Genomic DNA, 72,089 nt, shown 5'->3' with positions numbered 1-72,089 from the left:
ATCTTGATGCCCAAATCTTCGTTGGAAGAGGGCTAGTTGCTGTTAATCTCTGGTTCTCATCAGAACTTGGAGATTTGTCATTTTTGTATCATTTATTCTGTGCATCTTTTGAGCATGAACTCTACATGTGTTTCGAAGTATGCCATGCCATATTTCCAGTGGTATGGTCCATGTATTTTTGTGGTCTTTGTGGTGACTAGCACAAGCATGCAAAGTAGGCCCCGTAATAATTCTGATTTCAGGGACTTAGTGATTTCTCTAAGTTTTTGTCTGCTGTAATTTTGTTGCCATGTAAACTTGATGCTAGAGAGAGATCCATGCATATTTTGGAGTTGTTCAGTAAGGATGTTTTGTAGATATAGTTGCAATTGATCCATTCCTGCAATTTTTTGCAATTTTAGAGTACAATAGAATGACTAAATCTTGCTCTACTTTTGCTATAAAATATTTCTGGCAGATTCTTAACATGGTATGCATTTTTGCCAAGCTTATTGTAGTTTATCCATACATGCTACGCAATTGTTCTTGCCATGGATAGCTTCATAAACATGTCATCTTGCTGTAGGTATGCTTGGGTTGTCATGCATTGCTCTGTAGTGAGTGCATCAAGCTCACAAAGAGGCCTACATATTTATATTTCTGCCATGCTCTATTTTCTGCTAAGTCTGAAACCTGATAACGAAACTTGCTATGTTTACATGCTTTCCATCATATCTTCTGGTCCTTTTTGGCTTATGGTCAGTAAGGGACTTTTGTCATGTGCATTTAGTAGAACACTACCATGCCTTGGTTTGCTATGTTAAGTTCCTGTAGAATATTGCTTTCGTGCTCCGAACATTGCTACCTGATGCTGATTTCTGCCATGTCCAGTTTTTCACCAAGTCTGTGAACCTGTAATCTTTTGCACTTTTGCCATGCTTGTTTGAGCTTGATATGTTGTGAACTAGCCGTAGCTCAGTGTTCATCTTTTGTCAAGTATCTCCTGTAGATTACTGCCATGTGCTTTGTTGCTATGTTGGGGTGCTGTAGCATTGTTACTTGTGGTATTTTAAGTGCTATCTTGCTGTTTAACGCAGATTAGTGTCATTCTTGTTTTGCTTGCCATTTGCAAACCGTGCATCCGATTCCGGTGATCTTTATATCGATTTCGACCGAAATCATCTCATCTTTCCAGTGGCATGCTTGGTTTGCCAAGTTACTGCCATGTTCATCATTTTCCTTCCGGAGCACGCATACGCATCGCATATCATATCTTGCATATCATACATGTCTTGCATCATGTTGCTTGTGCATTTCTCGTTGTTGATTGTGGGTCCGTTTGTTTGTGTTCTTGTCTTGGGTAGAGCCGGGAGACGAGTTCGTGAACGAGGAACCTGTCGAGTACGCTTACGAGGATCAAGCTTTCGACAACTCTGAGAATCTTGCAGGCAAGATGACCACCCCTCGAAATCACTTCTATCTTTGCTATGCTAGTTGTTCGCTCTATTGCCATGCTCACTACCTATCACTGGCTATATCATGTCTCCTATTTCAGCCATGTCAGCCCCTAACCATCCTTTCCTAGCAAACCGTTGTTTGGCTATGTTACCGCTTTTGCTCAGCCCCTCTTATAGCGTTGCTAGTTGCAGGTGAAGTTGAAGTTGTTCCATATCGGAACATGGACATGTTGGGATATCACAATATCTCTTATTTAATTAATGCATCTATATATTTTAGTTAAGGGTGGAAGGCTCGGCCTTATGTCTGGTGTTTTGTTCCACTCTTGCCGCCCTAGTTACTGTTATACCGGGATTATTTTCCTTGAGTTTGCGTTCCTTACGCGGTCGGGTGATTTATGGGACCCCCTCGACAATTCGCCTTGAATAAAACTCCTCCAGCAAGGCCCAACGTTGGTTTTACCATTTGCGACCTATACCTTTTTCCCCCGGGTTTTCTAGAGCCCGAGGGTCATCTTTATTTTAAACCCCCGGGCCAGTGCTCCTCTGGGTATTGGTCCAAACTGTCAGCCGCCGGTGGCCACCAGGGGCAACTCTGGTCTGGCCTATCGGAAGCTTGGACAATCCGGTGTGCCCTGAGAACGAGATATGTGCAGCTCCTATCGGGATTTGTCGGCACATTCGGGAGGCTTTGCTGGTCTTGTTTTACCATTGTCGAGATGTCTTGTTAACCGGGATTCCGAGACTGATCGGGTCTTTCGGGGAGAAGGTTTATCCTTCGTTGACCGTGAGAGCTTATGATGGGCTAAGTTGGAACACCCCTGCAGGGTATTATCTTTCGAAAGCCGTGCCCGCGGTTATGAGGCAGATGGGAATTTGTGAATGTCCGGTTGTGGATAACTTGTCACTTGACCCAATTAAAATACACCAAGTGCGTGTGTAGCCGTGATGGTCTCTTCTCGGCGGAGTCCGGGAAGTGAACACGGTCTGTGTTATGTATGACGTAAGTAGGCGTTCAGGACCTCTTCTTGGTCATTGCTAGATGACGTCCGTTCCTTTGCTTCTCTTCTCGCTCTCATATGCGCAAGTTAGCCACCAAATATGTTTTTTGCCGCTGCAGCTCCACCTCTTTGCACCATTCCCCCTTTAAACTTAAATAGTCTTGATCTCGCGGGTGTGAGATTGCTGAGTCCCCGTGACTCACAGATACTTCCAACACCAGTTGCAGGTGCCGACGATGCCAGTGCAGACGATGGCGTCGATCTCAAGTGGGAGTTCGACGAGGAACGTGGTCGTTATTATGTGTCTTTTCCTGATGATCAGTAGTGGAGCCCAGTTGGGACGATCGGGGATATAGCATTTGGGGTTGTCTTATTTTCATCTGGATGTTGACCGTAGTCGGTCTATATGTTTGTATTTTGGATGATGTATGAATGATATTAATGTATTGTGTGAAGTGGCGATTGTAAGCCAACTCTTTATCCCATTCTTGTTCATTACATGGGATTGTGTGAAGATGACCCTTCTTGCGACAAAACCACTATGCGGTTATGCCTCTAAGTCGTGCCTCGACACGTGGGAGATATAGCCGCATCGTGGGCGTTACACGTCGTGCCTTCGGAGTCCGGCCTAGCCAGAGCCGGACTAGGAGGCATTGGAGGCGGAGCAGCACGTGGAGCCGGAGGAGGAGAACGACGATGCGGGTGAAGCGGGGCCGAAGGAGGACGATGTTTTCCAATATACTCAGACTTAAAGGGATTTGAGTTTCACGCATTTATTTTATAGAAAGGAAATTTTAGTGGTCATGCATGCATCTTTTTGTGCTAGCACTCCTATATAAGGCTGACCGGTTGCTTCCCACAGACGTGCGCGGGCGGTGGAAGAGGAAGGAGAAGGGAAGCGGGCTGTGCATTATGCCGGTTGCAGCACGAGCTCCAAGGAACGTTCATGCCAAACAATGCATAGTAGTATAGTATAGTCCAGCGGAGTATGAATTGGCCTTTAGGTTGCGTGTGGATGACATGGCTGCAACATGCAGGCTACAGTTCGACAGCCTACCACTCCGCTTCGCACACTTTGGTCATGCAAGATTTGCATGCACACATGTCACGCATGTAGTTGTCGAAGGCATGCTCGAAAAAGGGCGACCAGGTCCGCTAGTCCGCGTTGGTCCATGCGCCCGGAAAATAACTAATCCCAGTCACTGTAAATGTCGTGCGAGCTTTAATTTTGGGCTAGTGGATGGACGCGAATGTGCCATACAGCAAACCGGCCGCCAGCACCCTAATCTCTACCTCTACTCTTATAATAATAATAAATTTCTACCCTTACAAAAAATAGAGTTGGTGATGATGGTTTGCCTGCCATCCTGCAATATAGACCGTCCGATTTGTATTTGATGGATAGGAAGGAAACTATGGAAATTTTGCAAAAATATACCCACACCCTTCTCCACATTTGCAAATAAGGCCTTCCCTCGTTCATCCTTTTCTCCCACAAGATAAAATACTCATACAAATGCATCTTGATGTCCCGTGCAACGCACAAGCATCTTGCTAGTAATATAAAAAACTGAGTTGGTGATGATGGTGTGCCATCCATCCTGCAATATAGACCGTCTGATCTATATCTGACGGATAGAAAGCAAACTATGGCAATTTTGCAAAAAGATACCCGCACCCCACTCCACTTTTTTAGATAAGGCCTTCCCTCATTCATCTTCGTCTCCCACGAGATAAACATCTCGTATAAATGCATCTTGGTGTTCCGTGCAACGCATGGGCCTCTTGTGAGACTCAAATATAAACAGCACTAGTGCGCGCCCGCAGAACAACCTTTCCAAAGGGACGAAGCCCTACAGTTACCATCTCCTCTCATGTAAACCAATTCCACAAGGGACAAGTCAGTTGGTCAGCATTGCCATGAATTCGCAAGGCGGTGCTGCTTCTTGTCGTCGTCGAGGCGGAAGACCTTGGACGATGATCCTTTGGGACAAATCGTAAGATGCTCCCACTTCCTCACATCCGCAAGACTTAGCGGTACTTGCACCAAATATTGTAAGTGGGTGCGTAAATATGAGTGGGAGAAGGACATGCTAGTTGGTCTGCCATGCATCCTCGAGGATGAGGATGTTTCCTTGGGGGTCTCTCCAGCGGGGGATGGCCGTAGTTGCAAGTTGACGCCCCTTGAGATGCCAACATTGAGGGGCACTCAGATTTTGTCTGATGAGCAGGTAAGTGATGAGTTTGATCATGTAGTAAACGCATTATAAAGACTACTTCCGTGTCCATTTCCTAGTTCCCCTGCTGGCCACTGTTTCATAGGTCAGGCTTGGTGCCATTGGAGATTGGCTTGCATATCTACGGGAGGGTACCAACATCAATTTGCACAACATCTACAATGATGACGCCATTCTCGTAGAACCTTTGTCCAACATTGGGATAAGCCATGCAATGGGCCATCGCCTAAATTCGTATGATGGAACCATGGTGAGATTGAAGAAGATAGCAATCCTAGAAGCCCCGATAAGGTCGTCCGCCAACCAAATTTACACTCTCCACACAGTGTTCGACATCAAGATTGCTTTCATGAATCCTACACATGGCGGTCAAAGGTGGACCATGCTGTCTGCGGCCGATTTGTTGCCGTACGAGTACGAAGACGATGTGCTCCTTTCTAACCACATCTTCGCGGTGACAAACCAGGGGACTTGTTTCGTATGGGAGACATCCTACGGTATACTCCCTCTCTTCCAGTTTATTTGTTTTGGATTTTTCTCGTTTTATAAGTTTCTGATTCAAATTTAGAGCTCCCCATCGCATCTTGAGATTACAATGTGCATTAAATCGTTGCGTGCATGTAGTGTTTTTTTATTGGTCATTTATATTGATCACGCATGCATGTATTGCAAGTAACTTTTTTACAACAATTTTATAGGGAATTGATTGCAATAATTGAGTCATTTTGCAAACTACCAGTACACCTGAAACAGTACAAAATCAATACCACCACCACGCCCGCATCTGACCGCCCTGGCCGACCCAAACCCCCTCCCTTGCCGGCGCGTGCTTCCTGAGGGAGTCCTGGACTAAGGGGTCCTCGAGCGTCCGGCCTGTTATTCATTGGGCCAGACTGATGGGCTATGAAGATACGAAGGCCGAAGACTATACCCGTGTCCGGATTGGACTTTCCTTGGCGTGGAAGCCAAGCTAGGCGACCAGCTGTGAAGATTCCTTCTTATGTAACCGACTCCATATAACCCTAGGTCTCTCCGGTGTCTATATAAACCGGAGAGCATAGTCCGGATAGGGGACATTCATTACCATATTCACATAGGCTAGACTTCTAGGGTTTAGCCATTACGATCTCGTGGTAGATCAACTCTTGTAACACTCATATTCATCAAGATCAATCAAGCAGGAAGTAGGGTATTACCTCCATAGAGAGGGCCCGAACTTGGGTAAACATCGTGTCCCCCGTCTCCTATTACCATCGATCCTAGACGCATAGTTCGGGACACCCTACCCGAGATCCGCCAGTTTTGACACCGACATTGGTGCTTTCATTGAGAGTTCCACTGTGCCGCCGACAGAAGGTTCGATGGCCCCTTCAATCATCGATGATGACGTTGTCCAGGGAGATACCTTTCTCCCCGGACAGATCTTCGTGTTCGGCGGCATCGTACTGCGGGCCAACTCGCTTGGCCATCTGGAGCAGATCGACAGCTACGCCCTTGGCCATCAGGTCAGTGGAAGCTTGAATTATGTTGTGGACGTCCGTGGAGACTTGATCTTCGACGGATTCGAGACCGCGGTAATCGCTCCCCGCCGCCCCGATGGACATGGCTTAAACCTGTCATCGGGCCGCATCCAGGAGATAGCTCCTGCAGCAACTCTGGCCTTAGATCCGGAGCAGATCAAGTCGTCCCAGGATGGGAAGCTCAACCCCATCACTGCGGCTACCGATTCCGTGGCGTTGGAGCCGCACACAGATTATACAGCGTATGATATCCGCATCAGCGGAACCCCGGACTCATCCCCGGCGACAGGTTCCGAACCCCGCGAGTCCGCAGATACCGAACTCGATCGGTTATCAGTATTCAAGTTCAGTGCCGCAGACGCCTTCCAACACTCGCTCATGGGCGATGTACTAAACTCACTAAAAAACCTATCTCTGGCAGGCGACTCGCCATCGAACTATGTTCGGTTCAAACTTATGGCTGATGATGGAGAATTTTCCTTCCCACCCGCCACCCACTTCATAGCCATTGTCGAAGACCCAACCAACACGCTTGACCTCCGCCCCGAAGAAATTGACGGTACGGACGACGATGAGGGGCAAGGCCAGAACTCACTACCCGCTAGACGTGGGATGGACACTTCATGGTACGACGTGTGTAAGAAAGACACACCCAACGACGCTTTCGGCGACGACAAGGAGGACCCAGTTGAGGATAAACCTCCTGGTACACAGTCCGAACACTGGCGCGCCCTGCGCCGCTCCAAGTCACGATGCTCAAGAGAAAATAATACTAGCACTGGAGAGGACAACACTCCGGACGATGAAGACCCTGTTGAGGTAGGATCCGTACAGGAGGAACAGGAAGGCGGGCAAGACAACCCTGATGAACAGGCAACATATGGAGACTCAGAGGATAGCAATTATCTCCCACTCTCCGAGGAAGAGGAGATCCTCAACAACGAGGATTTTATCGTGCCTAAAGAACCTCTCGAGCGGGAGTGCTTTAAACGCCAGCTCATAGCCACTGCAAGGAGCCTAAGAAAGAAGCAGCTGCAGCTTCAAGCGAGCAAAGATTTTCTCAATGATAGATGGACCGAGGTCTTGGCCGCCGAAGAATACGGCCTTATCGGCCCCGACAAGAGCCACCCCAACAGCAGGTGGCCCCCTCAATACGATGGCTGGGCATTGGAGCCCACACCACCATCGAATAAGGTTGTAGGCCGACCACAGTTCGGTCCGGATAAAGCAGCAGCCCAAGCAGAGCATCATACCAACCCATCCGGCCGTCAAAACAAGAACAAAACAGCTCGGGGCAACACTCGCGACATCCAACAGGGCCTGGAGAGTAGAACAGGACACACGAAGTCAATACACAGATCGCGGGGACATGCCCCGACCGGTGATCATGGTCACCTATTCAGACACAATAGAGCCGACCACGCCCGGTCCGAACTCCGTAAATAGAGTCCGCCGGAGGTGCTTCATAGTGGGGCTCAACATAGAGGAGCCGCACACCCTCTCTGCTTCACTGACGAGGTAATGGAGCATGAATTTCCAGACGGGTTTAAACCCATTAACATCGAATCATACGATGGAACAACAGATCCCGCGGTATGGATTGGGGATTACCTCCTCCATATCCACATGGCTCGCGGAGATGACCTTCATGCCATTAAATACATACCTCTCAAGCTTAAAGGGCCAGCTTGGTACTGGCTAAACAGTTTGCCAGAAAATTCTATTGGTAGCTGGGAGGACTTGGAAGACGCCTTTCGAGACAACTTCCATGGAACATATGTCCGGCCACTAGATGCCGATGACTTAAGTCATATTGTCCAGAAGCCCGGCGAGTTAGCCAGGGAGCTCTGGACTAGGTTCTTAGTCAAAAAGAAGCAAATTGCCGATTGTCCGGACGTAGAAGCCCTCGCAGCCTTCAAACATGGCGTCCGGGATGAATGGCTAGCACGTCACCTCGGCCAGGAAGGACCCAAATCCATGATAGCCCTTACCGCTCTAATGACTCGCTTTTGTGCGGGAGAAGACAACTAGCTCGCTCGTAAAAGCAACAACGCCAGCGACCCGGGCACTTCTGAAATTCGAGACGGCAATGGTAAGCCACGACGAACCGAACACAACAGTCGCAACAATACTGAAAGATTACGTGACACAACGGTCAACGCCGGATTTCACAATCCGAAACCCGGTCAACGGAAGAAGCCACTAAAGGCAAACCAGGATGGATCATCCACCCTTGACAGAATATTGGACCGACCTTGTCAGATTCATGGTCATCCTGATAAGCCAGCTAACCATACCAACAGAAATTGTTGGGTCCTCAAGCAGGCAGGCGAGCTTAACGCTGATAGCAAGGGAAGGAGGCCACCAGGTGATAAAGACGACAGAGCGGCTCGCCAGCCGAACATCCGGGGCCAGAAGTAGTTTCCCTCCGAAGTTCGACCACTCCCGGAACAGAAATAGCAGTTCGGCTTCCTCCACCCACCTACCATACCGGCGAGATTTACACCACGCGTACATCACTACGCACTCAAGATACCATGGGCATCGGCGGAAGCACAATATGGACAACCCTGCAAGAATCCCCGTAACGTTTTTATCCGTTTTTTACTTTTCTGTATCATTTCTTAAGAACAGGTGACCAACACGGCAGCGTCTACAATGGACTTATCGGAGTTCGGATCCGTACACTCACCTAAGGGGCTACTTCCGTTAAGGAGGTCCAAAATAACTTTTTGTAGACCGCACTCTTTATTCCGAGCCTGTACTATGCCCTTTTTCCTCTGTTCCTGACCCCGAGCATGTCAAAGAGCCGGGCTTGTGGTTTCTTTATATATATATACATAAATTCGTCATTGGCGTATTGCTCCGCTCCCAGTAAACCTCGTCCAAACTAATCTTTCATACTCTTTCAACAATGAGTACGGTCTCGACGGCTGCGTTACAGATGCACCTCGGCATACCCTGCCAGGGCTCGGTATGGGAACGAAAGAGTTGCCAGCAAAAGTCCGAACAGCTCTATAGCGTACTTCCACGTCGCAAGTTTGGCCTTATATGCATCAGCTCCGAATCATTGTCTTGGGTCAATAGTTGGGTTGCCCGGCTCCTGTGCTTGCTACCCTACGTTCTGCTCTATCGGCTAGGGTCGTAAAGGGAGAACTACTGCGATTGTGCCCTGGTCTAAACCGGACGAGCACCTCAGTAGAGAAAGCCAAAAACTAATTGTCATGATGTAGCGAGAGCTGATCAACCACTTGACGACTTCTTGGAATCCTTAGCGATTCTCTGTGTTACACGAGGGATCTTCTTCAGATCAAACATGCAAGGCATTATACGCCGCATACATACTAGGGGCTATGTCGTAGCCCCACCATAAAACTCCTATGGCTAAGTGAAAGTGTTAACGCCTTATAGTCCGATTGCGTGGTTCGCTGCATTATCACCTCCTTTACGGACCAAGACGTTGGATAAAGAGTTATTAAATGCTTTTCCGAACACCCTCGTACTTCCTACGAGGGGGCTAAAGCCGACAGGTGGAAAACTTTCAGATTATATTAAAACGGCCGCACAGGAGGAATCCAACCTTTGGAGCAAAAATATAAAATAGATCAATTATAAAATTGTCTTTTACAATTCAAATACACCTCACTCGAAGATTATGTTCTTCGAGCATTGACCGTCTATCAGGCGGGCGGCTTCCAGGACGTCTTCAAAATAATGCTCCGGCTCATTGCAGTCCTTGCCCTTGGGCGGACTCTTCACCGCAACATCGACAACCTTCATCTTTCCCCAGAACGTCTTGACTCGGGCAAAGGCCATTCGTGCACCCGCAGTGCATGCCGACCACTTCGCAGCATCGATACGCGGCAACGCATCGACAAGACGCTGCACCAGGACAAAATAGCTCTTGGGAACAGGCTCACTCGGCCACAACCGGATTATGACGTTCTTGATGGCGTCGCCGGATATCCTATGAAGCTCGGCCCATTGGGACATCTGTTCATTTAGCAACAGAGGGCGCTTTGATGCGCCAAATTTTGACCAGAAAAGCTTCTCCGTTGCATACCCCTCTCGCGCTTGGTAAAATTGCGCCGCATCGGAAGAACTCTTCGGCAAGTCCAAAAATTCAGCTGGAGAACTCGAGACCTGGTTTAGCTGAGGATAGTCCGGATCGCCAAACTTAGTCTGAAGCAAAAAGGGCTTACTGGCCGCTATCTCCTTAAGCTGCCGAATCTCTTCACGAGCTGCCCTAGATTTAGACCGAGCTTCACTCGCCTCTCGTACAGCCTTATCAGGTTCAGCCATTTTGGCTTTATTCTCCTTCTCAAGGAATTCACAGCAGCTGGCAGTATTCTTCAATTCAAGCGCCAGTGCGGATATTTTCTCCTCACTTTGGTGCCGAGCTGCCTATTCGGCTCTTAGATCAGCCGATGCCTTCTCGGCAGCCGCATCACTACACCAGGCCTGCTCCTTGGCCCGGGCTAGCTCTGCCCGAAGAGCTTCAACGGCGGCAACACCATCTGCAATCATACACATTTCATATAAAACCCTTTTCGGCGCCAGGCCTACATTACAAGAACATTGGTGTAAGGAATGCTCAAAATATATACCTTGCGAGTCGTCAAGACGCCTGTTGATCAATGCAATGTCATCTTCTGCAATATCCAGCTTTCGCTGTAGTTCGGCCACTTCCGTATTTTGGGTAGCCGCAGGAGGGGAGGCAGCCTGTATTCCAAGTTAAATCAAGGTTAGTAACTGAGCATATGTTTTTTATCCTCCGATCGCTTCCTTCGGAAGGCAATCCGAGTCTCAGGGGCTACTACATATACAACAGTTGCATTTTGTCAATATTATTCAATTGGCAAAACTACATCACAAACCTCAAAACCTCTTAGAAGGCTCGAGAAGGCCTCATTCAATCTGCTTTTCGCGGATAGAACCTTTTCAACCACCGTAACCATCAAGGCACGGTGCTTCTCTGAAATGGACGCTCGCCGCAGGATGTGCGTCAGCATTTCCGGCGCTCCGGGGTCTTCGGAAACCGCCGCCGGAGTATGGCATTCCTTTGAAGGAATCTGCTTACTCTCCCCAAGAATCGTCTCCGGCTGTAAACCAGATGGTTCAGGGCCGTCATTCTTGATTCCCGAACCTTGGGTGATAGAGGCACGACCTTCGGGTAACGCCTTCTTCGTTTCCTGCACTGCTTGACGATGGGGAGGAGCCCTTCGGGACGATACCTCGGTATCATCCCCCCTGTTGGGTGAAGAGGCCGGAGATGGCGTGTCACTCTCCATCATCTCCGGAAGAAGGTCTGCCGAGGAGGAGGACGATTGAGGAACACCAGGCATTAACCTGCGTGGATGTGCATATGTCGGATGATTACTTCACTAATAGGAAAAGAATGAGGTATGTTTAAAGTGCCCCAGCCTCACTTACGGTCTGGCCAGAGGACCGTCCTCGCCAGAAAGCCTTACGGTGGCATCCCTCGCCCGGCCCAAACTGCCCGACGATGGCATTTTTCCTCTCCTGGAAGGCTTCCCCTCCTGATCTTCGGAAGCGGCCCTCTTTTTTCCATGGAGAGCTTCATCCGCACCTTTGCCCTTGGGCAAAAGAGTTTCGGTTTCCCCGAACACAACGTCTAATTCGTCCTCAGTGCGGGTATCACCTTCGGGCTCCCCGCTCTCGCCCCCCTCTGCAGACACCTGGTATGGTGTGGGAATCAGCATTCTCGTCAGTAGGGCGGTCGCAGAGTCTTCGGGAAGGGGCGCCGGACACCAGATTAACACCGCTTTCTTTATCTAGTCATGTATAGGGATGGATTGTTCAGTGTCTTGTCAAGAGATGCTTGAATGGAAGGTGTTCGGAGTTTGAGTACTTACCGCAGTGTCCGGATGATTGCAGTCAAGGCCGACATCTTCGGTGGTGTCCGGCCATTGCTCTCGTTCCCTGAAATATAATTTCCACATTCCTTCGTGCGTGGTTCCGAATAAGTGCTGAAGAGGCCGCCACCCTTCTAGATTAAACTCCCACATACGGAGAGGCCACCGCTGACATGGCAGGGTCCGGCGGACTAGCATTACTTGAATGACATTCACAAGACCGATGCCCTTCTCGGTAAGGCTTCGCATGTGACCTTGCAGAGTCTGCACTGTCACATCCTAGCTAGTTCATGCATTAGAGTGTTGCATCATGTCTACTTTTCACAGAAACTTGAAATGGGGATGCTAGAAACCCCCAGCACCCCCCTGAACACAACTAGGGTTTATTAAAATCCTTTTCAATGAACCTGAAATGCCCTCCATAAATGTTCACCATCTTTGGTCCTGGCTAAAACCTCTGCCAAAAATGGTTTCATATTTTTGGAGGCTATTCTGGATTTTTCACCAAGCCATAAGTATTTGCATTTGGGCAATTTAAATCCTATAAATATTTTAAAATGCCCAAATAATCTTGAAGGTATTTTTAGGCTGTTGAGAATAATTTCAAATGTGCCTCTGAATATTTCCAGGATTTTCCTAAATGAAATAGTATTTCTACTATTTCAAAACACAGAACAGAAATAAATAAAAAGAGGTAAAACAGAAAGCAGAGAAGGACTTACCTGGCAGCCCACCTGGCGGCCCAGCACTGTGCTGGCCCATGGCCAGTCAGCTGCTTGCTCTCGCCAGAGCAGGCAGAGAGGTGACGCCGGCGTGCGCGAGCTCGCCACGGCGCCACCTGCTTGCCGCCTCGCCCGTGGACGAGCAGGACGACCTCCACGACGCGCCCCCGAGCCCCAGGACACCCCCTTTCTCCCCCATCGCCTCTCCCTCGCCTTCCTCCACCATGGCCGACGCAGCCGCTGCCACCTCGCCGGAGTAGCCGTAGCCACCGTCGTCCTCGCGCCACCCCACCGTGTCCAGCAGCTCCGCCGTCGCCTTCTCCTTCGAGCAGGTCGAGCCCCGAGCGCTCGCTTGCCCCGAAGCCACTGCTCCGACCTCGCCTTCGCCGCCCACCGCCGGAGATCCCCTCCGCCGTCACCACCGCGGCAGTTCGCCCCCGGCCTCGCCGTCCGCTCCGTCGCAACCACCGTGAGCCTGGTCACCTTCCTATCCTCTCCTTTCTCCCTCTCGAGCTCCGTAGCAACTGCACGTAGCTCACCCGCACGCGTCGCCGCCGAGCTCGTCGCCAACGAGGCTCCGGCCATCCAACGGTTGCACCACCATTGTCGTTAGCTCCACTGCATCGCCAGGAGCCCGTAGCACCATCGCACGCCCCTCGCCGTGCTCTCTAGCGATGGGTTCGACTACACCCGTACCTCGGCAGCCGCACGGCTCGTCGCCGGCGTCGATTCCGGCGACCCCGAGCTCCACCACCACCACCAGTCGATGCGGCTTGCTCCCAGCTACGCGTAGGTGGTCTCCGCCGCCTATTTGGTCGCCGGAGCACGGATCCCGCACCCCACCGCCGCGTCTGGACGTTGCCGGCAGCTAAACGCCGGCGAGTCAGCGTGGTTTGACCACGGGTTGACTCCCCAGAGTCACTGACAAGTGGGGCCCGCCTGCTAATTAACCTGGGTTAGGTTTAAGTTAATTCTAATTAGTTAATTACCTAACAGTGACACTGACACAGGGGACCCACACGTCAGGTTTGACCTGGACGACCCCGTTGACCGCTCACGTCATCATGACACACTGCTGACGTAATAAGTAACTTAATTACTGGAATTATTCTTATACAGGAAATTCCAGAAATTATCACAAACTTCAAAAAATCATAGAAAATAATCTATAGCTCAGAATGAAAAGATTTATATATGAAAAATGATCAAAAAAATCCATTCTATCCATCTGTACTAGTTTCATGCATGTTTAAGCAAGTTAACCTACTGTTTAATGCAGAACAAGATAAAGCACTAACATGGGCCACATATGAACTTGGAATTTGAATCTTTGATTCAAAATAGTCCAAACCCATCTGGTCTTAGTTGCATTAGCCCAATACATCCATTTTGCCATGTCTCATGCATGCATCATATTGTTGCACTTGCTTGGTGTTGATTGTGCTTCGATGTGTAAATTGTGGTAGGTTCTGCCTCCGAGGATATTCACGAGTATCCAACTGAAGGGCGGTATCCCACCACCACTCCGTCAGGCAAGCAACCCATTGATCATTTCAATACAAACCCATCTTCTCGCTTCTGCTCTCATTTACTGCATTAAGACAACGCGATTCAAACTGCTGTGTGTTGCGGTAGTTGAACCCACTTCCCTTTGCATGACCTGTCATTGCCACAGTAACTAGATGAAACCCACTAGCATGTGTAGGAGTTGATTGAGCCATGTTGTGTTCCTACAATGCTATGCTTGCTACGCTTAGAGTCGTGTCAGGTCTGGCTCATCAGGGTGATGAACTAGAGTGAAAGCGTGTGTCCGTAATGAGAGTGAGGTGTTGAATACGATTTGGTAAAGGTATCGATGGGAGGCCATGTAGGAGTACATGGTGGGTTGTTTCATTGAGACCGTCCCTAAGAACTGAGACCTGTATGCGTGATTTAAGATTCAGCTACTACCACACATTGGGCCCGAAACCAATGGACCCCCTCGGCTTCTTAATCACCCTTGCCCTCTGTCCAGGAGTTGCACGTAGTTTCTGGTGTTTGTAGTAAGCTGGAGGCCGTGGACAGCGCTGACCAAGGGGTGGGCTATGATGCGGTAGGCTCGTGGCACGGTGTACCGAGTCACCCGTTTGGTGTGCGGGAACCCTGCACACATCGTTTGGGGCCGTATGTGGAAACCTCGGCCGGACTCCCTGCGGATGGAACCTAAATAGGCGATAAACCTGGACTAGAGACTTGAGTGTTTGGGTAGGCTGTGGCCGACACCCACGTTGGGCTTCCGCTTGAAGGTTGCCGAGTACACGTTGTGTAGCGACGGTAAGTGGTGAGAGCGTGTGTGACGAAGTACACCCCTGCAGGGTATGAAACTATTCGAATAGCCGCGTCCGCGGTAAAGGACTACTTGGTCGCTTATGCAGTTCATAGACAAGTAAATGGATACTATTAAAAGCCTCAAGATAAGTGTGAGTACCGCGGATGGCCCTCTCGTGGGATGACAAGGGAGGATCCACGGTGGAGTATTGAAATGGTGATTAGTGGACTCGTGTGCGAAAACTATTTTACAAGTGGTGTCTCGTAGGATACCTTAGCCAAGAGTCAAAGCTGGCTTGCTGCAATAACTCCACTACCTTCTTGAGAATGAACATGTATAGTAGGATTTGTTGTAAGACTTGCTGAGTACCTTTGTACTCATGTTGCTTCAATTACTGTTGTCAGACGACAGCACCGCCCCTTCCGATGGGTTCTATGTAGAACTCGACGACGACGAGTGACTTGCCACCCAAGTGGTGATCTAGGCTTGTGAAGGGCCTACGTAGATAGACATGCTTCGTCAAGCCTTCTTTCTTTCTAGTGTCTGTACCCAGACAAGTTGCTTCCGCTTGTGTTTGTATGATTGTATGACTTGAGTGTCGGGTCATGTGACCCCTATCTGTATGAACTAGTTATGTAAGGCTCTCTGGAACCCTTTAAATAAAGTACTTTGAGTTGTAGAGTTTTGTTGTGATGCCATGTTGTATTTGCCCATATCGAGCATATTGTGTGTATGATTGAAATGCTTGGTATGTGTGGGATCCGACAATCTAGTTGTTTATCCTTGGCAGCCTCTCTTATGGGGAAATGTAGTCTTGTGCCTCCTTGAGCCATAGTGGTCCGCTACAGCCCGGTTCACCAGAGTCCTGCTAGCCCAGCACTACTGCTCTAGACACTTGACTAGCCGGCGTGTGTTTCATATCGTTCCTGTGTTTGTCTCTTCGGGGAAATGTCACGCGGTGACATCCGGAGTCCTGCCTAGCCTGCTACAGCCCGGGTTCCCGGAGTCCTGTTAGCCCAGTGCTACAGCCCGAATTCACACACTGCTGACCGACACGTTCGATGTTGATTCATGTATGCCTGTCCCCATACATTAGTGCCGCTTTGGGTTCACGACTAGCCATGTCGGCTCGGGTTCTCTGTCATATGGATGCTAGCGACATTGTCATATACGTGAGCTAAAAGGCGCAAACGGTCCCGGGCCATGGTAAGGCGACACCCGTGGGAGTACCGTGCGTGAGGCCGCAATGTGATATGAGGTGTTACAGGCTAGATCGGTGTGACATGGAATCGGGGTCCTGATAGCGTTGGCATCAGAGCCGGACTGCCTGTAGGTGCGTTAAGCCAAACTGGTCGATGTCGAGTCTAGAAATGATTTAGTTATATGTAGGGGAATTGATTGTGGGAGGGAACGTAAGGCGCTTTTACTCCTTTACCTCATACCCTCTGAGCTGAGTCATTCTCTTCTCATTCTATGTGGGTTAAGGACTCGGCTCTCTTCTCTCTATCAAGTTCACGTGTTACTAATCCGTAGTAACTTATAGGATTGTTGGTTCCATGCTTCGGTTCAGTTTCTACTACCTTAGTGTGTTGTCGGTTGAACCAGAACCTTGACATGATGTTGTTGAGTGGTATTGCAAACTGTTGCGAATGTCTCAAATCTTTTTCCGAGCATTTACAGCCGTTATGCTGTCCGAATTCTCCTAGAAATACTAATGCCTTGCATTATTCCGTGCTTTCAGATGGCCACCTGTTCCCAGAATCAAGTGGTTCGTCTGACCCGGTGCCTCGGCGTACCTGGTCACACGGCCAGGCTGGTCCGAGTGATGGTTGAGACAGGCTATCGGTGGTATCCCGATTATACCGTCGAGGAGCAGTTTCGAGACTTCAATCAAAGCCAATATTTTTGCACAGTCAGGATTTAACCTTCCTATCGTGGAGCTACTGAACCCCTCCATTGCTCTTATGGACTTGGGGTTACCATCGAGATGTCCGTGCAGGACGCAGCTTACTCGATGATGACTGTCATGCGAGCCAGAACTGCCTTGCTTCAGAACACTGACTTCCGCTATATGCCAGCAGCACTCCCTGGGGCACAGGGGTATTATCAGGCTACCTACTGTGATCCTACCCATGAGGATTCACTACTCCGCACCACCACCGAGATGCTTGAGGACAAGGACCGTGAGAATCGTGCCTTGCGAATGGAGCTCTTTAATGCCCGTTCTGATCACTGGGCCACTCTGACACGGTTTGCACCTGCCGTGCAGGCCGGGTATATGGACATGAGGGACTTGCACCCCGTGCGGTCTGGTCTGCCAGAATGTATGGAATGGCGTGATGTAGGAGGCATCACCCCTCCTCGTGGACCCCGTCTGCCACCGTTTGTTGGACCAAGGCGACACCCGAGTCCTTATGGACCGCAAGCCCCACAGGACCGACTGTTTCCAGATGATCATGTTCAGCTTCCAGGACATGGTGGTGACTTCTATGAAGATTACTACGGAGACGTCTGAGTTGGTGGTAGTTCCACTAGTATTGTAACAGTTGTATTCCCCACAGTCCTGCGTGTCTTGTGGGATACGACTTGGTGTGTATCACGTTCCGGAGGTGTAGAAAAATAATGTATAGGAGCTTGGAATGCCTCTGATGAGATGTATTGTCTTTCATCATAGCCGTACTCTAGCCTGGGCTTTTACTAAACTATGTATGGTGTGTATGACCGTTGGTATATATATGTCAGTTTCTATATTACCATGTCATACTGATGATCATCTCTGCATTCCGTGTTATCCATTACATTCCGCTTTTCCCTGCCAAGATCTAGCCATCCTTGTCTAAACCGTTGTTTTGTTTCTCATAGGATGGTTAACACCCGCAACAACCCTGCTGTCCAGGCGCAGGGTGAAGCCAATGCAGCTAGGGGGGAGAATCTGCCTCAACCGCCTTCTCTGGCCGAAGTCATGCTGGAGGCAGAAAGAAACAAGCGTGAGACTAACCGCTTGCTAGAGCGAATTGAGCAGAATACTGCACGTCATCAGAGGAACGACTTGGTGTCCATCAATGACTTTATCAAGTTGTACCCACCGAAGTTTAACCATTCCGTCGAGCCCCTCGATGCGGATGATTAGCTTCGCAGCATCACCCATAAGCTACGTTCTGCCAACGTAGCCGAAGCTGATAAGGTTACCTACGCTGCCTATCACCTCGAAGGCCCTGCTAGCCTCTGGTGGGAAAACTTTGAGGCTATGCGCCCAGCCGGCCAAATCACTACTTGGGCTGAATTCAGTGAGGCTTTCCGTGAGCATCATATTCTGGAGGGTCTCATAGATCGTAAGCGGGAAGAATTCTGCAACTTCACCCAAGGCAGACTGACTGTGGATACATACAGCCGTCAGTTTGGAAATCTAGCACGCTATGCTCCTGAAGAGATATCCACCGACGCCAAGAAGCAGGCAAGGTTCCGCAAGGGACTTAGCCCCGAGCTTCGCCGTGATCTTCGTCTGCACGAGTGCACTTCCTTCCAGAAGTTGGTCAATAAGGCCATCAGTGCTGAGACAGGACAGACTGACTATGATGCTACACGCAAGCACTCTCGCGATTTTGGTTCCTCATCCGGCTCCGGATCTCAGAAGCGCCGGGTCTGGATTCGAAACACTGCTCTGCCACCTAGGTTCACTCCGAGGCCATCCTTCGAGGCGCCTCGCCCCAACCAGCAGTATGCACCGCCCAAGGTCTATGATGGCCCCGCTGCTAATGCTGCTCCATGCCCCAATGTTGTGATGTGCTTCAAGTGTGGAGAAACGGGTCACTATTTGCGCGAGTGCCCCCGAAACAACCCCAATCAACCTGGACAGTCCGTTGGCCGTGGTAAGCCAGCAGGAAAGACTTACTACGCCAAGCCAGCACCACTGCACGTGGCCATGTCAACTATGTTTCAGCTGAAGAAACTCATGAGGATCCCAACCTCGTCCTTGGTACGCTCCTTGTTAATTGCCATCCGGCAACTGTTCTTTTCGATACTAGAGCATCTCATTCATTTATCTCTGAGAGCTATGCTCGATTGCACAACACCACATTTTGTGACATGCCCACCTCCATGGTAATTCAAACCCCTGGTTCTAAGTGGCAAACCTCTAGGATAAGCCATGGAAATGAAATTCTTGTCGACATATTGGTCTTCCTTGCATCACTAATAGCTCTCAAGTCCTCGGACATAAATATCATCTTGGGTATGGACTGGATGTCAGCTCATTATGCTAAGATTGATTGCTCTACTAGATCTGTTCAACTCACCCATCCGTCGGGCAAGACAGTCAATGTTCTGACCCGAGTGTCTAAGCGTCAGCTCTACTCATTAAATGCCAACCCTCTTCCAGACCTTGAAGATGTTCCGGTAGTCCGCGACTTCCCGGATGTCTTCCCAGAAGAACTGCCAGGTATTCCACCTGACAGGGATGTCAAGTTCGTGATAGACCTTGTTCCAGGAACCGTCCCAATCTCTAGAAGACCTTATAAGATGGCACCCTTAGAGCTAGCCGAGCTTAAGAAACAACTCGATGAGTCCTTGAAAAAGGGTTTCATCCATCCTAGTTCTTCTCCGTGGGCTTGCCCCGTCCTCTTCGTCAAGAAGAAGGATGGTACGGATCGGATGGTTGTAGATTACCGACCTGTCAACCTAGTCACTATCAAGAACAAGTATCCGCTTCCCAGGATCAATGACCTGTATGATCAGCTCGCTGGATCCTCAGTCTTCTCTAAAATGGATTTGAGGTTGGGCTACCATCAAATCAAAATCAAGAACGGGGACATTCCTAAAACGGCCTTTGTTACTCGTTATGGCCAATACGAGTATACCGTCATGTCCTTTGGTTTAACCAATGCTCCAGCCACCTTCTCTCGGTTAATGAACTCAATCTTCATGGAGTATTTGGATAAATTCGTCGTAGTATACCTCGATGATATACTCATCTACTCCAAGAATGAGGAAGAACATGCCGAGCATCTAAGGCTAGTATTGACGAAACTTCGAGAGCATCGCCTTTATGCTAAATTCTCTAAGTGTGAATTCTGGTTCCCATAAGTGACCTATCTAGGCCATGTAATCTCTGGTAAGGGTATTGCTGTCAATCCCGAGCGAGTTCAAGCCATCCTTGACTGGACTCCACCTGAATCGGTCAAGCAAGTTTGGAGTTTCCTTGGCTTAGTGAGCTACTGTCGCCGCTTCGTCGAGAATTTCTCCAAGGTTGCTAAACCCCTAACTGAACTCCTCAAGAAAGATAAAAAGTTCGAGTGGACCCCACAGTGCGAGTTCAGCTTTCAGGAACTGAAAAGACGCCTGACATCTGCCCCCGTACTCATACCACCAGATTTTTCTAAGGACTTTGTTATCTATTGCGACGCCTCGCGACAAGGACTAGGTTGCATACGCATGCAAGATCGTCACGTGATTGCCTACGCTTCCCGACAGTTGCGTCCACATGAGGATAATTATCCCACACATGATCTAGAGCTTGCAGCCGTAGTCCATGCACTCAAAACATGGCGACATTACCTTCTCGGTAATCGTTGCGAGATTTTCACTGATCACCAAAGTCTGAAATACATTTTCACCCAACCGGATTTGAATCTCAAGCAAAGACGTTGGGTCGAGTTGATCACAGATTACGACCTAGGAATAACTTACACCCCGGGCAAAGCCAACGTCATGGCTGATGCGCTAAGCCGTAAATCTTACTGTAACAACTTGATGTTACAATAAAGTCAACCACTTCTCCACGAGGAATTCTGCAAGCTTAATCTTCACATTGTTCCTCGAGGGTTCCTATCCACCCTGGTGGCAAAACCTACCCTTACGGATCAAATCATCAAAGCTCAGAAGGTAGATCCGGGAATCTCCCGTATTAAGAGAAACATCAAGAAAGGAGTTGCGGACTGTTTCTCCGTTGATGACCAAGGTGTTGTGTTCTTTGGAGACCGCCTAGTGGTTCCCAAGGTACGCAACCTGAGGCGATTGATCCTTAAGGAAGCTCATGAATCTCCTCTCACCATTCATCCCGGTAGTACTAAAATGTATCAAGACCTACGCCAGAGGTTTTGGTGGACTAGGATGAAGAGAGAAATTGCTCAATACATTGTTAATTGCGACGTCTGCCGTCGTGTTAAAGCAGAGCATCAACGGCCTGCTGGCACCCTTCAGCCTTTGGCTATTCCTGAATGGAAATGGGATAAAATCGGTATGGATTTCATTACCTGGTTTCCCAAGACCAAGAAGGGAATAATGCTATCTTCGTTGTTGTCGATCGTCTTTCCAAAGTAGCCCACTTCCTACCTGTTCGTGAGAGTATAACCGCGAGCCAGCTAGCTGACTTGTACATCTCCCGAATAGTGTCTCTTCATGGTGTTCCATTGGAAATTAACTCAGACCGTGGAAGTCTCTTCACCTCTCGATTTTGGGAAAGTTTCCAGAATGCTATGGGAACTCGTCTCTCCTTTAGCACCGCCTTCCACCCTCAATCAAGTGGTCAGGTAGAACGAGTTAATCAAATTCTGGAGGATATGCTCCGAGCTTCTGTCATCTCTTTCGGCATGGATTGGGAGACCTGCCTTCCATTCACCGAGTTCGCTTATAACAATAGTTATCAAGCTAGCTTGGGCAAAGCTCCTTTCGAGGTTCTCTATGGACGAAAATGTCGAATGCCGCTTAACTGGTCAGAAACCGGGGAAAGACAACTCTTTGGCCCGGATATGATTCAGGAAGCAGAAGAGCAGGTTCGCATTATTCGTGAGAACTTGAAAACAGCCCAATCTCGCCATAAGAGCCATTATGACTGCAAACATAAGGCTATGACTTTTGAGGTTGACGAGAAGGCTTACCTTCGGGTTACTCCTTTAAAGGGAACCCATCGATTCGGTATCAAAGGCAAATTGGCTCCTCGTTACATTGGACCCTTTCGCATTCTTGCTAAGCGAGGAGAAGTTGGCTACCAATTGGAACTACCTCCGCATCTTTCCATGGTTCATGACGTCTTCCACGTTTCTCCACTCAGGCATTGCTTCTCAGATCCTATCCGTGGAGTGGACCACGAAACGCTTGATCTCCAAGATAATCTCACATATCGGGAATATCCCATTCGAATCCTTGATCAAGCCGAGCATACCACTCGACGCCAAAACATCAAGTTTCTCAAGGTTCAATGGTCACACCATTCCGAGAAAGAAGCTACTTGGGAAAGGGAGGATCGTCTTCGACTTGAGTACCCCACCTTCTTCCCAACGGATCCTAAATCTCGGGACAAGATTCTTTTGAGTGGGGGTGAGTTGTCACATCCTAGCTAGTTCATGCATTAGAGTGTTGCATCATGTCTACTTTTCACAGAAACTTGAAATGGGGATGCCAGAAACCTCCAGCACCCCCCCTGAACACAACTAGGGTTTATTAAAATCCTTTTCAATGAATCTGAAATGCCCTCCATAAATGTTCACCATCTTTGGTCCTGGCTAAAACCTCTGCCAAAAATGGTTTCATATTTTTGGAGGCTATTCTGGATTTTTCACCAAGCCATAAGTATTTGCATTTGGGCAATTTAAATTCTATAAATATTTTAAAATGCCCAAATAATCTTGAAGGTATTTTTAGGCTGTTGAGAATAATTTCAAATGTGCCTTTGAATATTTCCAGGATTTTCCTAAATGAAATAGTATTTCTACTATTTCAAAACACAGAACAGAAATAAATAAAAAGAGGTAAAACAGAAAGCAGAGAAGGAATTACCTGGCAGCCCACCTGGCGGCCCAGCACTATGCTGGCCCATGGCCAGTCAGCTGCTTGCTCTCGCCAGAGCAGGCAGAGAGGTGACGCCGGCATGCGCGAGCTCGCCACGGCGCCACCTGCTTGCCGCCTCGCCCGTGGACGAGCTGGACGACCTCCACGACGCGCCCCCGAGCCCCTGGACACCCCCTTTCTCCCCCATCGCCTCTCCCTCGCCTTCCTCCACCATGGCCGGTGCAGCCGCTGCCACCTCGCCTGAGTAGCCGTAGCCACCGTCGTCCTCGCGCCGCCCCACCGTGTCCAGCAGCTCCGCCGTTGCCTTCTCCTTCGAGCAGGTCGAGCCCCGAGCGCTCGCTTGCCCCGAAGCCACTGCTCCGACCTCGCCTTCGCCGCCCACCGCCGGAGATCCCCTCCGCCGTCACCACCGCGGCAGTTCGCCCCCGGCCTCGCCGTCCGCTCCGTCGCAACCACCGTGAGCCTGGTCACCTTCCTATCCTCTCCTTTCTCCCTCTCGAGCTCCGTAGCAACTGCACGTAGCTCACCCGCACGCGTCGCCGCCGAGCTCGTCGCCAACGAGGCTCCGGCCATCCAACGGTTGCACCACCATTGTCGTTAGCTCCACTGCATCGCCAGGAGCCCGTAGCACCATCGCACGCCCCTCGCCGTGCTCTCTAGCGATGGGTTCGACTACACCCATACCCCGGCAGCCGCACGGCTCGTCGCCGGCGTCGATTCCGGCGACCCCGAGCTCCACCACCACCACCAGTCGATGCGGCTTGCTCCCAGCTACGCGTAGGTGGTCTCCGCCGCCCATTTGGTCGCCGGAGCACGGATCCCGCACCCCACCGCCGCGTCTGGACGTTGCCGGCAGCTAAACGCCGGCGAGTCAGCGTGGTTTGACCACGGGTTGACTCCCCAGAGTCACTGACAAGTGGGGCCCGCCTGCTAATTAACCTGGGTTAGGTTTAAGTTAATTCTAATTAGTTAATTACCTAACAGTGACACTGACACAGGGGACCCACACGTCAGGTTTGACCTGGACGACCCCGTTGACCGCTGACGTCATCATGACACACTGCTGACGTAATAAGTAACTTAATTACTGGAATTATTCTTATACAGGAAATTCCAGAAATTATCACAAACTTCAAAAAATCATAGAAAATAATCTATAGCTCAGAATGAAAAGATTTATATATGAAAAATGATCAAAAAATCCATTCTATCCATCTGTACTAGTTTCATGTATGTTTAAGCAAGTTAACCTACTGTTTAATGCAGAACAAGATAAAGCACTAACATGGGCCACATATGAACTTGGAATTTGAATCTTTGATTCAAAGTAGTCCAAACCCATCTGGTCTTAGTTGCATTAGCCCAATACATCCATTTTGCCATGTCTCATGCATGCATCATATTGTTGCACTTGCTTGGTGTTGATTGTGCTTCGATGTGTAAATTGTGGTAGGTTCTGCCTCCGAGGATATTCACGAGTATCCAACTGAAGGGCGGTATCCCACCACCACTCCGTCAGGCAAGCAACCCATTGATCATTTCAATACAAACCCATCTTCTCGCTTCTGCTCTCATTTACTGCATTAAGACAACGCGATTCAGACTGCTGTGTGTTGCGGTAGTTGAACCCACTTCCCTTTGCATGACCTGTCATTGCCACAGTAACTAGATGAAACCCACTAGCATGTGTAGGAGTTGATTGAGCCATGTTGTGTTCCTACAACGCTATGCTTGCTACGCTTAGAGTCGTGTCAGGTCTGGCTCATCAGGGTGATGAACTAGAGTGAAAGCGTGTGTCCGTAATGAGAGTGAGGTGTTGAATACGATTTGGTAAAGGTATCGATGGGAGGCCATGTAGGAGTACATGGTGGGTTGTTTCATTGAGACCGTCCCTAAGAACTGAGATCTGTATGCGTGATTTAAGATTCAGCTACTACCACGCATTGGGCCCGAAACCAATGGACCCCCTCGGCTTCTTAATCACCCTTGTCCTTTGTCCAGGAGTTGCACGTAGTTTCTGGTGTTTGTAGTAAGCTGGAGGCCGTGGACAGCGCTGACCAAGGGGTGGGCTGTGATGCGGTAGGCTCGTGGCACGGTGTACCGAGTCACCCGTTTGGTGTGCGGGAACCCTGCACACATCGTTTGGGGCCGTATGTGGAAACCTCGGCCGGACTCCCTGCGGATGGAACCTAAATAGGCGATAAACCTGGACTAGAGACTTGAGTGTTTGGGTAGGCTGTGGCCGACACCCACGTTGGGCTTCCGCTTGAAGGTTGCCGAGTACACGTCGTGTAGCGACGGTAAGTGGTGAGAGCGTGTGTGACGTAGTACACCCCTGCAGGGTATGAAACTATTCGAATAGCCGCGTCCGCGGTAAAGGATTACTTGGTCGCTTATGTAGTTCATAGACAAGTAAATGGATACTATTAAAAGCCTCAAGATAAGTGTGAGTACCGCGGATGGCCCTCTCGTGGGATGACAAGGGAGGATCCACGGTGGAGTATTGAAATGGTGATTAGTGGACTCGTGTGCGAAAACTATTTTACAAGTGGTGTCTCGTAGGATAGCTTAGCCAAGAGTCAAAGCTGGCTTGCTGCAATAACTCCACTACCTTCTTGAGAATGAACATGTATAGTAGGATTTGTTGTAAGACTTGCTGAGTACCTTTGTACTCATGTTGCTTAAATTACTGTTTTCATACGATAGCACCGCCCCTTCCGATGGGTTCTATGTAGAACTCGACGACGACGAGTGACTTGCCACCCAGGTGGTGATCTAGGCTTGTGAAGGGCCTACGTAGATAGACAGGCTTCGTCAAGCCTTCTTTCTTTCTAGTGTCTGTACCCAGACAAGTTGCTTCCGCTTGTGTTTGTATGATTGTATGACTTTAGTGTCGGGTCATGTGACCCCTATCTGTATGAACAAGTTATGTAAGGCTCTCTGGAGCCCTTTAAATAAAGTGCTTTGAGTTGTAGAGTTTTGTTGTGATGCCATGTTGTATTTGCACATATCGACCATATTGTGTGTATGATTGAAATGCTTGGTATGTGTGGGATCCGACAATCTAGTTGTTTATCCTTGGGCAGCCTCTCTTATGGGGAAATGTAGTCTAGTGCCTCCTTGAGCCATAGTAGTCCGCTACAGCCCAGTTCACCGGAGTCCTGCTAGCCCAGCACTACTGCTCTGGACACTTGACTGGCCGGCGTGTGTTTCATATCGTTCCTGTGTCTGTCCCTTCGGGGAAATGTCACGCGGTGACATCCGGAGTCCTGCCTAGCCTGCTACAGCCCGGGTTCCCGGAGTCCTGTTAGCCCAGTGCTACAGCCCGGATTCACACGCTGCTGACCGACACGTTCGATGTTGATTCATGTATGCCTATCCCCATACGTTAGTGCCGCTTTGGGTTCACGACTAGCCATGTCGGCCCGGGTTCTCTGTCATATGGATGCTAGCGACATTGTCATATACGTGAGCCAAAAGGCGCAAACAGTCCCCGGCCATGGTAAGGCGACACCCGTGGGAGTACCGTGAGTGAGGCCGCAATGTGATATGAGGTGTTACAGGCTAGATCGGTGTGACTTGGAATCGGGGTCCTGACATGCACTTCATTGCCGGATCCCCAGTCCAGTCCCTTATTGATCCATGAAGCAAGCTGAATTGGAGGGCCGGGCCGGAACACAGGCGTAGCCGCCCACTTGGAGCCCCGCGGCTCATTGATATAAAACCACCCCTGCTGCTATAGGTCGGAAGACTTGGCGAAAGATCCGTCAAACCAAACCGCGCTGGCAAGCTTGCCTATTGTGATGCTACCGCACTCTGCCAGTTCCTCCTCTGTCACCTGCGGCCTCACGTCAAAGGTCTTGAGCCACAAACCAAAGTGCGGAGGAGTCCGAAGGAAGGCCTCACACGTGACGATAAATGTCGAGATGAGGAGAATAGAGTCTGGGGCCAGATCGTGAAAGTCTAGCCCATAGTAGAACATGAGCCCTCAGACAAAGGGGTTAAGCGCAAACCCAAACCCATGGAGGAAGTGGGACACAAACACTACCCTCTCGCCGGATTTGGGCGTAGGAACGACCTGCCCCTGTGCAGGAAGCCGATGAAGGATTTCCGGGGTCAGATACCTCGCTACGCGGAGCTTCGCAATATCCTCCTCTGTGACAGAAGAAGCCACCCACCGGCCTTGATGGCTGGATCCGGACATGATTAGGGCTGGTGGCGATGGGAACCCAAGGGTTGGAACTTGGGGTGGCTAGGGTTGAGGAAGAAGCAAGCGCAAAGGAAGAAGACGAGTCTGGGACCCTATATAAAGACCCCAAATACTAAGCGTATCCACCTGGGTCTCGAAACTTACCTATCTCCAGAGAGTTGTACGCAGGGGACGGTTGGGTTACCCACGCTTGCATTAATGAAAATCCCGTGAATAAGGGAACACGATCTCTGCCTTGGCAAGACGTGCTAGTAAAACCGCGTCCCGAGACGTGGGCGACGTGCCAGACAACGGTTGGAAATAGTAACCGGGTAGGCGTGATGCGATGTCATAAACAGTTATCAACAAATTAGACTCCTGGAATATTGTATTTTCTGCAATTATATACACAGGTCCGAATATATCTGCTACATCCGAAGACTATTCCGGAGTTCGGAAGGAGGGAACCCGCCTTGCAATGCCGAAGACAATCTGCGCGCCGGACTCCTCATCATTGAAGCCAGGTTCAGGGGCTACTGAGGGAGTCCTGGACTAAGGGGTCCTCGGGCGTCCGGCCTGTTATTCATTGGGCCGGACTGATGGGCTATGAAGATGCGAAGGCCGAAGACTATACCCATGTCCGGATTGGACTTTCCTTGGCGTGGAAGGCAAGCTAGGCAACCAGCTGTGAAGATTCCTTCTTATGTAACTGACTCCATGTAACCCTAGATCTCACCGGTGTCTATATAAACCGGAGAGCATAGTCCGGATAGGGGACATTCATTACCATATTCACATCGGCTAGACTTCTAGGGTTTAGCCATTACGATCTCGTGGTAGATCAACTCTTGTAACACTCATATTCATCAAGATCGATCAAGCAGGAAGTAGGCTATTACCTCCATAGAGAGGGCCCGAATGTGGGTAAACATCGTGTCCCCCGTCTCCTGTTAACATCGATCCTAGATGCATAGCTCGGGACCCCCTACCCATGATCCGCCGGTTTTGACACCGACACTTCCCACCTTGAAACGGTCAGCGCTGCCCCAGAGGATCAGTGTCGCATTAATGCCCGGCCAGTGTCAGGACCGGTTTTTCAGGATATTAATTTTCCAGAAAATGGCCCTTGTGCTCACCAGCCCCAGGATTACTGTTAGCTGATGAGGCACCAACTTGATACAGAAATTCCAAGCAAAGTACAAAATATGTAGTACAAGACCATTGTGGCCAATGAGTACAACACTTGGTTTCTAGTGGTTGATGGCGGAAGCGGTTTGTGGTTCATCTGCGTCTGTGGGACTCCATTTCCCACAGGAACAGCTGACCAGGATAACTCCTATCTTCGCGAGGCTGCTATCATCATTGCGTATGTTCCGGGGCTGTCATCGCAATGCTTATCTCCATGCGAGAAATCTGGCCAAGACAATAGCCAGGGACAAGCCAGTGAGTACTTTGGAATGTACTCGCAAACATTATGAACACGTGTATAATATAACAAGGGATAATCATGCTCTGAAATATTCTATGATCATAACGTCTGTCACGAAATAAATGAAAAACCATGATGCACGCATGCGGGTAAAATATGAATATGCAATATGGGAGTAGGCATAGAATGCACCGATCGAGTGTCTGAAGCGACGCCTCGGAAGGATAAAAGATAAATCATGCCTCAGTCGGGCGTCTGAGCGACACCACATAAAGGGCTTATAAAGAATAAATAAATGACAAGCATGCCGCAGTCGGGCGTCTGAGCGACACCACATAAAGGGCTTATAAATAATAGAAATAACAAGCATGCCACAGTCGGGCGTCTGCGCGACACCACATAAAGGGCTTATAATATAAAAGAAATAGCAAGCATGCCACACTCGGGCATCTATGCGACACCACATAAAGGGCTTATAATATAAGAGAAATAGCAAGCATGCCACAGTCGGGCGTCTATGCGACACCACATAACGGGCTTATAAGAGGATAGTCGCAGTGAGTATCCAGGAGGTAGAAGCGTCCCAGGGATACTCAATAACTCAAATAATGTAAATGGTTAGTCCACAATAATAATAATCATAATCCTCATATGTCATAGGTCATAATCAATGTTCTGGTTCAACCGTTTCTCCTCCGAAGACCATCACTAGACCCATCTCAGACTGTAGTCCTTAGCCATGGACATGGCTATCTGAATAGATTTAACCTCTGCAGAGGGTGTACACTTTACCCACGAGTAACGGATTTATTTAGTCCATCGGGACTAATTCCGCCTACGGTCTTTTAATTGAAAACACACCTGACCCGCACACACCAGCTTAACTTACCGGTGTCTGGAATCACCCACGACACCTGTCAAGCAAAACTCTAAGTGGGGAGGCTACAACCTCGACTTAGCATGGGATCAAATTTATATCGCGCGCTCTAAGGGGTGCCCCCCCTCTCGGTCCCAACCGGAAACACCCATGCCCCCGGACCAGGTGGCATGCCTACCGGATGCATCCGGTATCTTCCACCATGGCCTCTCTGTACGGTGTGTGCTAGGAAGGGGTTGACAACCTACTGAACCGTACCCTACCTGCGGCAGGGATGAGTGGTAGTACGAAACAAGTAGGGGGTTACTGAACAAGACTCGACCTGCGGCCGACTCAGGAGGTCCAAGTATTCTCCGTATTATTAGCATAACAAAAATATTTCAACTAACAGACAGAATCACCGCTCATCATACCTCATCATGCCATACCGGACACACTCGTCTCGACGAGGAATTAGGGACAAGCTCGTGTCTACCCAAGACCACGACTTTCCCGGCTTCCTTCCGGTATGCATGAAAAGCTCACGAGGATGATCACTAACACCAGCATATCCATTTCTAACAGCAAAAAAAATTCTCCATTGTGCACTCATGCGTATGATTTTATCGTCACATAAAATAACGTATGCTCCAAGTCAAGGTGGTGTTGTAACCGTATCAACAACACCCAAAAATATTATGCCAGAGTTCAGAATGCTTTCCTTCAAGAGTATGCAAGAGGGAGTGCATTTTTTGAAAGTTGCCTTCTTCTTCAACATCCTATTTTATGAAAATTTAAATTAACACATAGCTTTAAAACAGTACAAAAAAGTTGTTTGGAAAATATTAAAATAAATACTAAAATAAACTAGACAGAATTTGAGAAAGGTAGGAAAAGCAATCAACTCATTTGAAGTTTTATTTTAAAAGATATAGCCAGTCAAAGTTTAGTCAAATTCTGTTTTTAAAATAAAACAGAAAAAAGGAAACGCTTCGGTACAGAATACGCTTTCGGGGTAGGGAATACGTACTCGAGACTTTTACGCCTTCACTTATCCAGAGTGGACGGGCGCGTGGGTCACTGACAGTGGGTCCACGGGGCCCACTGGTCAGGTTTGACCAGTCGTTTCTCCCTCCTCTTCCTCTGCCCGAGCGGAGGCGGGACTCCGGCGATCGACGCCGGCGATTGGCGGCTCCTCGCGGGCTCCCGAAGGTAGGGATGGATCCATGATCCCAGGGCGGTCCTCCTGGTGTCGAGAGGGCCGTGGGGGTGAAGGGAGTCACCGGCGGCGAGCTCCACGGCGGAGGAGGCTTCGGGTGGTTTGGGGGTTTCGAGCTATGGTGGTTCTTGGTCGCGTTTGAGAGGCTGGGCGGCTCCGTGAGGTCGAGGGGAAACGGGTGGTGGTGTTGGATGAACGGGGGAGGGTCTGGTTGCGATGAACGGCACCGGAAGGTGGCGGCGGCCGAACCGGCCGGAGTCGAGGAAGACGGCTACCATCCGCCGATTGCTGGCTGAGGGGGTGCTATGGGGGTGGCCTGGGGTCGCCTGAGTGCTCGGAGGAGCTCGGGGGCCTCCTTTTATAGCGCAACGAGGCTGGTTCCGCGGTGGTGGATAAGAACGACGGCGAGTCGCCGTTCTGTAGTGGCCAGTGCGACGTGGCGGCGACGAGCACTAGCAGACGGGCTTGAGGATAGGCTCGGGTTGTACAAGGGGGCAGCTGGCGCGCTGCTGCGGCTCGGGCGGCGCCGTCCATGGCAGGAGCCCACTGTGGCCGACCACTAGCCGCCGTGGTCGACCTGACGGCGGTGCTGTAGGGCGCCAGGGGCGGCTCTGTGGCGAGGGAGGGGTCGGGGCACGTCGGCTGCGAGCGGGAAGGGTCAGCATGAGCGCGGGGGTGGGCGGCAGCGAGACGCGGCGGCTCGGTGCACGCGCGTGCAAAACGTGCGCTCTGGGCGCGCCCAGAGCGTGCACGCCAACTGTTTGGCAAAATGCCAATGTGTGCCACAGGGCTTGGGTGCGGCTGGCAGTTAGCAGACCTAGGTTAGGAGTAGCTAGGATCTTAGTGGACAAGGTTACTAGGCCAGTGGATTAAGTACATAGTGCAAACTAAAAATCATGTCAAAACTGACTATGCACACCAAGTGTTTGACAAAATGACAAGGGCTTCTAGACAACTCTTGGAGTGGCCAAAATCTCCAGATCAGGGTCTCCCTAGATGTAGGTGATGATGGCAAGATCATTTGGACAAAACCAGAAACTTGCTAGTGCAAGTTTTGCAAAACTTCAGCTTTGGGCAGCAAGAACAAAGCTTCATTGCATGCACTAAAAATCCTCCAATGGGTCCACTCTCCTGGGCTTAAGGGTTCTGTAGGGAGGACTACAAGCAGGAAAAGCTCATGGGCACTAGAGCAAAATAAATTAGGGTTGCAGTACAAATCACCGAACTAGACCAGAATGAAGATGAGGATGATCTTCTCAACTTTTTCAAAGAACACCAATGGGTTTTTGCATGAAGCAGAAATATAAGCATCTACTGACATCTCCAAACACTTGGAAGAATTTTTAGGGAAATATTTAAATAGGTTGTAGTGCAAAAATACCTACTGGACCAGATTTGAAAAGTTGATGTAGAGCTCAAAATCTCCAATGACCAAAATATATTCTTGCAAAAAAGTGATGTGGAAACATCACATGACATCCCCAAATTTTGGTGAAACTTTTAAATGCATTAATCAAATGGTTGCAGTGCAACAGAGGCTCCAAATTTATGAAAAATCATTTTAAAAGGATAAAGCTCAGGAAAAACAATTATGCAAATAAATCCACTGATAAAGAATTGTTTTATTGGGAGAGTATACAAGTCCAATGATACTTTTGGAAAGTTTCCATTTGAGGTAAAAACCCACAATATTAAAGAGAAGACGGGTTCTGAAATCAAAGATAAATCCAGAAAACAAAAATTTAATTTCCTGGCAAAAATTTGAATTAATAATACAAGGTCAAAATTTTGGGGTGTTACAACACTACCCCCCTTAAGGAAAATCTCATCCTCGAGATTTGTTAAAAGCTATTTTGAACAAACATCGCTCTTACCAAAGGAAAGATCATCTTACTTATGCAATAAAATGTGGCTATAGTGAGAGGGCAATAAGTGGTGTAAAAACTACAGTGTGGTATACTGGCGTTGCATGAAAAAAATCCATGGTTGGGGAAAACGAGATATTTCTACGTTGGATACAGTAATTTAGAATAAAATCTAAATTACTAAAATACGCTGGTCGTACCCGAGAGCACAGTGTTCCCTCTGGCTGACGGGTGGACCCGGGGCCACTGTCAGTCTCTTCTTCTACCTCTGGCTCTCTCTTCTTGCTCTCTCTCGCGTGCTTTCCCGCGCTTTCTCCACCGGTGACGTCTAGCGCGTAGGGCATCTAGGCTGTACTGCGGTAGTGCGCGGCGTGCTAGCTGCCGGTGCAGCGTGCACTGACCTCGCGGGCCAGTGCATTGTCAGCACTGCTTGCGGATTCGCCTCCGAACACCGGCGATCGAGCGACGAGCCACGCTGGTGGACCTCGCCCACCGTACACCGATCTTGAGCTATAAAATGATCGCGGTGCTCCTTTCTTCTTCCTCACACCTGGCCTCGCTTCCTCTTCTCCTTCATTTCTGTTTGCAGGAGCTCGAGGCGAGGCTCTAATGGCGGAGGTGACGCCGGACTGGTACGTGGTCCTGATGTGCGGAGGTTTGGCGACGTTGCTGGGGTTCTCCGTGCTCCTGTGCGCGATGATCCTGGATGATCGTCGTGATGCTGCCGCTCGAGTGTTAGCTCTTCGCGGTAGCGGCGATCACGAGGATTAGGTGCGGCATCGAGTGCTAACTGCTATCGGTGTGCTGCGGCAACTCTCGCCCGAATGATTACTCACAAATCTCTCTTACTGAGACTGTGGTGTCCTCAGGTGTGATCAGTTAGGTGCAAAATGTGTACGAGGATTTGTAATTAGCGCACGAGGTCGAGTGGTTGTGGTTGTGAGTCTGCCACTGCGTGAATAAAATCTACGCCATGAAGAGGCATATGTTGCAGCAACTCAGGGAAAGAAATCTCACTACAAAACTTATCGTGAGTGAAAAATTAGTTAAATCAAAATTAACAGCAGTAAAACTGCTCACATAATTGAAACCAGAATTTTTGGATCCGTCGCACAAATTTTGGATACCACGTACAAGTTACAACACATAACTAAATACTGGGATAATAAACATAGCGGTGACGTCTACAATAAAAAAGGAAAAAGGACAGGGTCCTGAGAAAACGTCTCAGGTACTGGGGCACACTCTTCTTCTATCGGGGAAAGTGGGTTGACTAGCCGGTGAATGCGTCTCTCCTGGCCAGGCCTCAGTGGTCTGCCAATAGCGATCTGAGGATTTAAATCATCAAGGCTCTGGAGATAACCCATCACCCGCTGAGTCAAACGCTCCTGAGCGATAACATACTGGGCAAGGTTGGCCAGTACTGGATCTCTCTCAATTCGCCCACCGGGAAAAGATGCTACTTCTCCGGGTGCTGCACGACTCGGAAAGTAATAATATCCTCGTTCGTTGGCATAGGGTACCGCGAATCGAAGACGAGCGAGCGCTTCGTACGCAGCAGCTTCTATGGCCATATGCGGAGTCGGCATGGATTTCCCCACGAAGGAGACTTCCGTTGGGTCTTGGTTTGGGTTTGCGGGAGGGATGTGCACCACTGCCCAATATTTCGAGGTGGATGGGGTGATCCTCGATTTGAGCAACTCGTACTGGGATGGATGGATGGCACTCATGGTACTGCAGGTAAAGTCCCACAATAATTTAAAACTACCCGGGGTTGCATCTGGGGTTCTCAGATAAATATTGGGGGTCGGCATGGCAAAGAAATGGCTGTGAGTGTTGCGCACAAGGTGAGGGGTACTTGGCAAGGTCATGAGGTGGCCTTTTATATAGCATTGGGGCTGGGTTATTTACCGTGGTGAAGGGTAACTAGTTTGTCGGTTCTGTTCTATGGGGTCGGGGTCAATGCCAGAGATACTCATATCCCACAAAGTGGCGCATTACTATGGGTGTCGTCGGGGTTGGTTTTGGTAGCTGTGCCCGGAATTAAAAAAAAATGTAACTGTACGCTAACGTACATATGCATGGCTACTATTCCAAAATAGGGGCGCACAAGCAGACAACATTAAATTATGGTGATACAGGCTCACACAATTACACGGCGTAGAAATACTAAGGCTCGTTACTACTCGAGCGACTTAGTCTACTTTGTTAATATCTAAGCGGGCTTGCCTAGCGGACGTTGAGGCTTCTCCACGGGTTTCACCGTCGGGATTAGCTGGATGAGATTGAGGGGCTGCAGGGTCGGGGTAGCGATGATGACCATCGCGGGGGTTGTTGGCCACAATCCAGTTGGAGCGTGTTCCCAAGAGGCGACGGAGCACTTCTGGGGACACCAAAGCATTTTGGTCGATGGCTGGGGCAGACCTCAAGGACTCAATCGGGTGTCCGAACAGCACGACTGGGTTGTCAGCGTCGTGCTCCTCTTCTCCTCTCGCCAGGGCTCGGCGAACCAGTTCTCCACGAGCTACGATCAGATCAAGGGTGATTTGATCGAATAGTTCCTCCAGTGTACTTACATAGCGCACCAGATGCAATAGTGCAGGATCCGTCTCGTGATCTCCGTTGGCAACCTGGGGCGGCCTACCATACCCGTCACGGTTGGGGTAGTAGTAGAACGAGTGACAGTTAACTCTGGGCGACAAGTGCCAGAGTTGAACTATAGCCTCTCGAGCTGCCAGTTGGATGGCTTGTGGCTCAAAGGAAGTTGTCCTTCCAGTGAACCTGTAGGGGCGTTCTGGTGATAGACCCCTACCATAGATGTGTGCAGTGGCCCAGAATTGACGGCTCTCACCGCTCATGGGTCCTTGGTACACAACATATTCTGGGGGCTCTTCTAATGCATAGGCACGGCGGGTGAGGTTTGCGAGCACGGTCACAAAACCTCCAAGGTTGGTTGCTGTGGTCTCATTGTGAACAATGGGGCCAGGCATTACGGCTTGGTTTGGGGGTAGAGGCTGTGCTGTGCTGGGTTGAGGCTAGCGTGCCCTTTTTATAGAAAAGGGGACGGAGTCTTCCTTCGCACGCTTGCGAATGAGACATTTTAGGTGTCGGTCACGGGCGCGTGATCGACGGGCTAGGCTGATAGGTTGGGCACCGACTGCCAAAAGCGTCGGGGTCACTGTGTGGCTATCTTACACGAGAAGCTTGGCCGGGGTTAGGTTAAGGTCTGGTGGGTTGGTCAACCTAGGTTTATTGACCTGGCTAAGATAGGATTAGCCAATGGTCAGCCTGGCTCTGATACCAAGTTTGTCAGGACCGGTTTTTCGGGATATTAATTTTCCAGAAAATGGCCCTTGTGCTCACCAGCCCCAGGATTACTGTTAGCTGATGAGGCACCAACTTGATACAGAAATTCCAAGCGAAGTACAAAATATGTAGTACAAGACCATTGTGGCCTATGAGTACAACACATGGTTTCTAGTGGTTGATGGCGGAAGCGGTTTGTGGTTCATCTGCGTCTATGGGACTCCATTTCCCACAGGAACAGCTGACCAGGATAACTCCTATCTTCGCGAGGCCGCTATCATCATTGCGTAGGTTCCGGGGCTGTCATCGCAATGCTTATCTCCATGCGAGAAATCTTGCCAAGACAATAGCCAGGGACAAGCAAGTGAGTACTTTGGAATGTACTCGCAAACATTATGAACACGGGTATAATATAACAAGGGATAATCATGCTCCGAAATATTCTATGATCATAACGTCTGTCACGAAATAAACAAAAAACCATGATGCACGCATGCGGGTAAAATATGAATATGCAATACGGGAGTAGGCATAGAATGCACCGATCGAGTGTCTGAAGCGACGCCTCGGAAGGATAAAAGATAAATCATGCCTCAGTCGGGCCTCTGAGCGACACCACATAAAGGGCTTATAAAGAATAAATAAATGACAAGCATGCCGCAGTCGGGCGTCTGAGCGACACCACATAAAGGGCTTATAAATAATAGAAATAACAAGCATGCCACAGTCGGGCGTCTGCGCGACACCACATAAAGGGCTTATAATATAAAAGAAATAGCAAGCATGCCACAGTCGGCCGTTTATGCGACACCACATAAAGGGCTTATAATATAAGAGAAATAGCAAGCATGCCACAGTCGGGCGTCTATGCGACACCACATAAAGGGCTTATAAGAGGATAGTCGCAGTGAGTATCCAGGAGGATTAGTCCACAATAATAATAATCATAATCCTCATATGTCATAGGTCATAATCAATGTTCTGGTTCAACCGTTTCTCCTCCGAAGACCGTCACTAGACCCATCTCAGACTGTAGTCCTTACCCATGGATATGGCTATCCGAATAGATTTAACCTCTGCAGAGGGTGTACTCTTTACCCACGAGTAATGGATTTATTTAGTCCATCGGGACTAATTCCGCCTACTGTCTTTTAATTGAAAACACACCTGACCCGCACACACCAGCTTAACTTACCGGTGTCTGGAATCACCCACGGCACGTGTCAAGCAAAACTCTAAGTGGGGAGGCTACAACCTCGACTTAGCATGGGATCAAATTTATAACGCGCGCTCTAAGGGGTGCCCCCCTCTCGGTCCCAACCGGAAACACCCATGCCCCCGGACCAGGTGGCATGCCTACCGGATGCATCCGGTATCTTCCACCATGGCCTCTCTGTATGGTGTGTGCTAGGAAGGGGTTGACAACCTACTGAACCGTACCCTACCTGTGGCAGGGACGAGTGGTAGTACGAAACAAGTAGGGGGGTTACTGAACAAGACTCGACCTGCGGCCGACTCAGGAGGTCCATGTATTCTCCGTATGATTAGCATAACAAAAATATTTCAACTAACAGACAGAATCACCGCTCATCATACCTCATCATGACATACCGGACACACTTGTCTCGACGAGGAACTAGGGACAAGCTCGTGTCTACCCAAGACCACGACTTTCCCGGCTTCCTTCCGGTATGCATGAAAAGCTCACGAGGATGATCACTAACACCAGCATATCCATTTCTAACAGCAAAAAAATTCTCCATTGTGCACTCATGCGTATGATTTTATCGTCACATAAAATAACGTATGCTCCAAGTCAAGGTGGTGTTGTAACTGTATCAACAACACCCAAAAATATTATGCCAGAGTTCAGAATGATTGCCTTCAAGAGTATGCAAGAGGGAGTGCATTTTTTGAAAGTTGCCTTCTTCTTCAAAATCCTATTTTATGAAAATTTAAATCAACACATAGCTTTAAAACAGTACAAAAAAGTTGTTTGGAAAATTTTCAAATAAATACTAAAATAAACTAGACAGAATTTGAGAAAGGTAGGAAAAGGAATCAACTCATTTGGAGTTTTATTTTAAAAGATATAGCCAGTCAAAGTTTAGTCAAATTCTGTTTTTAAAATAAAACAGAAAAAAGGAAACGCTTCGGTACAGAATACGCTTTCGGGGTAGGGAATACGTACTCGAGACTTTTAAGCTTTCACTTATCCAGAGTGGACGGGCGCGTGGGTCACTGACAGTGGGTCCACGGGGCCCACTGGTCAGGTTTGACCAGTCGTTTCTCCCTCCTCTTCCTCTGCCCGAGCGGAGGCGGGACTCCGGCGATCGACGCCGGCGATTGGCGTCTCCTCGCGGGCTCCGGAGGGTAGGGATGGATCCATGGTCCCAGGGCGGTCCTCCTGGTGGTCGAGAGGGCCGTGGGGGTGAAGGGAGTCGCCGGCGGTGAGCTCCGCGGCGGAGGAGGCTTCGGGTGGTTTGGGGGTTTCGAGCTATGGTGGTTCTTGGTCGCGTTTGAGAGGCTGGGCGGCTCCGTGAGGTCAAGGGGAAACGGGTGGTGGTGTTGGATGAACGGGGGAGGGTCTGGTTGCGATGAACGGCACCGGAAGGTGGCGGCGGCCGAACCGGCCGGAGTCGAGGAAGACGGCTACCATCCGCCGATTGCTGGCTGAGGGGGTGCTATGGGGGTGGCCTGGGTTCGCCTGAGTGCTCGGAGGAGCTCGGGGGCCTCCTTTTATAGCGCAACGAGGCTGGTTCCGCGGTGGTGGATAAGAACGACGGCGAGTCGCCGTTCTGTAGTGGCCAGTGCGACGTGGCGGCGACGAGCACTAGCAGACGGGCTTGAGGATAGGCTCGGGCTGTACAGGGGGGCAGCTGGCGCGCTTCTGCGGCTCAGGCGGCGCCGTCCATGGCAGGAGCCCACTGTGGCCGGCCGCTAGCCGCCGTGGCCGACCTGACGGCGGTGCTGTAGGGTGCCAAGGGCGGCTCTGCGGCGAGGGAGGGGGCGGGGCACGTCGGCTGCGAGTGGGAAGGGTCAGCATGAGCGCGGGGGTGGCCGGCAGCGAGACGCGGCGGCTCGGTGCACGCGCGTGCAAAACGTGCGCTCTGGGCACACCCAGAGCATGCACAACAACTGTTCGGCAAAATGCCAATGCGTGCCACAGGGCTTGGGTGCGGCTGGCAGTTAGCAGACCTAGGTTAGGAGTAGCTAGGATCTTAGTGGACAAGGTTACTGGGCCAGTGGATTAAGTAAACAGTGCAAACTAAAAATCATGTCAAAACTGACTATGCACACCAAGTGTTTGACAAAATGACAAGGGCTTCTAGACAACTCTTGGAGTGGCCAAAATCTCCATATCAGGGTCTCCCTAGATGTAGGTGATGATGGCAAGATCATTTGGACAAAACCAGAAACTTGCTAGTGCAAGTTTTGCAAAACTTCAGCTTTGGGCAGCAAGAACAAAGCTTCATTGCATGCACTAAAAATCCTCCAATGGGTCCACTCTCCTGGGCTTAAGGGTTTCGTAGGGAGGACTACAAGTAGGAAAAAGCTCATGGGCACTAGAGCAAAAAAATTAGGGTTGCAGTACAAATCACCAAACTGGACCAGAATGAAGATGAGGATGATCTTCTCAACTTTTTCAAAGAACACCAATGGGTTTTTGCATGAAGCTGAAATATAAGCATCTACTGACATCTCCAAACACTTGGAAGAATTTTTAGGGAAATATTTAAATAGGTTGTAGTGCAAAAATACCTACTGGACCAGATTTGAAAAGTTGATGTAGAGCTCAAAATCTCCAATGACCAAAATATATTCTTGAAAAAAAGTGATGTGGAAGCATCAGATGACATCCCCAAATTTTGGTGAAACTTTTAAATGCATTAATCAAATGGTTGCAGTGCAACAGAGGCTCCAAATTTATGAAAAATCATTTTAAAAGGATAAAGCTCTAGGAAAACAATTATGCAAATAAATCCACTGATAAAGAATTGTTTTATTGGGAGATTATACAAGTCCAATGATACTTTTGGAATGTTTCCACTTGAGGTAAAAACCCACAATATTAAAGAGAAGAGGGGTTCTGAAATCAAAGATAAATCCAGAAAACAAAATTTAATTTCCTGGCAAAAATTTTAATTAATAATACAAGGTCAAAATTTTGGGGTGTTACAGCCAGAGCGGAGGTGACCTCTCACTAGGGCCGGCTTTGAAGCAGCGCGACGGCCGAGAGAGCGCCGCTTCCGGGTGCATGCGACTGCTCCGCGTCGAGGTTGGCCATAGTGGTCGTAACTTAACTGGTACATACACTCGGGAATATCAGACATGGTGATATGGCAGGGAATTAAAGAAGAGACAGGGGGTATGCATGGCAATAAATATGATCATCTATGCTACTACTCTATGATACTATGCACTATAAAAGTAGTATATCATACACCAGTATCATGCACTAGTATATTGTATATGATACACCCCACTATGAGTAGCCTCAAACGACAACACGGCCGGCCGTCGTCCGTGCGCCGCCCACATTACAGTTGCACTTGTTTAGAGTAGGTTTCACTGCGAATTGTATGAAAACTGTAATGTATCTCGTCCGGTTTATATAAAAAGTTTTCGAAATGTAATGATTTTTGTCTGGTTTCTATGAATTCTGCCTTGTTTGCATGATTATGCAGGGCAAAGTCATCCCTCGATCAAAATCACACTAACGCAGGATGCTGCTAACGCGACACTACGAGCAGAGACCCTTCGAGAAACTATGTGTGATGCAATGATCGCAAACGGTGGTGTAGGAAAACCGTCAGAACTGTATAAAACGTTTGCGATGACGGATGCATCAAACATGTTTCAGGTTTTAGTTGCGTGTGCGATGAAGGGCATATGGTTCAGTTCAATTAAATGTCTGCGATGAGGACGAACAAAAGAAACAGGCAGCCAGATGAAGGTGTGTGCGATGTACAGCATATGGTTCACTCGGATGAATTTTTTGTGATTAGGCAACACAAAAGAAACGAACAGCCCGATCAAGGTGTGTGCGATGTACAACATACGGTTCACTTGGATGAACTATTTGTGATTAGGCAAGAGAACAGAAACGGTTCAATATAACAAGATGTATGTGATACGCGACAAATAGTTCTGTAATCAGAAATGTGTGCGAAGACCGATAATAACGCAGACAATTACTTCTAATAAGACATATGTGATATGCTTTGTTTACACAACATCTATTGGCCATTGTGGGACGGGCGGTCATGCGGATACGCCATAAGGATGCGAAGAGGCATTCCTATCAGCAAGGACTAGCTGTTCCAGTAGTATCTCATGTAAGAAAACTGTCAAGTTAAGTGTGCTCAGGCTGGAGGAGCCATCGGATGGGTGACTGGATGGGAAGTTGTGTCGATGTTATATTAGGTGATGGGATGGGTCATTTCGGTCAAATGACCGAAATGCCCCATTCCCTCAGCTAATTTAACCTCGAGGTCCTCAGCTAATTTTTAACACAGGTTAAAGAAGGTCTACCGCATTACTTTTTTGACAATGTGCGATACGTAGCATACAGTTGATCCATCCGACCTATTTGTGATGGAATAGGCCATGTGTGTTGTGGGAAAACGCTCGCTAGTATTCAACCATTTGGGATTGATGAATTCATCACCGATGGGATCCCTAGTGTGGTCCGTGTTCATCTGATCATCATCTACTTCTTGTGCTAGCTCGATGCTAAGTTTCCATTAATTGATGGCGTTTTATGAACACGCCACCATTTCCTGCCATTTCCTCACCTGTTTCCCGCCACCCTGTAGCACATCCACCTTTTCCAAGCATGCCAACCCACCAAAGCGCCGCCTCTGCCATCAACCTCGTCGACGAGGAAAACGAGCAGGCGCCACGGCCCGTCGAGGCCGAGGCGCTCCCCGGCAACTCGATGGACGACGCTATGATGCGCGTCATCGTCAGGGTTGAGCAGACCTTTGGCGCATGGCGCTTGAGCGGCGCGGATCAAGATAGGCATGACAGCGCCGACAGGCTGTAGCTCGCCGCACAACATGATCGATGGCACGCCGCAGAGCAAGCTAGGCGCGGCGCGTCGCACAACAAGAGCGGATCCATCGACACTTGCCTGGTGTCGACACGACGTCGCAGCTGGGTACACGTCCCGTCAGTACCCCCCATTCCTCGCCAGGAGTGGGCAGAGGCCCTCAGCGTCGTACTTGCACCAGATGCCGGCCACGCCATACTTGCACCGGACGCCCGCCGCGCCGTTCGCATAGGTGCTGCCATTCGCCTTGTCCGCGGCCCGCTAGATGCCAACGCGCTGGTCCGTAGGCTCGACCGCCTCCTTGGCCCAGGTGTCCACCTGGGCGTAGTAGAGGAACATGGCCGTCGCATCCTCAAGCTGGTGATCTCCGATGAAATAGCCAACTTGGAGCTCGAGATCGCGCTCCAGATGTACCGCGTGCGTGTCGACCGCTTGGATGAATGCCTGCACGAGTTCAGGCAGAGCCAAGAGCTACCCTAGGCAAGGGTTGCTCGTCATGGTCTCATGGACGCGTTTTATTCTGAAAAGTTGTTTCGACGTGGATATCTTTGTATTCACAGCAATCATAGTATTGCTCTGTTTATTGCTCTGTTTCAATGTGTGTACTCTGTTTTCTATTCTTATATGTTCTGTTTCAATGTGTGTGTATACGCTTTCCATTCTGTATATGTGGATGATAACAGCTAGATTCAAATTAGTATGCAAAAACAGATAGAAAATGGAATTCATAATATATATATATATATTAATTGTTCATTAGATCATCACAGAAAAAAATAATATATATATATATATAATATCATCACATATACGTCATGATACTTAACTACTAGGTACAATGCATAAAATTGAAAACGAATAATACTAAAACTAATAATCCCTCTTGGGGCCAGTATTCCGGCAGCCCCTCACCAGCAGCTCCCTGGTGTGCGGCGTCTTCCCAGTGCGGAGGCAGTACTCCGACTCCTCCGCCTCTCGGCGCTCGACGTACCGATCTGCCTCTTACTGGCGGACGCGCGCGGCCGATCTTGCCATTTCGTTGGGCGCCCACCAGAGCTCCTCGTCGGTGGCACACTCGAGCTTATTGGCCCTGCGGGGGGAAACGATACCTATGGGATCACAAGAATCCCTACTACGGTTGCTGGGGCGCAGGGTTGCCAGAAGAGTAGGATCAGTAGACAGCACGAGGAGCGTTCACCCAGGTTCGGGCCGCGAGGATGCATAATACCCTAGTCCTGCTTTGGTGGGTGTATTTCAGAGAGTTCTTGAGCTCTCGAACTAGCTGTGGTGAGTGCGTGGTTCGAAAGAGCCGAATCTCTCCCCAGTATGCCATGGGCCTCCTTTTATAGTCGAAAGGGGCTGCCACAGTGGCACACAGGAGGTGGAAAGGCACACAGTGCCCTGAGCTTATCGCTCGTATTACAGGACAAGACACATTTAATGCGTAGCTTAGGTGTCCCCCTGATTTATCCGGGACGGGGGCGAGGCCCGTCCCGTCCGTCGCCGCTCCTCCTTGCTTCGACACGCGCCTTGGCCAGCGATGCGTGCGGCGCCATGTAGGCAGGCAGGCAGCTGAGGTGGCGCGGTGGTGGAGCCTTCACGAAGATCTGCATGCCGCCACGCAGGCGCTCGATGAGTTGACTGGGGGCTGCATGTTGCCATGCAGGTGCCCGCCCAGCTCGTTGGGCCGGCAGCTACATGTGAACGGTGGTGGAAGCTTGGATGGCGTAGGCCTGGCGGTGGCCCTGCTGGCGTCTTTGGTGAGGGCCTTGCCGGGTGGCCCGGCAAGGGTCTTGCCGTGGCGCGCTGTCGTCCCAGGCAAGGGCCTTGCCGGGGGTCTGGTGGCCTTCCTCGGCAAGGATCTTGCCGAGGATCGTCGTCTTCTAATCCTCATCTGATCTTGAATTTATCTTCACAAAGATCTGCATGCCACCATAGAGGTGCCTTCCCGAGCCCTGGCCCCACGTGGATGATGGCGTTGGGGACCGTGGGCTCAAGGGTGGCTCGCTCTGTTGGTGTGGGGCGAGCTGCCCCGGCAAGGGTCTTGCCAGGGCTACTGAGGCTGCCCCGGCAAGGGACTTCCCGGGGGAGCCTACTTTGTCCCTCTACTCCTTGTGGTCTCGGCCTTGGCGTTGCTCTGATTATATTGGGCTTCGGTCTTACCTTGGCTCACCTCCCCTGTTCTGCTTGGTGTGACCGTGGGCGCGGCTCCGACAGCCCGTGCATAGGTAAAGGGGTACAAAAGCGTGCCCCTCTTTTTGTACACCGACAGGAGCCCCCGGGCCTGGGCCACACATAAGCGCGACACGTTGTTGGGCCAGGCCCAAAACGGTGCGCGTGCAGGCGGGGCGGTTTTTACCGCGGTAAAACTCTTCGCGCGCTTCGCTTCCCACGACCCGCGCGCGCGGCATGGAGGGATGTGCGTGACGTGGGCGGCATGTGTGGGGCGGTTCCTGCACGCATGCGCCACATCACAGTAAACGGGCAGCGCGACCCGCGGCTTCCCCATAAAAAGGGATAACCGCGGGCGCACTGTTCCTTTTACCCTTCACGCAACCCCAATCTCGGAAACCTTCGCCTGCCTTCCTCTTCTTCTCCAAGCTTCGTTCCTGCTCGCCACCGTTGCGCCTCCGCCGCCCTCTGTCCTGCCCTCCTCCTCCAGCCGCCATGGCGCCAAAATCCACCAAGGGCAAGGGAGTGGCCAAGGATGCCGGAGCTGCGGAGCCGCCGGAGAGTGCGTTGGCGGTGCAGCAGACGCAGTCCGCCTTCTTCCCCTCGACAGTTGATGTGTTCAAGCTTCGGGACTCCTTCAGGCCCCTGTGGGGAGTGAAGACGGGGGGCGGGGATAATTCAGGGCATCCAGCCACGCGTGTCATCCCTGTCGGGTGGTATGTGCGACATATGCCAACGGGTGGCTTATCATTGTGGGCGCCAGTAAAACATCGCCGGTGCCTGGAAATGGGATGAGGCGAAGACATGCACGCCGGCGGATCTTACCCAGGTTCGGGGCTCTCCGTGGAGATAACACCCCTAGTCCTGCTCTGCGGGGTCTCCGCATGGTAACTAGATCAATACAAGTAGCTACAAGCGCTCCTTGAGCTGTTTGGCTAGAGGAAGAGGAAGGGCAAGGCTAGCTCTCCTTTTCTCTCTAGGTGGTGTGTGGAATTCTATGAGATCCACCCTTTGCATGGGTGCCTCGGGGGGTTTATATAGGCCCACCCCCCAGGGGTACAATGGTAATCCGGCTGGGCACGGGTCCCAGCCATCAGTGTCTATGCTCGCCGGCTTCTCCGCCGGTCATTGGGGCCAGCCGACTGGTGGGTCCCGCCGGCTGCCGGCCTCTTGGCCGGCATGCCAGCCCCACCGCTTGGGGGCTTTGTCGGCGGCTGGTTACTATTGCCTCGCCTCTGATGACGAGGGCTTCGTCGAGGTAAGCGTGGCTACAGTGTCACCGCCTTGCGAGCTCTCACTGTATCCTTACCTCGTCTTGTCTCCTTAATGAGGCGCATGCTTCGAGGGAGGGAGATAGCCGGCTATTGGGAGCCGACACACCCCTGGCCGACTAGAGGAGGCCAGGCCGCCTTCAGATGTCTCTCTGGCAAAGGGGCCCGCCGCCCACGGGCCGTACTGGCACCTGTCGTGGGTGACATCGAGGCCAACATGGCTACAGTGCCGCGCTGGACGGGGGATAGCTGTCCCGTACGGCGCCCTGTGGCCATGCCTGTTCTGGGATTCGGGGGTAGTGGGCTGTACTGTGGCCACACCACATCCTATCGCCGCTATGTGGGTACAGTCTTGGTGGGTGCAGTCTTGGCCGACTTCTGGGAGCCGGCTTTCTTTGTAGCTGGCTTCTGGGAGTTGGTCCTCTTGGGGCTGGCTTCTTGGAGTCGGCTATATCGTATCTTTCTTGGAGGAGGTTTCTGAGGCTGGGTCGCCTTCTGGGAGTTGGCCCTCGGCCGCGGGAAGGCGGCCCTATGCTTTGTATGCTTGAAGGCTTGAATGTCCTGGTAATTTTTTTGAAGAGGCAGGGGGAGTCGGTTAGGCTACCCGTGGCCATTTACTCCGACAGTAGTCCCCGAAGCTGGTTGGGTTCGAGGCTGAGAGGGGGTCGAGAAGCTCGGTCAGCTTCTTATCTTGACAAGCCAGCAGCTGGGAGCCAGCTTCGGTTGGGCGCGCTGTCTTGGCGAAATTTTTAAAGTCGGAAGGCGGGAGTCTGTTGGCGCGTGTGCCGGGCTGTGGGCCGGCCGCTCGCCGCCTGCAAACCACGTGGCGTCCCTTGGCTGAAAAGAGCCTGCCAACCCACGCGCACGACAAGACGTCGCCACAGGCCGAGGGCCCACCACTCCTACGCATAGGCCCAGGCGCGGATTCTTTGCGGCCCAAAACTGTCCGCACGTCTTCCGGCGGCGGTTTCCACACGCCGTTAGGGCGTAATAATCGCGGGACGTGGGGGAGTGGGCGCAGTTAATCCCACGTTCCTCCCCACGCCTCGCCTCCTCGGCTTCGCCGCACGAGGCTATAAGTAGGGGGAGGAGGGGAAGCGGCAGACGCTCGCACGATCCTCTCCTTTCCGCCATCTTCTTCCTCCTGCTTTCCCTCACAGCAGCGACTCACCGCCGCGCCGTCCCACCAATCTTCACTCCGCCCCGCAGCTCTGCCGCCGCGAGGCCGTGCTTTCTCCGCCGCCGCACTCTTTCTTGCCAGCCTCATGCCACCATGCAGTACGGCGGGTACTGGGATGGCTCCAACGTCCATATGGACCACATCAAGTTCCTCTGCAAGACGTGGCGGTTGCCCAGCGTGGACCAGGTGCGGGTCCGTCTCGCGCCTGCGAAGGAGATCACGCCGGAGCCGGAGGAAGGCGAGCGCGTAGTCTTCCGCTCCAATGGTCCTATCAGGCCGTCACGCTGACGCCGGCTGGGAGGCGGCCCCAATGGTCCTATCAGGCCGTCACGCTGACGCCGGCTGGAGCCGCGGCCGTCGCCCGACTGCGGGTGATGATCCAGTCGGAGGGCCTGACTGGGTCCGACTTGCTGGCCGCCTTCGTCGCGCGCCGGGTGCTTCCGCTTCAGAGCCACCCTCACCTGATCTATCAGATGAGCGGCCAGCTCGATCCTAGTCGGATGTGCACCAAGGACATGCCGCACGACGATGTGGCCCATATGGTGAATTACCTTGCGAACAGCAAGCTCTCCGCAGAGTTGCGGTTTGGCAAGGAGCCATATTCCCGTGCAGATCCTCCGCCCACGGTATGTTCTCTTTTTCCTTTTCTTTTCTTAGTTTTGTCGCCGAGTTCCTTCTGGCCGTCTTTGATCAGTCGGCACGCCATGGCAGAGCCCTCTTCTTTGACCTGCAGCCGGGTCGGAGGCGGAGCGCCGATTCCTCCCTGACCGGGCGGAGCATGACCTGGAGGACCATGACTTGGGGGCGGCCGCCATGGATGACAACACCGAGGCGGGTGGCGGCGAAGCCGGCTGCGAAGCAGGCGGCTCTGGGCTGGGAGCCAGTTTCGACGACTGTCCAGATGACGTCGAGGCGGAAATCGTCCCACGCCGCCAGCCGGCATCCGGCCCCGGCGCGGGTTCCTCCGCGGCGCCGCCTGCTAGGGGCCGCGGGCAGAAGCGCCGTGCCGCGTCGGGCTTGTTCGCCAGTCGGCCGAAGAAGCCCAAGGGTGGGGCGGCGGCGACCAGGCGGGATGAGGCGGCCGCGAAGGCGGCCCGCTTCCGCAAGGCGGTGAAGCAGCCGCAGATGGTGTCCGCGTAAGTGTATATTCCTTTGTACATTCTTTCTTCTTTTTTTTGATTTCTGAATCCTTGCCCTTTCTCAAAAAATCAGGGCTCCGCTTTCGCTCGAGCGGGTTGCTGCCGCCTTCGTCGTTCGATCTCCGGGAGGATCCGGGAGCACCCGCCACGTCGACCCCCGCGCCGAGCTTCAGGCGGCGACGGAGCAAAACGTGTGGGAGGCGGAGGAATTGAGGGCGGCTGCCGCCAAGGCGGCACAGGAGGAGGAGGCGGTGAAGGCGCGCGCCGACGCAGCGGCCCAGGCCCAAGCGGAGGCTGCGGCCGCGGCAACAGCGGAGGGGGCCTTGCTCGTCACCCCTCTGCGCGTTGCGGCTCCCGAGGCCCTAGAGCCCCCGCCAGAGGAAGCCGGCGGCGACCAGCCGGGATTGGAGAGGGAGGATGACATCATCGTCCCGGAGAGGGAGGCCGCACCGGCCCCGCCGACTGGGGCGACCCAAGGCGGCCGGCCTAACGTGCCGCCTGCGCAATCAGCCGGGGGCGAACCGACCGCGAGGACGGACCTGGTGGTCTAGTCGCCATCGCGCCAGCGCACGGGGAAGGCCGCATCGGACCCGCAGAAGGCCGCGGGCTCCAGCTCGTCGGCCCAGGACATGGACGCGGCCAACGCCAGCTCGGGGTGGACGCCGGGTGGAGGGACGGCTGTGGTGAACGTGGCAGCGCAGGACGTCCGGAACCGGCTTCAGTCCCAGGCTGCAGCGCTGAGGAAATACAATGATGAGTTCCTTGTGATGCGGGCGGCCATTCGGGTTAGTCTTCTTATTTTTGCTTTTTTGACCTTGTTTTCTTCCGTGGGGGCGCGTCAGCGCACCCACTGGGTGTAGTCCCCGAGTTCCGAGTCGGCTGCTGAGCAGGCGGCTTGGAACTTCTTAGCGGGCTTTGTTTTGCTATCTTGTTCTCATTCGCTCCTCTGCCTGACTTGCAGGACTACCACAACCTCCACGCGGCTGCCTTCAACTCCCAGGCTCGGGAGCTGACCCAGAAGAATGCTGATCTATCTGAGAGCCGGGGTAAGTGCTTCGCCTCTCACGTGGGGGTGCATCAGTGCACCCACTGGGTGTAGTCCCCGAGATTCGGGCCGACTGCTGAGCAGTCGGGTCGGATCTTCCTTGATGATTTCTTCCTTATTGCTTTTTTCTTTTCTGCCATCCCTGTAGCGGCCAACGCCAGTCTGAGGGAGCAGCTGGGCGGGGCCCAGGTCGCCCTCCATGTTAAGGAGGCCGAATTTGACGCCTTGGCACAGGAGTGTGACCGCCTGGCCAAGAGGTTGGCTGACCAGGAGAAGAGCCACAAGGCGGCCCTCAAGGCGGTGCAGGACAGCGAGGCCGCCCTCCAAGCCGAATATGAGACAGAGGCGGCCAGCTGGGCTGAAGCAGGCAGTCGTTGATCAACGGCTATGGCCAGATCGAAGACTTGGTTGACGCTAGGCCGCCTTCTTCTTCGTCCTTGCTTGCCGCTTGCCGTTTGGCTCATTTTCTGACTTGGTATTTTTCTCTTCTTTCTCTTTCTTTCTTGCGCAGAGTACTTCCCTGGCTACTCTACCGCCGCCAACCAGGTCGTCGAGGCCCACCGCGAGGCACGAAGGCATTCTGGTGCCGAGATCGTGCCAAACGCTCGTCGGTCGCTGGAGGAGCAGCTCTTGGCGATTCAGGCCCGCCTCCAGCCGGCTCACCGCGTGCTCCGCCGGCTTCAGCATGTTGGGGCGCAGGTGTTGGCCGCTCTCTGGCCTAGTGAGGTGATTCCCCGCACCCCCAGTCGGACTACCGACTGGTTGGAGGTGGCGGTCGGCCGCTTCGAGGCCTGGAAGGCTTCTCCGGCTCGGTCCGGCACCAGGCGGGCGCTGGACTTCGCCAAGGCCTGGTATCCCGAGCTGAGTCTAGACCAGCTGGCCACCTGGCGGCAGGAGGCCGACATGGAGCTGGAGCCGGCGCGGCCGGCTATCATCCAGCGGGCTTCGGCGATTGCCGACTACACCGACACCAGCGCCTTCGCTCCTGAGGTGGACGACAACGGCGTTGCCTAGCCGAGGAGTGGTTCGGGCTGAACCCGGCAGATGGCGAGGACTCGGTGGAGGAGATCGACTCCAGCAACGAGGGCGAGGAGGAGGAGGAGGAGGAGGGTGAAGACGCCACGCCAGATGGTGGAGCGGCCGGTCAGCCTCAGCTTGACCGTGCCTCCAGCAACAAGGCACGCGCGGGTGCACCGCCTACAGCCGGCGATGATCAAGCCGAGACCCGCCAGCCGGCCACTCCTCGAGCCGGCGGCGCCGTCTCCACCGACCAGCCCGGCTCCCCTGCTGCGCCCTTAGTCTAGTTTGCTACCTCTACTTTCCTCTTTTACCACTCTTGGAACAACATTTTGTTAAGTTTGCGCAATTCCACCCACTGGGGGTGTATTCGAACTATATTGACTGCCGGCCTGTTAAGGGCCTTATGTGTAAATATAATTATGCATGCGTTTGGCTTTCCCTTGCTCTTTGCTTTTCATCCTTCGGCTGTTTCCTTTGCCGCCCTCCCTTGGTTGCCGCCTTCCCAGCCGGACAGCTGCTCTGCAATCTGTGGCTGGAGAAGTGCTTGGCCAGTTGGGAGGGCAACTACTCTAGCTTTGTTGGATTATAGTGAAGTAACTGGGAGGCCGGCCAGCCGGCTGGTTTGACAGCCGGTAGGCGTGGTTGGAGGCCGTCTTTGCATTATATAAGTTCGTTAGTCCTTAGTCGTTTTTCGTGTGGGCATCCTTTCTGCCTTTGGCTCTTGCCAGTTGGACAGTCGGTTCTTCGAGCTGCGACTTTCAACAAGAGAGGGCTCGGGTGCCGGCACACTACTTGTCTGACTTCAGGTAGAACTTTTAATATAATTTAAGGCGGCCAGTCCCCGGGCCGACTTGTCGAACCCGGTGCCAGACAGAAAATCAAATGTAATAATACATTCATGAGTATGACACTCGTCATTCATAGATAAAGGAGGGCAGTCCCCGAGTGCTCCTCTGGGGGGCCGTTTGTCTCATATTTAATAAAAACGGTAGCATGGTACATACTGCTTTCAACTGTAAAATCTTCTCAGGAGGTTTGCGTTCCATGGTCGCTCCGACTCCTTGCCGGAATCATCCCTCTTGCATGCTCTTGGTTTTTGTGCGTCGATCAAGTAGTAGGAGTCGTTGCCTAGTGCCTTGCTGACGATGAATGGGCCTTCCCAAGGGGCCGAGAGCTTGTGCTGGCCGGCTGTTCGCTGGATCAGCCGAAGCACGAGGTCGCCCTCTTGGATAGATCTTGGCTTGATCTTCCGGTTGTGGTAACGGTGCAAACCCTGCTGGTAGATGGCGGACCGGCTCAGTGCTAATACCCGGCCTTCTTCCAGCAAGTCGATGTCGTCTTCTCGCGCTTCCTTGGCCTCCGCCTCCGTGTACATGGTGACCCGAGGCGAGTCGAACTCGATGTCAGTCGGGATGACAGCCTCGGCACCATATACAAGGAAGAACAGAGTGAAGCCGGTTGACTTGTTTGGGGTAGTACGCAGACTCCAGAGGACAGCCGGCAGCTCGTCGAGCCAGCAGCCGGCCAAGCGCTCCAGTGGTACGACTAGGCGGGGCTTGATGCCGGAGAGGATGAGGCCGTTTGCTCGATCAACCTGGCCGTTTGACTGCGGGTGGGCAACGGATGCTAAGTCCAGTCAGATGCCTTGTGTCGCGCAGAAACATGCCAGTGCTCCTTTGGCAATGTTGGTGCCATTGTCGGTGATGATGCTGTGCGGCATGCCATACCGAGTAGTGATGTCGGCAATAAATTTCACGACAGTCGGCCCATTCAACTTCTTGATCAGCTTCGCTTTGATCCACTTGGTAAATTTGTCCACGGCGACAAGCAGATGTGTCAAGCCGCCGCGGGCTATCTTGAATGGGCCCACCATGTCAAGCCCCCAGACGGCAAAGGGCCAGGTGAGGGGGATGGTCTTGAGTGCGGAAGCCAGCAGGTGTTGTTTGGATTTAAAGACTTGGCATCCTTTGCAGCATTTGACTATCTCTTTGGCATCTTCCAAAGCAGTCGGCCAGAAGAAACCATGGCGGAAGGCTTTGGCCACAAGTGATCTTGAGGCTGCGTGGTGGCCGCATTCGACTTGGTGGATATCCTTGAGGATTGCTACACCCTTTTCTGGCTCGACGCAGCGCTGGAAGACCCCAGTGACGCCGCGCTTGACAAGTTCTCTGTTTATTATTGCATATGCTCCGGCTCGGCGTTGCACTAGTCTTGCCGAGATCTCATCAGTCGGTAGCTCTCTGTTGACTAGGAAGTTGAGGATGGGCTGGGCCCATGATGGAGCTGTGACTTCTTCTACTGTTAGTACAACCACTGTGACTAGGGTGGGTGGGTTAGGTGGTGGAGAGGTAGAGTCGGCCACCGCTTCTTGTGTCGCTGCAGTCCCCGGGGCGACTACTACAGTCCCCGAGCCTGGTGCGACTACGGCAGTCCCTGGGCCGCTTGTCGAAGTCCCCGAGCCACCTGTTGGGTTCCTCCAGTCGGATCCGGCTGCATCGGGGGCGGGTGGTACGAAGATAGCGTCCGACTCTGGAGACGGCTTGATAGATGGTTTGAGGAGGCGCTGGAGAGAGACACCGGTTGGTATAGCCTGTCGGGTGGAGGCGATCCATGCCAGGGCGTCTGCTTGGTCGTTGTCGGCCCATGGCACATGAAGGAACTCGCACCCTTCGAAGTACCCACTGATCTGCTGGATGAGGAATCGATAGCTCGCCATGTTTCCATCCTTGGCGTCCAAGTCGCCAGATGACTGCTGGACCACCAAGTTTGAGTCGCCATAACACAGGATCCGGCGTATGCCGAGCTCTTTGGCTAGCCGGAGCCCATGTATGAGCGCCTCGTAATTAGACACATTGTTGGAGGCGGCAAAGTGGATTTGCAGCGTGTATCTGAGCTTGTCGCCTTTGGGAGAGGTGAGGACGATGCCGGCTCCCAAGCTGGTGCGCATCTTGGACCCGTCGAAGTGCATCCGCCAATGAGTAGAGTCGGGAGCCGGCGGTAGGTACTGGGTCTCGGCCCAGTCGACGAGGAAGTCGGCCAATGCTTGGGACTTGATGGCGGTGCGGGGCTGGTAGAAGATTGTGTAAGGCGCCAGCGCAATGGCCCATTTAGCCACCCGGCCGGATGCATCCCGACTGCCTATGATCTCGGCAAGCGGGGCGGTGCATACGACCGTGATGGAATGCTCTTGAAAGTAGGGCTTCAGCTTCTTGGCGGCGAAGTACACTCCATAGCACATCTTCTGGTAGTGTGGGTAGTTTTGCTTTGAGCTGGATAGTACTTTGCTTAGATAATATACCGGCCTCTGGACTAGCTGGGCTCGGCCTTCTTCTGGGCGCTGGACCACGACAACTGTACTGACCACTCAGCTAGTTGCGGCAATGTAGAGGAGCATGGGCTCCTTCTCAGTCGGCGCCGCCAGGACAGGCGGAGTGGTCAGCATCTTCTTCAACTCATGGAAGGCTTGGTCTGCTTGGTCATTCCACTCGAAATGAGCGGATTTCTTCATGAGTCGGTACAGGGGGATAGCCTTCTCTCCTAGCCGGCTGATAAAGCGGTTTAGGGAGGCCAGGCACCCGGTGAACTTCTGTATGTCTCGCAACTTGGTGGGAATCTACATTCTCTCAATGGCCTTGATCTTCACAGGGTTGCACTCAATGCCGCGTTCGGAGACCAGAAAGCCTAGAAGCTGGTCGGCTGGTACTCCGAACACGCATTTCTCGGGGTTGAGCTTGATCTGGAATCGGCGCAAGTTGGCAAATGTTTCTTCGAGGTCTTCCAGCAGGGTGCCACGCTTTTCTGTCTTCACCACAATATCGTCTACGTAGACGTGGGCATTTCTACCGAGTTGCTTAAGGAGGCATTTCTGCATGCAACGCTAAAAAGTGGCACCGGCATTCCTCAAGCCGAATGTCATAGTCAGGTAACAGAAAGCTCCGAATGGTCTGATGAAGGCGGTCTTCAGGCGGTCTGCTGGGTCCAACTTAATCTGGTGGTATCCTGAGTAGGCATCCAAGAAACTCAACAGCTCGCATCCGGCTGTGGAGTCTATTACTTGATCAATCCGTGGCAGGGCAAACGGATCTTTGGGGCAGGCCTTGTTGAGGCTAGTGCAGTCTATACACATACGCCATTTGTTGTTCTTCTTCAACACCAAGACTGGGTTGGCAAGCCACTCTGGGAAAAACACTTCCATAATAAAGCCGACGGCAAGGAGCCGGGCTATCTCTTCTCCTACGATTCTTCTCTTCTCTTCTGACGGTCGGCGGAGGGGCTGCTTGACCGGCTTCACGTCCGCTCGGACATGTAACTTGTGCTCGGCGAAATCCTTCGGAACACCCGGCATGTCCTTTAGGGACCATGCAAAGATGTGTCGATTCTCACGGAGGAAGTCGACGAGCTCGCCTTCCTATTTACTGTCCAGGTTTGCACCAATGACTGCAAACCTCTCCGGGTTCTCCGGGTCCAGAGGTATCTTCTTCATCTCCTTGGCCGGCTGGAAGGAGCCCTGCGCATCATATTCCTTGGGGTTGGGGGACAAGGCCGGCTGCTTGCCTGCCATGGCCACAACTCGCTCCAGCATCTTCTTCTCTTCTGCCACTACGAGGGACTCGGCCAGCCGGCTGCTGTCTGCAGCGCACTCGATGGACTTCTTGTAGTCGCCAGCTACAGTGATGATCCCCTTCGAGCTCGGCATCTTCATCTTCAGGTAGGCGTAGTGGGGCACAGCCATGAACTTGGCCAGAGCAGGTCGGCCGAGCAAAGCGTGGTAAGGGCTTTCCAGATCCACTACCTCAAACCAGATTGCTTCTCGGCGAAAGTGATCCTTGTCTCCGAAGAGAACATCCATCTTGATCTTGCCGATCAGGGAACAGGACAGGCCGGGTACGATGCCATGGAACACGGTCCGGCTTGGCATGAGCTACTTCGCCTTGAGTTTCAACTTCTCCATGGTGTCGCGGTACAGTATGTTGATACTGCTTCCGCCATCAATCAGAACGCGGGAGAATCGGGCAGCCCGCCTCTCTGTTGCGAGGGTGACATCCAACACCAATGCGTAGGAGCCAGGGGACGACATCACCTCTGGATGATCGGCCCGGCTCCAGTTGATAGGCCTTTCGGACCAATGCATGAACTTGGGGTTGCTGGAGGCGACTGCGTTGACCTCTTGGTGCTGTCGGCGTCGGCTACGCTTGTCTTCAACCTGGCTTGTGAAGACGACGTAGGCGGCGTGCTCATCTGGGAACTCATCTTGAATGGCTCCGACTGCTGGTCGAGCAGCCGGCTGCTGGGGGGCTAGAGGCGGCGGCCTTGAGGCGGAGGCGGCACCAGCCCCTCGCCCTTGGAGATCCGGGTGAGCCAGTGGCACTTTTGGGTCATGTGGTTGGACGGCTTCGCGCCGCTGTGGAACTTGCAGGAGACATTGAGAGTCTGCTCGTAGGAGAAGGCCGGCTGCCAAGCCGGCCTGCCGCTCTTCTTGGGAGCGGGTCGCTCTTCGGGCTGCTCGTCTTCGACTGTGGCCACCTGCCGAATGGTTGAAGGTAGCATAGGGGCCTTGCGCTTGTGGTCGTTCTAATAGGGGCGCCGATTGGAGTCGCCAGCCGGTGTTTTAGGAGCCGGAGCGAGCACCTTCCCAGAGGCGTCCACTCGGAGCTCGGTCTTCATCGAGGAGCCGGCTATGGCATACTTGTCTGCAATGTCCAGCAGCTCGTCGAGGGTAGCCGGCTCATCGCAGAGGAGTCGGTGCTTGAGGAGGGTGCCCTCTCGGCACCCGGCGGTGAAGTACTCGATACCTTGAACCTCGTGCACCCCCTCGCAGGAGTTGCGGAGCTCGGCCCACCGCGTGAGGTAGTCGCGGGTCGACTCGCTGGGCCCTTGGACGCATAAGGAGAGCTAGCGGGGCTTGGGAGGCTGCTTGTACGTGCTGGTGAAGTTGCGGATGAAGACTTCCGTGAAGTCCAGCTAGCTGTGGACGCTGTAGGGCTTGAGGCTGTTGAGCCAGGTGCGTGTCGTGCCTTGCATCATGAGAGGGACGTACTTCACGCCTACGCGCCTGTTGCCATTCGCTATGCTGACGGCGGTAGAGTAGTCGATGAGCCAATCTTCCGGCTTCACAGAGCCGTTGTACTTGGGCGTGTCTCTGGGTAGCGAGAACCCTTTGGGGAAGGGCTCGTCACGGATGCGGGGGCCAAAGCACGGCGGGCCGACATCGTCTTCTTCTTCTAGCGCCAGGGATCGAGCTAGGCGGTCGATCCGGTGGCGGGCGTCGTTCTCGCCGACTCCCTCGCGGCGTCCTAGTCGGCCACCGAGAGTCGGGTGCGTCACAGGCGGCGGGGTGAGACATCTCTCCCCACGAGGCGGGGGAGGAGGCGGATCGCCTTGCCGCTCCACTACTCGAGGGCGTCCTTCCGTGTCGCGCTCCTTGTCCTTCCTTGCGCGGGCGCCGCTCGCAGTCGGCGACCGGGATGTCGCGGCGTGCTCTCGGCGTGGGGGAGGACTCTCAGCGCAGGCGCCGGCTTCATGCTGTTCTGCGGCCGCATCGATCAGCTGCTGGATACGTCGTCATGTAGGGGAGCTCATCAGCCCCCAGCCCGTTCAGCTCTTCTGCGGCCGCCTGAGCGGCTCACAGATTCTCGAGCGGTGTGGCGTAGACCGGGCGGTCTGCCCCCAGCATGCTGGCGATGGCCGCGCCGCGCTTCTTGGCGAGGCCGGCTCGGCTCGGCCCGCCGTGAGGCGGCGTACCAAATGCGGCGCGGTCGACTTCGCACTGGTGGGCCTCGGTGAGGCGTCTCATGGAGGCTATCTTCTGGCCCTCCGCGATGAGGGCAAGGCGGTGTCCCTCCAGGGTCTCGGTGTCGGCATCAGCCAGGATGGGGACGGACAAGTCATGCATCGCCGCTTGTAGGGCGTCGTGGGCGTTCTCGCCCGAGTCGGCGACGTGGCTGATGACCAGCACCTCAGTGGCAGCGCTGCTGCCGCTGTCAGCTCGAGGGAGAGGGTCGTCAAAGACTACCACGTCGGAGGGGTAGGCGTCGAACGATGCCGTGTCGGAGTCGACAAGCATCGGGTCGGTCGAGCCGACCGACTCCAAGTCTACAGCAAGTTCGCTGGAGAGGTGAAGCTGGTCGAGGAGGCTGACGAGGCGGCTCTCGGGGTAGTCCGTGCCCGCGTCGGACGCGGGCTCTTCGGAGATGCGAGTCTTGCGAAGAAGATCAGCGAGGCAGCTTGCCGCGCACGCCTCGTCGACGCCTTGCAGCGTGTCGGGGCAAGCGCCGTCGGGCGTAGCAGGCTGGCTGCGCTCGCGGGGGAGAAAAAGAGTTCCCTTCCAGAACAGGTCTCCGGACGACGGTGCACCTGGCCCCATGGTGGGCGCCAAATGTCGGGTGGTAGGTGCGACATATACCAACGGGTGGCTGATCATTGTGGGAGCTAGTAAAACATCGCTGGTGCCTGGAAACAGGATGAGGCGAAGACATGCACGCCGGCGGATCTTAGCCAGGTTCGGGGCTCTCCGTGGAGATAACACCCCTAGTCCTGCTCTGCGGGGTCTCCGCATGATAACTAGATCAATACAAGTACCTACAAGCGCTCCTTGAGCTGTTTGGCTAGAGGAAGAGGAAGGGCAAGGCTAGCTCTCCTTTTCTCTCTAAGTGGTGTGTGGAATTCTATGAGATCCACCCTTTGCATGGGTGCCCCGGGGGGTTTAAATAGGCCAACCCCCCAGGGGTACAATGGTAATCCGGCTGGGCGCGGGTCCCAGCCGTCAGTGTCTATGCTCGCCGGCTTCTCCGCCGGTCATTGGGGCCAGCCGACTGGTGGGTCCCGCCGGCTGCAGGCCACTTGGCCGGCATGCCGGCCCCACCGCTTGGGGGCTTTGTCGGCGGCTGGTTACTGTTGCCTCGCCTCTGGTGATGAGGGCTTCGTTGAGGTAAGCGTGGCTACAGTGTCACCGCCTTGCGAGCCCTCACTGTAGCCTTACCTCGTCTTGTCTCCTTAATGAGGCGCATGCTTCGAGGGAGGGAGATAGCCGGCTATTGGGAGCCGGCCACATCCCTGGCCGACTAGAGGAGGCCAGGCCGCCTTCAGAAGTCTCTCTGGCAAAGGGGCCCGCCGCCCACGGGCCGTACTAGCACCTGTCGTGGGTGACATCGAGGCCAACATGGCTACAGTGCCGCGCCGGACGGGGGATGGCTGGCCCGTACGGCGCCCTGTGGCCATGCCTGTTCCGGGATTCGGGGGTAGTGGGCTGTACTGCAGCCACACCCCATCCTATTGCCACTATGTGGGTACGGTCTTGGTGGGTGCAGTCTTGGCCGGCTTCTGGGAGCCGGCTTTCTTCGTGGCCGGCTTCTGGGAGTCAGTCGTCTTGGGCCGGCTTCCTGGAGTCGGCTATCTCGTATCTATCTTGGAGGAGGTTTCTGAGGCGGGGTCGCCTTCTGGGAGTCGGCCCTCGGCCAGGGGAAGGCGGCCCTATGCTTTGTATGCTCGAAGGCTTGAATGGCCTGGTAATTTTTTTGAAGAGCCAGGGGGAGTCGGTTAGGCTACCCGTGGCCATTTACTCCGACAATCCCCGCCGACTGCGCCGAGGCTGCCCCAAATCGGTACCCCTTCTTGGTCGATTATTTTTCCTGCGGGCTCTGTCCTCCCTTCTTCGATTTCTTCAGCGATGTCATGCATACCTTTGGCTTCTGCCTCCTAGATTTTACTCCGAATGCGGTGGCGTGCATGGCCCTTTTCGCGCATCGCTGCGAGGGCTTCGCCGGGGTGCACCCCAACATGGCGCTCTTTCGCCATTACTTCTCCCCTCGGATCCAGCCAGGGGGTGCCATCTCCGGTTGCATCGCCTGGGTCTCAAGATCCAAGGGAGCATATCCGGACGGCGCCATGAAGGAGAGGTGGGAAGAATGGCAGCGCCGGTGGTGCTGGATTGAGGAGAAGGACCCGCTGGCGTTCTGCGAAGTTCGCCGGGCGCCGCCGGTCTGCAGAAGCGATTGGAGCGACGTCAATGCTGACGAAGAGAAGCTCACGGTCGCCACCACCAGGATCCTCCGGCTCATCAAGGCCGGCCTCACCCTTGAGATGATCGGGGCGGACTTAATCCGCCGCCGGATCGCTCCGCTTCATAACAAGGGGAGGCCAGCCTGGCTCTTCACGAACCCCGCCCACATCATGCGGCTTCGTCCCGGCCTCGGCCCCAATTTCACAGTGATGGGGCACGCCCATTTTTGCCAGCGGCTCTTCCAGCTTGACGTGGGCCGCGACGGCGAGGTCGAGCGGACCGGCAAGGTCGCGAAGGCCACCGCGAAGGCCGGCAAGGTCCTCAAGGGGCCTCTGTTCAAGCTGCCCACGGGGGTGGTCCCGCTGTGCAATAACTCGCGCCGGTCCGATATCATTGCCATGATGCCGGATTGCAATGCGCATGGCCCAGACCCAAGCTGGAAAACGCCGAGGTGCAGCAGTTCTTTGATACTCTGCACGAGGGGTACGTCAACACTGACGACGAGCGGCTGCTTGTCCAGGACACCACCCAGGCGGAACTGGACTACATCGCCACCAGGGCGAGGGAGGCACAGCTTGCCGAGGAGGCCGGCAGCGCTGGCGGTGTGGAGGGCAAGGCCGCGATGGCCGCGGAGGAGGAGGAGCTCGCTCGGTGGGCGGTAGCCGCCGGGGAAGCCAGCAGCGCCGGCACCGAGGCTCCTCTGGTTGAAGATGTGGTCGGCGAGTCGTCGGAGGAGGAGGCCGAGACCGCCGGCCCGGCACCGGCTATGGGGAGAGGGCGAGTCCTGCAGTGGGCTAGTTCCGGCGAGCCGGTCCGGCCCGGCAGGGCTGCGCGACCGCAGCTGGCCTTGGAGGGGTCCGGGCGCCACACGAGGGCCGCGGCGGCAAAGAAGCCGGTGAAGGGCGCGGTGAAGAAGAAGACAGCCGCCCCTTCTTCGTCCACGCGTGTCCAGACACCACCTCCTTCCCCCCCTCCGGCGGATGTTGATACGGAGGTTACTTTCGATTATGGATCCCTCAGCCCGAGGAGGAAGAGGAAAACAGTAGAGGAGGAGGCGGACGACGAGTAAGTATCTGGTTCCTTTTAGTTATCTCTGCCTCCTCAATCTGTGTTTCTCGTCTTGACTTTCTTCGCCTTTGCAGGGACGTGGAGACGCTAGCCCAGAGAGTGAAGAGGGCCAAGGTCTCGGCGGGTGGCCAGCCCCCAGTTAGTACTTCGAGGGCGCCACTGGTGGTGTTGAGCAGCCCGGACAGCAGCCCCCGGCATAGCCCCCAGCGTAAGTTCATCACTCTTCCCCCGTCGACATGTGTCAGGGGCACGACACTTTGGTGCTTACCTTGACAGGTATGCAGGAGGAGAGCAGCAGCAGGAGGAGCCACAGAGGGCTACTCCCAACACGCCGCCCCCATCGACCATGTCGCCCCGAGGGGCGTCCCCGGCAAGGGCGCCAAGCACCGAGCCCACGCACATGGAGGAGGAGGAGGAGAACTTGGGCGCCGGCGGCTTTGCCTCGACGCCAAATGTTGGCGGGGAGGGGACTTCCATTTCCCAGCCTGGTACTGGCACAGGTAAGTCGTTCACCGTTCATCCCTGTTTCTTTTTCTTTCTGGCTCTTGGTCCTGGCCATGCCTCACCCCCTCTTCGCCGCCCAGATTACTCTTCGGTGAACCCAGAGGACGTGGATGCCGTCATCGAGGACGTCGCCAAGGCCGCCAAGGCGGACGCCGAAAAGATCGCCGCCGAGGAGGCCGCCAAGGGCGCTGCCGAGGACGCCGCCAAGGGGCCTACCGGGGAGGCCGGCAAGGCTGCCGCTGAGGAGACCGGCAAGGGACCTGCCGGAGAGGCTGGCGAGGCCGCTGCCGAGGAGGAGGAGGTGGTGGCTGACGACCAGCCTACCTCTTCTGCTGCTTCTGGCTCCGGCAAGTACCTGAGGGTGAGCGACGACTTGTTCGTCCAACTTCCAGGCGCGTCGAGCACCAGGACACCCGTTGAGGGAGAGGTGTTCGACGACGAAGTGCTTCCCGCTGCCGGGCTTGAAACCGTCGACGAGGCGATCGTTGGTGGCGATGGTTCGCAGGAAGAGCGGCTCCTCCACGCCATGGGCGCCAGCTTCCGGAAGCTCCAAGCGCTCCACCGCGCCCGCCCGGACAAGGCTAAGTCCAGGACGGCGGTGGTGGAAAAGGTGGACCTCCAGAAGCGCGTTGCCGAGACGTAGGACTGGTTCCACGAGGCCCACAAGGAGCTCATGGCTGCTCAGGCAAGCTGGCTAAGCGCGACGTGGAGCTCACCATGAAGCTCGCCGATGTCAAGAAAGCTCAAGAGACGGCGAGGAACTTGGCCGCGGCTGCCGAAGCCGCCCGGACCCAGCACGAGGCCGCGCTGAACTCCCAGGAGGAGGACCTCGCTGCACGCGAAGAGAAGCTTGCCGCCATGCTTCGCGGCAAGGATGCAGAGGTGGAGAAGCTTGTCTTGCAGTGGACCAGTGAGCTGGAGCAGAGGCACAAATAGACACTCAATGCCCAGGCCCAGGTTCATGCCGGCAAGGCGGAGGAGCTGGAGGCGAAGCACGACGGGCTGAAGGAGCAGGCCCTGAAGCTGTCCCAAGAGAAGGACACGCTTAACAGTGCCCTGACAGAGGCTGGGGAGCTCTCCGAGGCCAACAACTCCATCAAAGACCTCAAGCTGAAGCTGGAGGGTCTCGAGAAGGTGCTGTCGGAGGCCAAAACCCGAGAGGGGACCCTGGCCAAGGAGCTGGAGGCCGAGAAGCAGTTGTGGAAGAACGAGGGCCTCAACTTTGCGGATCACGTGGAGGGCGAGAACTGTTGGCTCGATCGCCTCGCCACCGTCGCCAACCAGGCTGCCGCGCAGCTAGCCATCATGGGGATGCCGGACGTGAGGTATGTCCCGGAGCGGAGCGTGAGCGCCAATTGCAGCCTAACCATGTTCTTTGAGAAGGTCGTCGGCGCTCTCGAGCGGCTTCATGCCAACCGGGCGGCCTCACTGGCCGACGAGTCCCGGAGGCTTTGCCACGGTGCCATGACCAAAGTTCTCACCAAGGTGGCGCACTGGTACCCTGACCTCGACTTCGACGCCGCACTAGAGAGCTTGCCGGAGGGTACTAACCTCGCGCCGCTTAGGGAGCGCATCAAGCCCATCATCAGCCAAGTCGGCGAAATTCAGAGGGTGGAGGGCCAGCGCCGGGATTAGGCACCCCGTTCTTTATCGCCGCTGCAGGTTCACAACCAAGACAATCGCTATCTCTAGTTAGAACCGCAACAACAATTCGATGTAATATAACTCTGCAGCACTTTCAGTATCATGCATGTTATTTTCCTGTTCGATTTTCCTTTGTATGTCCACCCTACGCTACCTGGGTAGGTTTGCCGGCGCGTAAACCCAGGGCGGCGTCTTGGGGACGGATCCCCATTGGCCTGCCGGGTGTGCTTGCTGCCGGGCAAACCACCTTGCCGCCCTTAGCGTGGCCGCCCGAACTGTCGAGCTTGACTCGAGTCAGAATCGAGAGCGTTGCCAGGTGCGGAAGGCTACCCCGCCACTCTCGACGCGGCCGCTTGAGCTGTTGAGCGGACTCGAAATAGAACAAGGGCGTTGCCAATTGTGGGAGGGCCCTTTGCGTGTAGGTCTCTCATACATAGGCAAAATCTCTGAGGACGATAACCTTATATATAGGAGGAAATAACTCAAAGATCTGAATGACTTAGCTTTTCTGTTGTCGCGCCGGCGTCGTTCCTCCGGCCGCCTTCTTCTCAGGAGCCAAGGGCGATGAAGAACCGCTAGGTTAGCTACTAGGCTAGATTCTCACAATTGCGCCCCCTACCTGGCGCGCCAAAGATGTCGGGGGAAACGACACCTATGGGATCACAAGAATCCCTACTACGGTTGCCCGGGCGCAGGGTTGCAAGAAGAGCAGGATCAGTAGCCAGCACGAGGAACGTTTACCCAGGTTTGGACCGCGAGGATGCGTAAAACCCTAGTCCTGCTTTGGTGGGTGTATCTCAGAGAGTTCTTGAGCTCTCGAACTAGTTGTGGTGAGTCCGTGGTTCGAAAGAGCCGAATCCCTCTCCAGTATGCCATGGGCCTCCTTTTATAGTCGAAAGTGGCTGCCACAGTGGCACACAGGAGGTGGAAAGGTGCATAGTGCCCTGAGCTTATCGCTCGTATTACAGGACAAGACGCATTTAATGCGTAGCTTAGGTGTCCCCCTGCTTTATCAGGGGCGAGGCCCGTCCCGTCCGTCGCCGCTCCTCCTTGCTTCGACACGCGCCTTGGCTAGCGACGCGTGCGGCGCCATGTAGGCAGGCAGCTGAGGTGGCGCGGTGGTGGAGCCTTCACGAAGATCTGCATGCTGCCATGCAGGCGCTCGATGAGTTGGCCTGGGGGCTGCATGTTGCCACGCAGGTGCCCGCCCAGCTGGTTGGGCTGGCAGCTGGATGTGAACGGCGGTGGAAGCTAGGTTGGCGTGGGCCTGGCGGTGGCCCTGCTGGCGTCTTTTGTGAGGGCCTTGCCGGGTGGCCCGGCAAGGGTCTTGCCGTGTGGCCCGGCAAGGGTCTTGCCGTGGTGCGCTGTCGTCCCCGGCAAGGGCCTTGCCGGGGGTCTGGTGGCCTTCCTCGGCAAGGATCTTGCCGAGGATCATCGTCTTCTAGTCCTCATTTGACATTGAATATGTCTTCACAAAGAACTGCATGCCACCACAGAGGTGCCTTCACGAGCCCTGGCCCCACGTGGATGATGGCGTTGGGGACCGTGGGCTCAAGGGTGGCTCGCTCTGTTGGTGTGGGGCGAGCTGCCCTGGCAAGGGTCTTTCCGGGGGAGCCTGCTTCGTCCCTCTGCTCCTTGTGGTCTCGGCCTTGGCGTTGCTCTGATTATCTTCGGCTTCGGTCTTACCTTGGCTCACCTCCCCTGTTCTGCTTGGTGTGACCGTGGGCGCGGCTCCGACTACCCGTGCACAGGTAAAGGGGTACAAAAGCGTGCCCCTCTTTTGTACACCGACAGGCCCAGCTCCACGCAGCGACGAGGCGCCCAGCGCCTATGACCTTCCTCGCGAAGTACCCGTCTTCGTACACCTCCTCGGCACGACGACGTGCCAGCCCCCAAAGCTATGCCGCCTCCTTTTTCCAAGCGGCATCACGGGCTTCACAGGCCGCCTGGTACCTGGCTTCCTCCTCCGCCATCTCCTTCTTGAACGCCACTTGTCTGGTTTCTCAGCCGGTGACAGCGACTTCCACAGACAAAGATTGTACTGGCCCCAAAACCAGTCTAAAGATGGGGGATCCGGCACAACCTCGTCAGGCGGCGCGTAGGGGTCCTCGTCGCTGCTAATCGAGTGAGCGTCCTCGGGGGGCGGCGACTCCTCGTCGGTGTGTGGGCAGACCGGTGGCGTAGATGAGACCGGTGGCGTAGAGAGAAAGACAAAGAGAGAGAGAGAGAGAGAGAGAGAGAGAGAGAGAGAGAGAGAGAGAAAGAGAGAGAGATAGAGGGCGAGCGAGGGGACGATGTAGATGAGAATGCAGGCGGGACGACGTGAGCAAGGTAGTATTTATTGGCGGCTGGAATCTAGATCGACGGGGACAGTACACATGCCGGTCGCCGGAATTTATGAGTACTGTAGTTTGAATTACACACAATTCCCGCAGCAAATCCGTGTGTGAACATAATAGCTGACGGTTTCTAATACAGAACTGTGTCTGATTAATGATCCCTGCCAATCACCTACGAAACCTCGAGCCGCGAGATAGAGTGCCAATCATGTGGGGGCCGGTTGTCTTGCACGATCTTTACATTTTCTTTTTTGAACACCAGATATTTACATCGTTTGATGATTTTTTAACTCGCACACAAGTACACAAAAATATGATTTTTCAAACCATTTTGGATAGGCGTTGCATGTAGATGTAGTTCAAATTTGAATTACGGTCATTAAATGGTTAGAAAATCACTTAAATGTCTTTAAAAGGTCAAATGACCCCTCAAAATTTCCAAATTTTCACATGCCAGTTGTATTAGTGCATGTTAAACGTAGGGAAAAATTTGAAGGCCGTAAGAGGAAGCTATCTCGCGTCCGTCCGCAAAGATGCATTGTTCCCTATCGGAACCACGGACCTTCTAGTGAGTTGCTCCGGTTTGTGAGGGGTGTGTGTCCAAACTTTCGCCAAACAGGCCAATCTTTTGACCACATCATATTGGTGGCATGACATTAAATCAAGCAAGGTTTCATGTTTTTCTGATCATTTTTAATTTTTTGGAATTAAAATGCCATGGCATGCACTCCATGCATGTGCCCATGCCTTGACACCAATATGTTTGAAAATTCATTTGAATTAACTACACATGGAATTAACTCGCACATAAGTACACAAAAATATGATTTTTCAAACCGTTTTGGTTAGGCGTTGCATGTAGATGTAGTTCAAATTTGAATTACGGTCATTAAATGGTTAGAAAATTAGGTCAAATGACCCCTGAAATTTACCAAATTTTCACATGACAGTAGTATTAGTGCACGTTAAACGTAGGAAAAAATTTGAAGGCCGTAAGAGGAAGCTATCTCCCGTTCCTCATCAAACATGCATTGTTCCCTCTCGGAACCACGAACCTTCTAGCGAGTTGCTCCGGTTTGTGAGGGGCGTGTGTCCAAACGTTGGTCAAACATGCCAATTTCTTTACCACATCATCCTGGTGGCATGACATTACATCAACCAAGGTTTCATGTGTTTCTGATCATTTTTCTATTTTTTTGCATTAAAATGCCATGTCATTCCATGCATACGTATGCATGTTGTCATGTCGTGACACCAATATGTTTGAAAATTCCTCCTAATTTACCGCACATGGAATTAACTCGCACACAAGTACACAGATATGATTTTTCAAACCGTTTTGGTTAGGCGTTGCATGTAGATGTAGTTCAAATTTGAATTACAGTCATTTAATGGTTAGAAAATCACTTAAATGTCTTTGACAGGTCAAATGACCCCTACAATTTTCCAAAATTTCACATTACAGTTGTAGTAGTGCACGTTAGACGCTGAAAAAATTTCACGTCCGTAAGAGGAAGCTATCTCCTATTCGTCATCAAACATGCATTGTTCCCTTTCGGAACCACGAACCTTCTAGCGAGTTGCTCCAGTTTGTGAGGGGTGTGTGTCCAAACTTTCATCAAACATGCCAATTTCTTTACCACATCATCTTGGTGGCATGACATTAAATAAAGCAAGGTTTCATATTTTTTTGATCATTTTTTAATTTTTGGAAATTAAAATGCCATGGCATGCACTCCATGCATGTGCCCATGCCTTGACACCAATATGTTTGAAAATTCGTTCGAATTTACTGCACATGGAATTAACTCGCACACAAGTAAACAAAAATATGCTTTTTCAAACCGTTATGTTTAGGCGTTGCATGTCGATGTAGTTCAAATTTGAATTATGGTCATTAAATGGTTATAAAATAACTTAAATGTCTTTAAAAGGTCAAATGACCCCTAAAATTTACCAAATTTTCACATGCCAGTTGTATTAGTGCATGTTAATCGTAGGGAAAAATTTGAAGGCCTTAAGAGGAAGCTATCTCCCATTCCTCATCAAACATGCATTGTTCCCTCTCGGAACCATGAACCTTCTAGCGAGTTGCTCTGGTTTGTGAGGGGTGCGTGTCCAAACGTTCGTCAAACATGCCAATTTCTTTACCACATCATCTTCGTGGCGTGAAATTACATCAACCAAGGTTTCATGTGTTTCTCATCATTTTTCTATTTTTCGAATTAAAATGCCATGTCACTCCAGGCATATGTATGCATGTGTCCATGTCGTGAGGCCAATATGTTTGAAATTCCTTCTAATTTACTGCACATGGAATTAACTAGCAAACAAGTACACAGATATGATTTTTCAAAACGTTTTGATTAGGCGTTGGATGTAGATGTAGTTCAAATTTGAATTACGGTCATTAAATGGTTAGAAAATCACTTAAATGTCTTTTAAAGGTCAAATGACCCCTAGAATTTTCCAAAATTTCACATTACACTTGTAGTAGTGCATGTTAGACGTAGAAAAAATTTGAAGGCCGTAAGGGGAAGCTATCTCCCGTTCGTCATCAAACATGCATTGTTCCCTCTCGGAACCACGAACCTTCTAGCGAGTTGCTCATGTTTATGAGGGGTGTGTGTCCAAACTTTTGTCAAACATGCCTATTTCTTTACCACATCATCTTGGTGGCATGACATTACATCAACCAAGGTTTCATGTGTTTCTGATTTTTTTTGGAATTAAAATGCCATGCCACTCCATGCATACGTATTCATGCATGTGTCCATGTCGTGATACAAATGTGTTTGAAAATTCCTTCTAGTTTACTGCACATGGAATTAACACGCACACAAGTACACAAATATGATTTTTCAAACCGTTTCGGTTATGCGTTGCATGTAGATGTAGTTCAAATTTGCACCACGATCATTAAATGGCTAGAAAATCACTTAAATGTCTTTAAAAGGTCAAATGACCCCTAGAATTTTCAAAACTTTCACATTAAAATTGTAGTAGTGCACGTTAGACGTAGAAAAAAAATTGAAGGCCGTAAGAGGAAGCTGTCTCCCGTTCGTCATCAAACATGCATTGTTCCCTCTCGGAACCACGAGCCTTCTAGTGAGTTGCTCCGGTTTGTGAGGGGTGTGTGTCCAAACTTTGGTCAAACATGCCATTTTTTTACCACATCATCTTGGTGGCATGACATTACATCAACCAAGGTTTCATGTGTTTCTGATTTTTTTTAATTTTTTGGAATTAAAATGCCATGTCACTCCATGCTTAATTGTGTCATAGCCGTTAGACCAATATGTTGGAAAATTCCTTCCAATTTACTACACATTGAATTAAATTGCACACAAGTACACGAAATATGAGTTTTCAAACCGTTATGGTTAGCTATTGCATGTACATGTAGTTCAAATTTCAATTAAGGTCATTAAATGGCTAGAAAATCACTTAAATGTCTTAGAAGGTCAAAAGACCCCTGAAATTTTCCAAAATTTGACATGACAGTTGTATTAGTACTACAAAATTTCTCGTTCATTTAAAACACCATCCGTTGGCACTTTATCCAAATTCGTCTTTCACAACTAATAAAAAATATCTACAACATCACACACAGTTGTTTTCTAGGAACCGTTTGCGCTGAAAATATCTGGGTCTATTTAAGTCTCCCTGCTTAAGCTTCGCCGGCTCATCTGCTCTAGTGCCGGCAACCCCCGAATCCATGAATCCCGATCCCCATTCCCGCACCCCCTTCTTGCAAAGATGACGCCGTGGAAACACTTCGTGAAGGCCCGTACGATGGCCACCCCCCCCCCCGAGCGCCACCGCCTGCACCGAGAGCGTGGCCGCCTACGGCGAGAGTGCCGCCGCATCCGCATTAAGCACGGCCGCTTCCGCCGAGAGGGCGTCTGCAGCAGCCGACAGGGCAGCTGCCGCAGCCGAGACAGCTGCAGCTGCTGCTGCGATGGCGGCTGCAAACACCGAGAGCGCTCGAGCTGTCGTCCGTGCCGCTGATGTCGCCCTGGCCCGGGTAGAGGCCATCCACGCTAAGATCGAGGATGCACACGCCAAGATATTCTAGGCCACCTCGGACTCCAGCATGCAACCCACGTCTGAAAAGGTGGCGGTGGCCGTGGAGCACATGCTTCCTCATGAGGTCGCCGAGCGGGAGCTGGAGATGCAGGAGGCGGCGGAGATCGAGGAGCGCTGGGAGGAGGAGTTGCGCGTGGCTGAGGTCGAGGTAGAGAAGAGTCTGTCCGTCGAGGAATCGGCGGTGGAGTACCAATGCGAGCTCTGGCGCAGCCACTACTACGAGTACTACAACCTTGAGGGCGGTGCCGAGGACGAGGACGAGGACGCGGTCGACTTCAGCAGGGGGGACACGGAGTCCACCAACGGCGGCATCTCGCCAGGACAAGTCATCGATGTCTCATCTCACACCGGCGAAGCATAGGCCGGCGCGGCGGCGGATTTTTAATTATGCATACTTAGGCTTTGTTTTTTATGCTGGTCTTTTGTTAGAGCAATGTCTAGGTCAACTCGCTCTGTGTAATTACTAAATGGCTCGATTCAGTAAGTGTGGTCTGTCTGCTGTATGCTCTTTTGTGTGCCCAAATAAGCAAGCGATGTTAAATTATGCAATGATGTACCCGGGGAAATTTCCACCAAAGAGTCTAAGGGGATGGCTTCAGGAAATACTTGAAGTGCTACTGAGGTTGTGGCATGCACATCCTCCTCAGGAATGCTAGACATGGAGACTGTTGGCCTTGGGGCTTTGCAAAGCCTTCGGAATGAGGGTGACGCATGCGGTGAGGGAGTAGTCTTCTCCATGTCTTCTGGTGTTGCCTGGGGTCTTTCAATAACTAGGGTGGAGGCATGAGCAGGTGGAGTGCGCGGTATGACTTCATGTAGTGGGGAGTCTGGGTGTTGCTCATCCCAGAAATCATCTTGATGGATTGGCGTCGTGGGACCACCAATACTAATATGTTCATTGCTCGTGGGAGCAGGCGATGATACCGGCTTCTGAGTCAGCTATGGAACTTGAGGAAGGACTTCACCATCATCAACATTATCTTCATGACCAATGTCATCAGTTGCGGTGGTGTCAACAGCTGGGATCTCTTTAGTATCATGGGCCTTTGTGGGAGCAGGCTCATGCACAACAAGTCTTCTGTCATGGTTGGAGGAGGTGCGAAGGGCAACTCGGATGGGCTCAACAAGCAGTGGCTCCTCAGGAGTAGATGAAGCAGTTGGTGCTTGGGCTATTCTTGAAGCCTTTGAAGACTTTGCCTTCAGCTTCTTCTGAGATGGAGCGGCATCAGAGGTTTCTTGATGCTTTCGCTTCTTGGCTACAGCCTCTTCCTACTTTGTCTTATTCCTTTCGGAAGCAGCCGATGGAACTTTTGGCTTCGAGCCAGTCATGCTAGCAGGGTAGACAATGCTTGGTCTTTCCTGCCTTGGAGCCTTAGCTTCAGCTTCAGCTGGCTTCTTCTTCTAGGTAGCCAACCTTGGGTCAATGCCTGGACGCCAAAGTGCCTTTCTCTTCATGGCTTCATTGTGAGCCTGAACAAATTTCTCTGCATAATACTTGAGGTGCTCTCAGGAGCCTTTGGCTTCATCATGACGCATATGGAACTCAGCTTTGAGGTAAGCCATCATTTTCTGAAAGTTTTGAACATCAGTGACACTGAGCTTGGCCATGTGCTTCTTGAAGAGAGCTTTCTCATGGTTAATCTTGTTCTTCTGCTCAACAACCTTCTGAGCAATAGCAAGTTCTTTGGCTATGCAGCCCTGGAATGTGACGTTGATGTCAATAAGTAGCTACAGATCGTCAATGGTGAGAGACGTGTCTTCAAACCATTCATCAATGAAATTGTTCAGAATGTGAGCATCAAACAGAGGCAATCTCTGAAGATTTCAGCCTCCTGCTTGCTCTTCATCAGCAGCTCAGGGGCATCGTCCGCAAGATCTTCATCACTTGACAGATCTATAACACCCTCTTCATTGCGTAGGATGCTTGCAGGAGTAAGACCTTGCCCGGAGATCTTCTTCTTCCTCGCAGATGTGCGGGACAAGTCTTCAGAATGCACACTGGATTAAGGAGGTGCATATTTCTATGGCTTCACTCTTGAAGCCTTTGGACCAGCTGTAAGCTTTGAAGCCTTTGACTTCTTCACTAGCTTCGGGGGCTCTTGAGCTGCAGTCTCTTCCTCATCCTCAGCAGCATCTTCAATGCTTGCCCACTGTGCTGCACAGTGTGCCAGAAATGAGTCGAAGTCATCGAATGTGCCAATGAGGTCTGGTTCAGCCTCACGACTGCCATCGGGCCTTGGTGCAGCTGGACCTGTGTTGAAGGCAATCTCGAAATCCTTCTTGTTTTGAACTGCCGAAGCCCTGGCAAACTGATAGTTGGCTTCAAATAGATCATCTTCATGACACCATCGAAGATTGGATGTGTTGGCATTCTGAGGCATTGGTCCTCTGACCATGCAAGGAAAGAAGCCTCTCTGTATGGCTTTAGCTTTGGTCTTGGGGTGAAGCTTGTGGTACACAATGTCAGCCCATGGGGGCCTCGCAGTATTCTTGTGTAACGCCCACGATGCGGCTATATCTCCCACGTGTCGAGGCACGACATAGAGGCATAACCGCATAGTGGTTTTGTCGCAAGAAGGGTCATCTTCACACAATCCCATGTAATGAACAAGAATGGGATAAAGAGTTGGCTTACAATCGCCACTTCACACAATACATAAATATCATTCATACATCATCCAAAATACAAACATATAGACCGACTACGGTCAACATCCAGATGAAAATAAGACAACCCCAAATGCTATATCCCCGATCGTCCCAACTGGGCTCCACTACTGATCATCAGGAAAAGACACATAATAACGACCACGTTCCTCGTCGAACTCCCACTTGAGATCGACGCCATCGTCTGCACTGGCATCGTCGGCACCTGCAACTGGTGTTGGAAGTATCTGTGAGTCACGGGGACTCAGCAATCTCACACCCGCGAGATCAAGACTATTTAAGTTTAAAGGGGGAATGGTGCAAAGAGGTGGAGCTGCAGCGGCAAAAACATATTTGGTGGCTAACTTGCGCATATGAGAGCGAGAAGAGAAGCAAAGGAACGGACGTCATCTAGCAATGACCAAGAAGAGGTCCTGAACGCCTACTTACGTCATACATAACACAAACCGTGTTCACTTCCCGGACTCCGCCGAGAAGAGACCATCACGGCTACACACGCACTTGGTGTATTTTAATTGGGTCAAGTGAAAAGTTATCCACAACCGGACATTCACAAATTCCCATCTGCCTCATAACCGCGGGCACGGCTTTCAAAAGATAATACCCTGCAGGGGTGTTCCAACTTAGCCCATCATAAGCTCTCACGGTCAACGAAGGATAAACCTTCTCCCCGAAAGACCCGATCAGTCTCGGAATCCCGGTTAACAAGACATCTCGACAATGGTAAAACAAGACCAGCAAAGCCTCCCGAATGTGCCGACAAATCCCGATAGGAGCTGCACATATCTCGTTCTCAGGGCACACCGGATTGTCCAAGCTTCCGATAGGCCAGACCAGAGTTGCCCCTGGTGGCCACCGGCGGCTGACAGTTTGGACCAATACCCAGAGGAGCACTGGCCCGGGGGTTTAAAATAAAGATGACCCTCGGGCTCTAGAAAACCCGGGGGAAAAAGGTATAGGTCGCAAATGGTAAAACCAAGGTTGGGCCTTGCTGGAGGAGTTTTATTCAAGGCGAACTGTCGAGGGGGTCCCATAAATCACCCGACCGCGTAAGGAACGCAAACTCAAGGAACATAATCCCGGTATAACAGTAACTAGGGCGGCAAGAGTGGAACAAAACACCAGACATAAGGCCGAGCCTTCCACCCT

This window comes from Triticum aestivum, chromosome 4D (assembly GCF_018294505.1).
Source record: "Triticum aestivum cultivar Chinese Spring chromosome 4D, IWGSC CS RefSeq v2.1, whole genome shotgun sequence".
Classification (NCBI taxonomy): Eukaryota; Viridiplantae; Streptophyta; class Magnoliopsida; order Poales; family Poaceae; genus Triticum; species Triticum aestivum.
Note: the sequence above shows the minus strand (reverse complement) of the source record.